This window comes from Dama dama, chromosome 12 (genome assembly GCF_033118175.1).
Source record: "Dama dama isolate Ldn47 chromosome 12, ASM3311817v1, whole genome shotgun sequence".
NCBI classification, from domain to species: Eukaryota; Metazoa; Chordata; class Mammalia; order Artiodactyla; family Cervidae; genus Dama; species Dama dama.
Window position 1 is genome coordinate 73,804,013 of NC_083692.1, and position 72,089 is coordinate 73,876,101.

Here is a 72,089-nt window from a genome sequence, read left to right on the forward strand (position 1 = left end):
ATGGGTGATCTGAGTAAGAATATTACAGAAATCACCATCTCTGCCTTCTTTCAAGTCTGTGATGGTGTCATCTCAAAATTTGCTCTAGGAATTTGGTAATGTTTCTGCTTTAATCTTTTGGTATGTAGAGATAGTTCTAGTGGCTTATATTAGGTCACTGATACTATAATAGCTCATATCCCATGTAGTGGAGAACCAACATAAAGATTCTTCAATTTGTTGAGTATGTTCTTTCAATGATGAACTCTTGAGCTCTTGAAATAACCACAGAATGAGGTGGGAACCACTGAGTCAATTCTGAGACAGATCTGAGTAAACTTTTGTTCACCATTTGATCTCTATCAGGCCCTTCTCTGACTGGTGTACCATAGTAGTAGTCTTCAAGAATTAGTGTAAATCCAAAGCCAGTGTCCAGTAATTCTCTAAAAGTCTGGTTATTTTTCCTTCCTCGGTGTACAATCATCTTGGTAAATGACTGTAACTTCAAAGAAAGCTATGAGAAATATTTATAGTATACTCCCCCCCTCACCCCCAGTACTAAGCTTCTTCTTTAAGGAGACCCAGTCTGCTCTTTATTCAGTGGGCTTTGTCTTTGTAACTGGCTTGTCTGAAAACTTGTTGAAATGCTGTGAATCTCTGTCTCTATTGTTCTTGTTTGAGTCAAATTTATGTTCATCTGACTTACAGATTTTCTGCTCATACAAGTCAAGTAAGACTTTAATAGGCTACTTACCTATTTAAGCTCTAGAGACACCATGGTTAATTATCCAATGCCAAAGGTTTTGTCAGGTCATACTATTTTAATTTCTGCTTTTATTCTGTTGCCTATTTCAGTCCTTATACACACTTTATGTCTGGCATTTATGGCCACTGTCCCCATAGTACCTCATCATCCACATTGAATTCAGGGACTGACGTTCAAAGGCAGCATTATCCTTCCTAGCCTACAGCAAATAGCAGTCATAGAGCTTTTCCAAAATGCTCGGACTCCTTTCACAAATTTATTTCTTAACAGCCTTGATAAAGGGCGTTTCATCTGGGTTCTTATGGGGAACATGGTTGGAGATGAGTGAGCAGCACTGTAATCTCTGTCAGACTCTGAATACCTTCTTTTAGAGTAAACGAAAAAGTTTCTGCTGATCAACCCTATTCTATATATGGTAGCTTTGGGTAAACTAAATAAAGAAAACCATTTAAAGTCTCTTTAACAAACGATACTGGAAAAACTGGAGAACCATTCAAAAATATGCAGAAATATGATATTGGACCCCTGTCTTATACCACTTACTGAAATTAGCTCAAAATTAAAGACTTAACCTATAAAATTATCAGAAGAGAACAAAGAGTAGAAGATTCTTGACATTGGTCTTGGCAGCAGATTTCTGGATATGACACAAACAATATAAGCAACAAAAGCAAAATTAAATGGAACTACATCAAACTAAAAATCTTCTTTACAGGAAGAGAAAAGCATTGAAACAATAAACTCTGGAATGGGAGAAAATGTTTGTAATTTATGTAACTGATAAGATGTTAATGTCTTAAATATGTAAAGAACTCACAAAATTCAGTAGCAAAACCCAAACAATCTAATTAAAACTGAGCAGAGGATCTGAACAGACATTTTTCCAAAGGAGACACCCAGATGGCTAATAAATACTTGAAAACGTGCTCAGCATCAGTATCAAGGAAAAGCAAATCAACCCATAATGAGATTACCTTACATCTGTTAGAATAGCTATCATCAAAAAGTCAAGAGATGGTGGAAATGTGGATAAATGGGAATGTTTGTGTATTTTTGGTGGGAAAGTAAATTGGTTCATCCACTGTAGAAAGCAGTGTAGAGGTTCCTTAGAAGCTTTAAAATAGAACTATCATGTAATCCAGCAGTTCTACTTCTGGGTATTTATCCAAAGGAAATAAAAACTTTAAAATAATTTAAAAAGATATTTGCACAATTTACAGTAGCTAAGATATTAAAGCAACCTAAGTATCCACTGGTAAATGTCTGGATAAAGAAAATATGGCATACACACACACAATGGAAAGTTATTCAGCCATAAAAAGGAAATCTTGCCATTTGTGATAACTTGGATGGACCTTGAGGACATTATGCTAGGTGAACTAAGACAATGAAAGAGAATGAAAGAACTAAGACAGTGAAACACAATATAATCTCACTTATATGTGGGATCTAAAAACAACATCCCCAAACAACAGCAAGAACAAAATCTAAACCCAGAACGAACTCATAGATACAGAAAACAAATTGCTGATTCCCAGAGGCAGAGAGTAGGCAAAATGGGTGACAGTCATCAAAAATATGAACTTTCTAATTTTCAAAATTTTTACAAAGTCTTTCACAGAAATGCATTAACTGATACACTAACAAGTGTTAAAGTAGTTCCTGTCTTTCCCAAAAGGACTATAAAAACTGCAAGGTTTTTAGGATTTAAGGCATGGATAGAAATACTCAACCCAAGTGTTTCTAAGTCACCTTCCACCATCTCAAATGATGCTGTACTTGAACAGGTCTGGCAAAAGGTCTTAGAATGTCATCTGTGTTTGTATCAAGTTATGTTACATCCAGAGTAAATGCATAAAATAAAAAAATATGAAGAATAGCATGGTGACTATAGTTAATAATGTTGTATAATTGTAAGTTGCTAAGAGAGTAGACCTCAAAAGTTCTCCTCAGAAGAAAAAAAATTGTGGACTTCCCTGGTGGTCCGGTGGTTAAGTATTCTCCTGCCCATGGGGACATGGGTTCAATCCCTGGTCTGGGAGAATTTCATACACTGCAGAGCAACTAAGCCCGTGCTACTGAGCCGCAGCTGCTGAAACCTACTCACTCTAGAGCCCAAGCAAAGCAACCACTGAGCCTGGGTGCCGTAGCTAGAGAAGCCCACGCACCCTGGAGTCCATGTTCTGCCACTGCAGAGCAGTGAAGAAAACCCACTGCAGTGAGAAGCCCACACACCACTCGCTAGAGAAAGCCTTTGTGTGGCAATGAAAGCCCAGTGCAGCTGTAAATAAATAAATAAAAATTTTAAACAAAGAAGAAAAGTACATAGTGGTGGATGTTAAAATGTATTGTGGTGATCATTTTGCAGTATATGCAAATATGGAATCATCATGTTCTGTACCTGAGACTAATAGAATGTTATATGTCTGTTATATCTTAAAGAAGAATGTATTATCTATATTGGTTTTGTGTCATCTGAAATTAGTTTTCTGATTAGATTAGATTTAAAAGTATTACTGAACCTGTTGTCAGCAGTTAAAGGGGATACTGATAGTCCTTAGCATACAGTGGCAAAAGAGTTACATCAGTTTTCACATGTAGTCACTTGCAGTCAGGTGTGCATTGAGAACAAGGCTTTGGATGATCAACTAATTGCTGTTGCAGAATAGTTTAGTAAAAATAAGGAGCATAATGAATTTTTAAGTGTACTGGATATCTTGGGGAAAGAAAATAATGAGTTTAAGGCTTTAAATTCCCATCTCAAGACCAAGTAAAGAACCAGAAAGCCTCTGCTCAGTCACTTCAGTCATGTCTGACTTTTTGCAACCCCATGGATTGTAGCTCACCAGGCTCTTCTGTCCTTGGGATTATCCTGGCAACAGTATGGGGTGGGTTGCCATTTCTTCCTTCAGAGGATCTTTCTGACCCAGGGATCAAAGCTGGCATCTCCTGCATTAGCAGCAGATTCTTTACCCCTGAGCCACCTGGGAAGTCCCAGAAAGTCTCTATGACTGATCTAAAATAAACTTATCTTTTGTAGCTGCATTTTCATGTCATCTAAGGGAAAAATTTGACTTAAAAGCAAATGAATTCACAACCTCATACTGTCTCTTATTAAGGTTATGGAGTCAACCGGGAAGAGGTAAAGTCTTGAAAATCAAGATGGGAGATATTGGTAAATCCCAATAAAATAAATAAATAAATTTCCCAATAATAGGAAAACTGAATTCTTAAGTTCTCGCAGTCTTTACCATATGTATATCAATAGAAACTGGATCATATGTATGAGAATGGGTCCTAAGGGTGTTGGAACAGGATGAAAGTAATATAATTTTGAATCAGGTTACATTTAGTGACATTACTGCACTATGTGATGATTCTGTATTCAAAGAGTTAGTTCAGATGGCTGAAGATCACTGTAATAGTTTACTTTATTTGATTGACCACAAACTTAGACTCAACTCTAGCAAAATGAGGTTGACCTGCCAAAACCTCCTTCAGTTCAGTTCAGTTCAGTCGCTCAGTCGTGTCCGACTCTTTGCGGCCCCATGAAACCTCCTTAGCTTACTGTAAACAAAGGCATCCAAAGGTTTAGGATTAGTGATGTAATTGTTGATGCAATTTTCCTTCCCTATTGTTTTTATTCAATTACTGTTCAAGGGCTGTCTTTGGCTCCATGACCAGAAGAAAAAAAAATCCTAGTAAGGGAAGGGAATAGTAATTTACAGAAAGAGATGTCAATCCCAAGTGACCCATTAACCACTTTTTTCCTTGATTACCCTGGGAAAACCAAAATGATTCTGGGAGACAGTTCTCATAATAGACTGATTTCTGGATGGCAATACCAAATCTCTGAAGTTCTACTTGGTCACTTCCCAAGCACAATTAGTGCTTTAATTAACTGCCTTTACCTTGGTAGCATTTTATGTCACTCTTTGCACAGGGGAGAATTATGCAACAGCTTTCTGAGTAGTTCTGACTCCCTGAAAATAAAGTTGCCTTATGAACTGCAACAGCGGAAAAAAATTTCCCGTGCTTATTGTGTTTCAGTATTAAAAATATACATAAACTCACTAGAGTCAATGGTAGTTGAAGATAGGTCTCCAGACAAAGTTGGTTAGGTTTTGTGCTGTCACTCATTCACCTTGCTTCAATTTTTGATTTTATTTACTATGAGTTTCAAAATAAAGCAATGCAGAGAATGGCACAAAACAAGTTTATTGCTTAATCAATTTTTATAAAGTAATCATCACTCAAGTCAGAATATAGAACTCTTAGCTACCCCATCTCAGAAATCTTCTCTATGACTCATAAAAATTACAACCATCTTTCCCCTCAAAAGGAACCATGGTAATGTTAGGCTCCCATACATTTTTTATAGCTTGATCTTTGAAATGTGCTCACGTTCTATTTGTGTTGCCTAGGTTTTTTCACTTGACATGTCACTTGACATGTCTTTCTAATATCTTCTAATAGATTTCCCACCAATCTTTTCCTCTTCCTTATGCTTTATTTGATGAAATACTTGACCTTTCTGACACATAATATACTGCATTCTGTGCCTTATTTGTTATCAGTTAATTGATCATAGGCACATAGGTTTATTTCTGAGCCCTCTATGCTATTTCATTGATCTGTGTGTCTGTACTGATAACCATGTTGTTTTGATTACTGTAAATTTGTAGTATAGCTTGAAGTCAAGAGTGTGATACCTCCAGTTTTTTTCCCCCAAGATTGCTTTGACAATTGGGGTATTTTGTGATTCCATGTAAATTTAAGAATTATTTATTCTAATTCAGTGAAAAATGTCTTGGGTATTTTGATAGGGATTGCATTAAATCTGTAGATTTCTTTTCATAGTATGGACTTTCAACAATCTTATTCTTTCAGTCCAAGAGCATGGGGTATTTTTCCATTTTTTGGTATAATTTTCAATATCCTTCACTAGTGTTTTATAGTTTTCAGAGTATAGATCTTTCATTGCCTTGGTTAAGTTTATTCCAAGGTATGTTATTCTTTTTGATGCAATATAGAATGGGATTATTTTTGTTTTCTCTTTCTGATAGTTCATTATTAGTGTATAGGAAAGCAACAGATTTCTGTATATTAATCTTGTATCCTGAAAACTTTCTGAATTTATTTATTAGGTCTAATAGGTTTTTGGTGGAGACTTTGTGTTTTATATATATAGTATTATATCTGCAAAGTTTAACTTTTCCTCTCCAATTTGGATACCTCTTATTTGTTTTCTAATTGCCGTGGCTAGGACTTCCAATATTATATTGACTAAAAGTGGTGAGAATTGGTATTCTTGCCTAGATCCTGATCTTAGAGGAAATACTTTCAGTTTTTTATCATTGAGTATGATGTTGGCTGTAGGTTTGTCATGTTCTGTACTGTGCATAGTCGCTTAGTTGTGTCCAACTCTTTGTGATCCCATGGACTATAGCCTGCCAGGCTTCTCTGTCCGTGGGGATTCTCCAGGCAAGAATACTGGAGTGGGTGGCCATGCCCTCCTCCAGGGGATCTTTCCAACTCAGGGATAGAACCCAGGTCTCCCACAGTGCAGGCAGATTCTTTACCATCTGAGCCACCAGGGAAGCCCAAGAATACTGAAGTGGGTAGCTTGTACCTTCTCCAGGGTATATTCCTGACCCAGGAATTGAACCAGTGTCTCCTGCATTGCAGGCAGATTCTTTACCAGCTGAGCTACCAGGGAAGCCCAAGGTTTGTCATATATGGCCTTTATTATGTTGAAATGTGTTACCTCATTACATACTTCATTGAGAGATTTTTATTATACTAGATGTTGAATTTTGTCAAAACTTTTGTCTGTCTCTATCAGGATATTCATGATTTTTATCCTTCAGCTTCTTAATGTGGCGTGTCATACTAATTTGTAAGTAATGATTCATTCTTGCATCTGTGGAGTAAGCCCACATGGCTATGGCATATGATCCTTTTAATTTTTGTAGAATTCAGTTTGCTAATATTCTCAGTTTGCTGAGGAGTTTTACGTCTATTTTCATGAGAGATATTGGCTTGCATTTTCTTTTTTTATATTATCTTTGTTTGGTTTTGGTATCAGGGTGATGCTGACCCCTTAGAATGAGTCCCAAAGCCTTCTTTCATATTCAATTTTTTGGAATGGCGAAAGAAGGATAGGCATTATTTCTTCTTTAAATGTCAGGTAGAATTACCTGTGAAGATCTGATCCTGGACTTTTGAGTTTTTTTCTTTAACTGAACCAATTTCATTACTGGCAACTGAAACATTCATATTTTGTATTTCCTCCTGAATTCAGTACTGGGAAATTGTACATTTCTAGTAATTTATCAGGTTATTCTAAGTTGTCTATTTTATTGGCATATAGTTGTTCACAGTACTTCATATGAAACTTTGTATTTTGTGGTGTCAGTTGTAATTTCTCTTTTATTTCTCTCTTTTGTTTCTTGATTGGTCTAGCTAAAGGGTTATCAATTTTATTATCTTAAAAAAAACCCTGCCTTTAAATTCACTGATTTTTTTTTAAAGTCTCTATTTATTTCCACTCTGATCTTTATTTTCTTTCTCCTGCTAACTTTGTGCTTTGTTTTCTTTTTTTAGGCCCTTTAGGTTTAAGGTTGGGCTGATTATTTTTTTCTTGTCTCCTGAAGTAGATTTGTGTTAATATAAACTTCCTTCTTTGAACTGATTTTGCTGTGTCCCATAGATTTTGCATCATTGTTTTAACCATTTTTAATTTTCTCAAAGTATTTTCTTATTTCCTCTCTGATATCTTTGGTGACCTATTGGTTGTTTAGTAGCATATTGTTTAGCCTCCATGTGTTTGTATTTTTTTCTTGTTGAAGTTTTTCTCTTGTTGATTTCTATTCTTGTGGCATTGTGATGAGAAAGATGCTTGCTATGCTTTTAATCTTCTTAAATTTACTGAAACTTGTTTTGTGGCCTAGCATGTGTTCTGTCATGAAGAATGTTCCCTACACCCTTGAAAATAATATACATTCAGCTGATATGTAAGAATGCTTGCTATATATCTGTTAAGTTCAACTGAGCAAACTTGTCTTTAAGGATTAGTGTTTCCTTATTGATTTTCTGTCTGGATGATCTGTTCAATGATGTAAATGGGACACTGAAGTCTCTTACAATTATTTTGTTACTATCAGTTTCTACCTTCATGTTCTCTAATGTTTGCTTATGCAGTTAGGTGCTCCTATGTTGGGTGCATATATATTTATGATTATTATTGTTATTATTAAACTTAAAATATTTTCTTTTAAATTTAAGTTTTTTTGATGTGGACTATTTTAAAAGTCTTTTTGAATTTGTTACAATGTTGCTTCTGTTTTATGTTTTGGATTTTGGCTGAGAGGCATGAGGGATCTTAGCTCCTCAACCCGGAGACTGAACAGGCACCCCCTGCATTGTGAGGCAAAGTCTTAACCACTGGATTGTCAAGGAAGTCCCTTTGTTTTTTAACTAGTTAGATTGACCCCCATCATTATGTAATGTCTTTTTTTGTTTCCTGTTTTAAAGTGTATTTTGTCTGATAAGGGTTGCTATCCCAGGTTTCTTTTCATTTCCATTTGCATGGAATCCCTTATCCATCACCTCACTTTCAGTTTGTATGTGTCTTGAGATTTGAAGTGAACGCCTTGTGAGCATTATGTATGTGTCTTGATTTTTTTTTATCCATTCAGCCATTATCTTTTGATTAGAGTGTCTAGTCTGTATACATTTATGGAATTATGGATAGGTGTGTATTTATTGCCATTAAAAAAATTCTTTTGGGGTTGCTTTTCACTTCTTTTATGTTCTCTTCTTCTTTTGCTTTTTCCCCTTGTGCTTTGATAACTACCTTTAATATATTTGGATTCCCTTCTGCTTTTTTATGTGTTTATCTGTTACAGATCTTTGGCTAATTGTTACCAGAAAGTTTTGTATAACTTTAAGTAGTTATATGTTTTAATATATATAAATATGAATATTTATATATAAGACTTTATATAGTAAAGTTCCTGACCACTGAAGTTCAAAAGCACTCTAACTCCTTCTCTGACATTAATGTTTTTGATACTGTATTTTATATCTCTTTGTTTGGTGCATTCTTTAACTTCTTATTGTGGATGAAAGTGCTTTCTCTACTATTTTTTACCTTTCATACTACCTTTATAAGTGTTTGATCTACCACTTTTTCTGTATGTTTGCTTTTACCAATGAGCTTTTTCCTTTGTAAAATTTCATATTTCTAATTGTGCTATCTTCCACTTAAAGAAGTCCCTTTAACCTTGTGAAGTTGGTTTAGTGATGGTTACCTCTTTTGGCTTTTGTTTGTCTGTAAAACTATCCTTCAAATCCAAATGATAGTCTTTCTGTGTAGACTATAGATTGCACATTTTTTCCTTTCATCACTTTAAATATATTCTGCATTTCCTCCTGAACTGCAAAGTTTCTGCTGAAAAGTAGGCTGACAGTCTTAAGAGAGTTCTGTTATATTGAATACATAAAGAGTTGCATTTTCCTTACTGTTTTTACTATTCTTCCTTCAACTTTTATTTTACCATTTAAATTGCAATGTGTATTGATTTGGTTCTTTTTGGGTTGTACTTGCTTGGGACTCTCTGAATTTGGATGACTGCTTCCTTTCTCATGTTAGGGAAGCTTTCAGGTATTATCAAGTAAGTTCCCTGCCCCTTTCTTTCTCTCTCTCTTCTCCTTCTAGGACCTCTTTAGTGCAAATGTTAGTATGCCTGGTGTTGTCCCGGAAGTATCTTAAACTGTCTCCAGTTTTAAAAAGCTTTTTTCCCTGTTTAGATTGAGTTTTTTTTTTTTTTTTTCTTTTTCCCCCTCACTATTCTGTCTTCCAGTTCTGTTCCTCTGTATTATCTATAATCTACAGTTTATTCCTTCTTGTGTATTTTTTTTACTTGGATTATTCTATTTAGCTCATTTGGATTCTTTATATATTCTAATTCTTTGTTAACCTTTTCCCTGTGTTTATCCCTTCTTCAACCATTTTTGTTGAGTATCTTGTGGTCTTTACCATGTAATCTTTATTGAGAGATTGCTTATCTCTACTTCAATTAGTTTTCCTCTGTAGTTTTATGTTGTTCCTTCATTTGGGACATATTTTTTGTCACCTCATTTTACCTAATTCTCTGTGCTTATTTGTATATATTAGGTAGCATCTTGGAGAAGTGGCCTTGTGTAGGAGATATCCTGTGGTGCTCATAGCATCCCTCTGGTCACCAGAGTCATATAATCTCAACTATGTGTGCTGAGTAAGCAGGCCTTACTGTTGTGGTGGGGCTAATACTGTGCGTGCACTGGTGGGTAGGACTGGTCCCTGGGATGGTTACTCAATTCTGCCTTGTGCAGGGACTTGGGGGAAAAGGTGGTTTCCTGGCATAATTTACTATCTGGAGTGTCCCGGGGCTAGTGCTAGTGTGCTGATGTGTTGGTGGGAGGTAGTCTAGATGGAGGGCTCCAAAATAGTGCTTCCCAGCACCAGTGTCCTTATGATAAAATAAGCTCCCAGAAATGGCTGTCACCAGCATCTGTGCATCTAGGGGGAGTCCCATCAGTTTTCTGTCTCTCTGGGAGACTTCTACGAGATCAGGCAGTGGAATCTGACTCAGGCTGCTTTTCAATCGTTGCTTCTACTCAGAGCATATGATAATTTTGCATGTGCCCTTTAAGAACTGAACCTCAGTTTCCCACAGCCCTTTGGCTTTCCCATGTTTATACCCTACCCACCTTCAAAGTCTGATGATCTGGGAGCTCATCTTTGTGGTGTAGTACCCCCTGAATGGGCAGTTTGATATGAGGCTCAGATGTCTCATTATTTGGGAGAACCTCTGCAGTTATGGTTACCCTTTCATTTGTGGGCTGCCTACCTGGATGTGTGGGTCTTCATTCTACTGTATCTCTGCCCCGACTGTCTCATTGTGGTTTAATCTTTATTTAGATGTGGAAAAAATCTTTTCTGCTAGTCTTCAGATCATTCTCATCCATAGCAATTCTATAAATAGTTGTACTTTTGCTGTGCTCCTAGGAAGAGGTAAGCTCAGGGTCTTCCTATTCTGCCATCTTGTCCATCTTCCTTCAGTATGTAATCTTTCATATACGGCTTCTTTCATTCTCCATATTATTTGAGGTTCATTCACATGTAGCACTTATCACTACCTTATTCCTTTTTATGGTTGCTGCTGCTGCTGCTAAGTCACTTCAGTTGTGTCCTACTCTGTGTGACCCCATAGACAGCAGCCCACCAGGCTCCCCCATCCCTGGGATTCTCCAGGCAAGAACACTGGAGTGGGTTGCCATTTCCTTCTCCAAGGCATGAAAGTGAAAAGTGAAAGTGAAGCCACTCAGTCGAGACCGACTGTTAGCGACCACATGGACTGCAGCCTACCAGGCTTCTCTGTCCATGGGATTTTCCAGGCAAGAGTACTGGAGTGGGTTGCCATTGCCTTCTCCTTTTATGGTTGAGTAATATTCTATTGTATGGGTATATCACAATTTATTTATCTATTCATCTGCTAATGGATATTTGGATAATTTCTATCTTTTGGCTATTGATGATAGTGCTGCTATGAGTGTGTGTGTATTTGTGTGTGAATTTTTGTCTGAGTATATGTTTTCACTTCTTATGGGTATACATCTTTGAGTGGAATTACTGGGTCATATGCTAACTCTATTTTTAATGTTTGAGAAACTGCAAAATACTTTTCAAAGTAGCTTCACCACTTTACATCTTCATGAGTAGTGTATGAAGGTTCCAGTTACTTCACATCCTTCATATTTTCTGGCTTTTTTACCTCTCTTTTTTATTTGATTATGGACTCATTGTGGGTGTAAAGTGGCATCTGTGGTTTTAATGTGAATTTTCCTGATAACTATTGATGTTGAGCATCTTTTCATGTGTTTCCTGGCCATTGTTTATCTCCTCTGGAGAAATGCCTATTCAAGTTCTTTGTTGATTTTCTAATTTTTATTTATCTTTCTGTTGCTGCATTGTAAATTCTTTTATATATTTTGGATACCAGAGCTTTATCAGAGATAAGTACTTTCCCTCTGTCCTAAGCTGTCAATTTAATTGATGATGTTCTTATAAAAAGTTTATAATTTTGAAGTCAAATCTCTTTTTTCTTTTCTTTGCTTTCTTTTTTTTCTTTTGCTTTCCCTTTCATATCTAGGAAGTCATTGCCTGTACACGGCCATGATTTATTCCTATATTCTCTTCTAGGAGTTGTATGGTTTTAGTCTTATATTTAAGCCATTGATACAATTTGAATTAAATTTTGCATATGGTGTGAGGTAGGCATTCAACTTCATTTTTCTTGGCAATTGAACATCCAGTTGTCCCAGCACCTTTTGTTTCAGTTATTGTACTTTTTGTGTATGTGCTCAGTCATGTCCAACTCTGTTACCCCATGGACTGTAGCCCGCCAGGCTCCTCTGTCCATGAAATTCTCCAGGCAAGGATACTGGAGTGGGTAGCTATTCCCTACTCTAGGGAATCTTCCCAACCCAGGGGCCAAACTTGTGTCTCTTGCATCTCCTGCATTGGCAGGCAGATTCTTTACCACTAGTGCCACCTGGGAAGCTCCATTATACTTTTTGGCTCCTTTTTTATAATTTCTATATCTTTACTGATAATCTTGATGTGACCTATTATTCTCTTAGTTTTCGTTTAAAACCATTTGTTTAAAGTCTTAATCTAGTAAGTCAAATGTTTTGTTTTCTCAGAGATAGTGTCTATTTATTTCATCATACATGGAACATACTTTTTTATTTGTAGGCTTCTTATTTTTTAAATTAGAGCTTCTGGATATTATAATTCAGTAACTTGGAAATCAGATTCTTTCCCCTCTTCAAGGTTTATTTTTGTCAATTTCTGTAGGATTCATCTGAGATTGTTTGTTTGTTGTTCAGTGACTTCTAGACTATTTTGTACCTTCTGTATTTGTTACGTTTGTTCTCTGAAGTGTCTATATCTCTAGCTTGTTTTCAGCTAGTGATATTTTGAACACCAAGAGCCAAGAAAAAAATTAAGAAAAAACAACAGAAAATAAGAAAAGTAAGAAACATGAAAACACTTCCAGTCTTTCCTGGTTGATTGTTTGCTGAGGCATTCCTTCAATATTTGGGCTATATAAAACTCTGCCTTACCCTTCATTTCTGTTTGCATGAGAAAGTAGCCAGAGCTAAAATCTAAGAATCTTCCAGGTATTTTCTGAATATGTATTTTGCTCTGACATGTATAAAGTGTTAGTCATTCAGTCATGTCTGACTCTTTGTGACTCCATGGGTTGTATCCTGCCAGGCTCCTATATCCATGGAATTCTCCAGGCAAAAATACTTGAGTGGGTATACTTCCCTTCTCCAGGGGATCTGCCCAACCCAGGATCAAACCCAGGTCTCCTGCATTGCAGGTGGATTCTTTACCATCTGAGCCATCAAGGCTTTCTGAATTCCCCAATATAAAGGTGTTGTTTTGACTACCTTCATTTCCAAAAAACCCAGCTCCTACTTTTTCCTTCCAGGCTTTTAGGGGTGGGCTCAATTGTCCCAGATGGCTGTGGGTTTTTCGTTTGCCTTACAATGTTTTTGAAGAATCCCTGCCCCTCTTTCACCTTGAGTGACTTCTGAATCAGGTGAAACAAATTTAAAAGGTTTACATAATTTTTTTAGGTGGCTTTCAGACAGGTTAGAAAAAGAAGACACAGTTCTTTGAAATTAAGGTCTATTCTGCTCCCTCTGGAGTCAGAGACTGTAGTCTTATTCAGCTATGGGCCATCATGTTCACAAAAAATGCTAAGCTAGGAAAGAGTATGCTGCTGCTGCTGCTGCATTACGTCAGTCGTGTCTGACTCTGTGCGACCCCACAGACGGCAGCCCACCAGGCTCCCCTGTCCCTGGGATTCTCCAGGCAAGAACACTGGAGTGGGTTGCCATTTCCTTCTTCAATGCATGAAAGTGAAAAGTGAAAGTGAAGTCACTCAGTTCTGTCACACTCGTAGCAACCCCCATGGACTGCAGCCCACCAGGCTCCTCCATCCATGGGATTTTCCAGGCAAGAGTACTGGAGTGGGGTGCCATTGCCTTCTCCGGGAAAGGGTATGATGAAAGGGCAAATAAAAATGCCACAAATATATTCTGTCATTTTTAAGTTGCTTTTTTCTTTATTCAGTGTTTACTTATTGGCTATGAGCTTCTGACTCCTTTCCAGAATTCTGAAAATGTTGATTCTAATAATTTTTTGCTTAAAATGTCAATGTTGCTATAGAGTAATATGTCTCTGGAGTTGTCTCTTCTGCCATTTACTCTGAAGTCACTCCCCTCTCCCCTTCTTCTTAATCTATCAGATGTCTGGTCTTCCTCTTTCAATTTTAAGAGTTATTTCTGCATTTGGTAATATTGGTTCATTATCTGTGATATATGTTGTAATGTTTACTCCCAGTTTGTCTTCTGTATTCTGAATTTACATTTGTTTTTAAAAAAATATTTCGAATTGCAGACTTTGTTATTGTAATCTATCATTAAAAATCACATCTGTATTTTGTGTCATAGAAAGATTTCCATTATATTTAGGACTTTTAGGAATTTACTCATATTTTGTACTTCATGTTTTGCATTTGTATTTCAGATCTATTAGCAGTTAATTCTTGTGTATGGTTTGAGAAAGGAAGCCTACCATACTAATTCTATATACAGAATTTTGACTGTGATATTCATGAGTAAACTGGTTGATAATGTTTGCTCTTGTACTATTTTTATTTAATTTGGGTACAACTTTTGCTGTTTCATGAAAAATATTGGAAGCAATTTTCATTTTTCTGTTCTTTGGAACAATTTGTTTTCAGTGAGACTATCTGAATCTGCTTGCAATCCAGGAGACCCTGGTTTGATTCCTGGATTGGGAACATCACCTGGAGAAGGGATAGGCTACCTGTTCTGGGATTCATGGCCTTCTCTGGTGGCTCAGATGCTAAAGAATCTGTCTGCAATGTGGGAGACCTGGGTTTGATCCCTGGGTTGGGAAGATCCCCTCGAGGAGGGCATGGCAACCCACTCCAGTATTCTTGCCTGGAGAGTCCCATGGACAGAAAAGCCTGGCGGTCTTACGGTCCTGGGTTCACAAAGAGTTGGATTCGACTGAGTGACTAAGCACAAGGCACAGCACCTCTGATTTCTAAATGTTTTGTAGAATTCTCGGTGGAACCATCTAAACCTGATGTGTGTGTGTACGCGCGTGTGTGTGTGTGATATTTGTGTGTTATAATTCCCTGATAAATTTCTGTGTTATTTCTATGGAAATTAGCACTTTTAAGTATTATATTTATACTGCAGTTGGTAGTAAAGTATTATCCTGAAATATTTACCCATTTCATAAAGCTTTCAAATTTATTTATATAGATGTGTACAGCATTGTTTTTAGTGACCTTTATTTGCTGATTTTTGATCATTATTTTCTCTTACTGTTTATTAACTACTTTTGTGCTTTATTCTTATCTTTTATGAAACTATCTAATGGATTGTCTAATTTGTATATTTGTTTAAAACAAGATTTTTGATTTACAAATTTGATACATTTTTGGTTCTTTATTTTGATTTTTACTTTGTTTTCTTTCTTGTGTTTTCCTTTTGTTTCTCCTTTGATTTTAATTTGAGGTGGCAATTTAACTCATTTATTTAATTCTTTCATTTTTCATCAATGTGTGTGTATATGACTCTTATCATATACATGATGCATGTATATGAATTTTTCTCATATACATGAGTTTTCTCATATATATGTGAGTTTTCTCTTATCACTGCTTTAACTATATCTCATTTATCCTTGTATGTACTGCTTTATTATCACTATTTAGAAAATTTGCTTTTTTATCTGTATTTACACTTTCATCCTAGTATTTTTTAAGTGCAAGTTTCTAAATTTCAAGATTTTTCTTCATTTCTCAACTTTATTTCCAGCTTCTAGTTTTACTGCATTTTAATAAAAACTCCAGGGTTAGATTGTTTTCATTGGTAAATTCTACCCAAATTTAAAGAATTAATGCCAATCTTCTTAAACTTTTTCAAAAAAATTAAGAGGGAGTGAATGCTCCTAAACTTATAGATCGAAATTACCCTGATACTAAAGGTGGATAAGGACACTGCAAGAAACAAAAGCCACAGAACAATATTACTGAAGACATATAAATGCAAAAATTCTCAACAAAAATTAGCTAACTGAAATCAACAGCACATAAAACTAAAAAGCTTATGCATAATAAGGAAAATAGGCAAAGAGTGAAAGGATGGGAGAAAATATTTTTATAGCATATTTCTGATAAGGAGTTAAAATCATTCAACTCAATAGCTAAAAACAAAACAAAACAGAAAAAAAAAAAAACCTGATTAAAATTGGGCGAAGACCTGAATAGATATTTCTCCAAAGCAGATCTACAAATAGCCAGCAGGTGTATGATTAGTGAAGAAAGTGTAAAGGATGTGAAGAAAAGGAAATCCTGTTACACTGTTGATGGGTATGTGAGTTGGTATAGACATTATAGAAAATAGCATGGAAGTTTTTCCAAGATTAAACATTTATCTACCATGTGACCCAGCAATTCTTCTGGATATTAATCCATGGGAAATAAACTTGAAAGTGAAAGTCACTCAGTTGTGTCCAACTCTTTTGTGACCCTATGGGTATGTATAGTAAGTGGAATTCTCTAAGCCAGAATACTGGAATGGGTAGCCATCCCCTTCTCCAGGAGATCTTCCCAACCCATGGATTGAACCCAGGTCTCCTTCATTGCAGGTGGATTGTTTACCAGCTGAGTCACAAGGGAAGCCCAAGAATACTGGAGTGTAGCCTATTCTTTCTCCAGCAGATCTTCCTGACCAAGGAATTGAACCAGGGTCTCCTGCATTGCGGGTGAATTCTTTACCAACTGGGCTAATGCTTAAAGTCATGATTAGCATGGGATAGGTAGAGTGGAATCCATCTCTTTTTGACTTCAAAGTCTGTGCTTGTGAAAGCTAACCATGAAAAGTGACAAGGATGAATCCAAATGATACACAGTATGCCAACATGTTGAGAGACTTGAATCTCTCTAAATGCTTTTATTGCTATGGGCTGTTGTATACCACAGGATGTCATGTGCCTACAAGACAAATTTTATATTTGCAGACTCGCTTTTGCTATTATTCTTTTTTTTAAAAATAAGATTTATTTATTTATTTATGACTGTGCTGGATTTTTGTTGCTGCATCTGGGTATTCTCTAGTTGTGGTGAGCAGGGGCTACTCTCTAGCCCCTGCTGTGAGCAGGCTTCTCATTGGAGTGGTTTCTCTGGCAATGGATCATGGGCTTTAGTCATGGGCTTCAGTACTTGTAGCCCGTGGGCTCAGCAGTTGCAGATCATGGGCTCTAGAGCACAGGCTCAGTAGCTGTGGAACTTGGGCTTAGCTGTCCCATGGCATATGGGATCCTCCCGGACCAAGAATAGAAACTATGTCCACTGCATTGACAGACGGACTCCTCACCATTGACAGGAAGCCCCTCTTCATGTCTTTCTTAATAATACGTTCATGGATTATGTGTTGTTACAATGATAGTAGTTAAACTGTTATAATGGGAGGAGTTTCACTAAGCATATTATTTTTTTGAATTAGGTGTATAGCAGTTGCCTCTTGATGTTTTTAGAGAAAATGAGCCAAATAGAAATTAAAAAAAAATCCTAAGTCAACCTAGTTTCTATCTTTCTCCCCTTTACCCTCAAGACCATCCAAGAAGGCACAGGAGTGTACAAATGCTAACATTTTTATGCCTTTAATTGTTAGGAGAATTAGTGAAGTCATATTTTCAAAGTAAAATGTTAAGTTTGCCTCTGTATTCAAAAACATAACAAGATTGTCAAAGAATAAAATGAGGCTTTTTATGTAAATATTCTTTGACAGTTGATAAGGAATGAAATGGAAGATATCATTTTCATTAGATTTTCTAAATAACTTACTGATGCTATATAATATGTCATTATTACAGATTAATCTTACAGATTAATTTTATAAGAGATTTAAGACTTTATCCTAGAATTGATACTCCATTTTCTCAGCCATCTCATTGCAATCTTCATGTCTTTGTTCCTCAGTGTGTATATAATTGGGTTCAAGAAAGGAGTGACCACAGAATAAAAGACAGCAAGGAATTTGTCTAGTGACTTGATGGGGAATGGCCAGGCATAAGTGAAGATACATGGTCCGAAGAACAAAAGAACTACTGTGATATGGGCAGTTAAAGTAGACAGAGCCTTGGATGACCTCTCTGAAGGGAGATGCTGGATGGTCACTAAGATGACAGTGTATGAGATGATTAGGAGAAAAAAAGAACACACGGTGAGCACACCACTGTTAGCAATGACCATGATATCCAACCTATAGCTATCTGTGCAGGCAAGTTTGATGACCCTAGGAAGGTCGCAATAAAAGCTGTCTACCTCATTGGGACCACAGAAAGGTAAGTTCACTGCAAAGGCCAACTGGCTCACTGAGTGGAGAAAGCCAGTTCCCCACGCAGCAGCCACAAAGCCAACACATACATTGCCACGCATAATTGTAGTGTAGCGAAGAGGTTTACAGATTGCTACATATCTGTCAAAGGCCATGGCTATAAGGATCACCAGCTCACTCCCACCAAAGAAATGAAGCAGAAATATCTGAGCAAGGCAGCCCTTGAATGAGATGACCTTACATTTACTGAAAAAATCAGCAATCATCTTGGGGGCTGTGACTGAAGACAGACACAGATCAATGAGTGAGAGGTTGGCGAGCAGGAAGTACATGGGGGAATGAAGGTGGGAATCAGAAGTCACAGTTATGACAATAAGAAGGTTTCCAAACACAATTCCTACATAGAATACAAAAAAGAACACAAGTAGGAAAATCTGGAGTTCCTGAGAATTGGAGAGTCCCAGAAAAATGAACTCAGTCACCGTGGAGTGATTTGTTTCACTTATTGATTCATTCCAGGAAATATCCTCTGTAGTTACCTTGAATGGAGTGAGAAGAAAGTCAGAAATATTATATTCAAATTCAGAGCCCCAATTTGTGTCATTATGTTCACACTCATGATGACATTCTGTGCTTTGTTACATAAAGGAATTTAAAATGCCTACAATCTAAACTCAATTTTATCACACACTCTTTGCCTGAATACGCTTTATAGTCCAGTTGACGAAGCTTTAGTGTTTTCACTTATGTTAGGCTTATTCCTAATAAAATGCTTTTTTCATGTTACCCTCTCTGCCAGATTAAATTTATACCCTGACCATGCATTTATGTCCTCTTTCACTGAACTCCAAAACAGTTCATATTCTCTGGACCATATCATAGCTCTTAAAAACATACAAAACTCTATGATTGTCATCTACATCTACATCTAGATGACATCTACATGTCATGAAAAGCCATCTACAAAGGCTTTTCATGACATGCATTTTTGAGAAGGTATTTTTAGTAGCCCAATAGTTCATCACAATAATCTTGTATACAGTTATTGGAAACTTCTCTAGTAAACTAAAACAAATCCTCATTCACAATTTAATTGTGAGGCAATCATAGTGTATGGGTTTTGTGTGCATCTGTGGATCTTGAATTCATCCTCTTTAAGACTTCTTTTGTCATTTTGTAAATGCAAATACTAAGTATATTCTTTTTTATGGTTATTATGAATTTCAACTGAAATACTAAATATAAAATATTTTGCAGTTTTTGTATTTGGTAATTACACAATAGATTTAGATGATTATTAGTAGTGAGAGTTATAACCTCTGATTCATAGAAAAACCCTGGCTCCTCAATAATCATTTAAAAGTATATTTGTATTCTAAAAATAATTATCATAGCAAGATTTAGTTTCCCTATCTTTTAAATGAGTGCATTGGATCAATATTTTTCTAAATCCCCACTAATCCAATACTCTATCAGGATTGAGGGAGGGACATAATTTAAAAATAATTGTCATAATCTCTCAGGAACTTGGATAGCAATATGAAAACTAAGACAGATGTAGAGATTCAGTCTTATGGAAACTTTACATTTATGAGAATTCTGAAAGAGAAACTAGGAATTATAAGAATTTATAGAAGATAGAATTGATATTTAACATTTGGTAATATGAAAATGCTTAGAAGAAAGAGTTATGCCAAAATAAAATTAAAGATGGAAAATAGAAGAAAAGAATAACAACATAAAAATAAGGTTTAAAAATGAGAGAAAGAAGTAAAAAGTAAGAAAATGTCAGTGCAGAGGATGCGAGTTTGATTCCTGATGGCGGAACTTAAGATTTCACATGCTGTGTGGGGTGGCCAAAAAAGTTTAAAAAACAAAACAAAATTTAAAAAAATAAAAATTTGAAAGTGAGGAAAATATTTGTTGAGATAAAATGTGAAGAAATTTTAATAGGAAATGAAATTGGAAAAGGATTCTAGAATGCTTACTATGGGATTCTTGTTTAATTATGTTGACATGAAAAACTGTTGCAGAATTATGAGCAATTGTTTAATCCATTTCTAACAAATGGTAAGCAGTTAATAATAGCCATTATAAAAAGTAGTAATAACAGGACTTGTGTCAACACATGTATAAGATAAAAAAATGATGCTAATTTTTTTATTCTGAGTAATTGTGAACACTGTCACAGCTTTAACTCTGATAATAGCTATAATAAGATCTAGCATAGCAATGTATAACATATAGGTCATTTTTAGAGGAAGTAATACATTTGGAAGGAAGTAAAGGATGATGATAATAAAATGTAGAGGTATTGTTGGAATATCTTTGTAAGTTGCTACCTGAAAGTTAAGAGCCTGAAGAGTGGTCTTTGGATGTAAGTTGCGAAAGTCATTTCATATATATATTGGGGAGTCCAGAAGTTTTTGCAGTAAGTGAAGTAGAAAATGGAATTGTAGCTTGAAGGGGAAGCTATAAAAGAGAGGAGAGGAAATTGGCGGGTCTCAAGGAGTCATGAAAGGATAGGGTATGGCTCATCAAGTTTTTGGGGGGAGTAATATTATGTTTTCTCTCCTTAATCAGTTATTCCACAGTCCTTGGAAATTGCATTTTTTTTTCTTCATTATCCATTCCATAGCCCTATTCTCAAGCTCCATATTACTGTTTTTAAAATCCTATAAATATTTAGCAATTATAATTTACTTCCAAATATAAAGAGATGCCTAGTAGTAAAACAAGTCATTGTCATTTTAGTCCCCTTCTGCTTAGCACAAATATAATCATACTTGTCATTGACAATAAAGAGGATGAGATTCCTATTGTGAGATCATTTCTGACATGACTGGTTGATTTGGATGTTTCTTTAAAGTCAAGGAATGTGATTTAGTATTTTCTTTGGATATTTACTGATGTGGAATCATTTCACTGAGAAAAGAGGACAAACTGGATAGTTATGTCAGTATAGGTTTACCAAAGTGTTATTTGCAGTGAAAAGATTTTCTGCCATGGTAACAAGTAAGAATTCAAATATACTGTTCTTCAGCAAAATGAATTTTTATTTTCACCAACCTCAGGATTCATCCATTTTTCCTGAAAAATGCACATAAAACTGAATTCTGTAGAATGGGTTATTACTAATAGAAGCATTTTATTGTCAATACAAATGCTACAGTTTGGTTAATTCTGCTAATATATTTCACTTGCACATTCTACCTACCTCCTTCATAACTGGAAGACACTACAGCAATTTTCAGAGCAAGGTGTGTAGACTTTTCTTTTATTTGCACTTTCTCATGAAGTATACAATTTCCAAGAGAAGAAAATTGATATAAACTATCCTCCTTAGCAAATGACTTCATTAATTAAGAACCATTTATGGAAGTGACCAGAGGCAGATGAAGAGATCTGAAAGTAGTCATCCTGAACTTTGGGTAGTGAGACTAACTCTTATAGTTTCAGAAGCTTTCCCCTGAGGAAATACACAAAATCTTCTTGATTTAAGGGTTAATGTCACAGTTTCTTGGCTAACTCAGGTACTTCTATGACTCTCACTGAATTTAAAGGTAAATTTTTAAAGAAGCGTAGTAAAACAAATTGATAAAATTGTGCAGTTAAAATTCAGACATGTTAAGAAGGAAGCAAATAATAATGTTTTAGATTTTATAGAAAGCAGATAGCTTAAAATTTGTGGATAAAATATAGGAAAAATACCTTGACAAATAATAAGTCTAAGTTCTTATTATTTATCATTTTTATTGAGTAGCTTTAATTACCATACAGTGGTTAAAACTGAACTGACTTATTACAGTTAATGTTCCTTAAATTAGTCATAGAAAGAATCCAAATGCTCTCTCAGCTGTGCTCCATGACCATCAGACTTTCCAGATTTTACCTGAATGTTGCCAATCATCTTTGTCCTAAGAGCCCTTACTTAAAAATGAACACATTAAAGAAGCTGAGATCTGAATGGAGTATCCTCCTCTAGTAAATAAGTCCCTTCAAATACTTACAGAAGTGTAGATACTTTTAAAGAATGAATCAAGATATGCTTTGAAAACAAATATTGAAAAAAAACTGGAAAATAGGCAAAATTTTGCATAATATAAAATACTAGAGTCTATTTCTAAAACAATATTGTATGAAATACATTATCAAAGTCTAAAAGCAATTTTAAGTCTTAATGTAGTGTCATAGTGTTGACCTTCCTATTTATCTAATTAAAATACAATTATGATGAGAATTGCTTCTTCCTCAATTTTAATGTCTACTGGTTTACATAAACCTATATTTTATCTTTGGATCTACATAATTTCCATAAGAAATATTAATTGATTTCCAACGATGCTTGTTATCAAATAGAAGATACTGATGAAGTTAAATTGCATGTATAGGTGTATATATATATATACACATATGTATATATGTATGTGTAATACACACACACATATACACACACACATGTATATATATGTACATATGTGTATATGTATATCCATATGTACATATATACATATGTATATATGTATGTATTAGTTAGTTAAGTCGCTCAGTCATGTCCAACTCTTTGTGACCCCTTGGACTGTAGCCCACCAGGCTCCTCTGTCCATGGGATTCTCCAGGCAAGAGTACTGGAGTGGGTTGCCATTTCCTTCTCCAGGGGATCTTCTTGACTCAGGGATTGAACCCAGGTCTCCTGCATTGCAGGCAGATGCTTTAACCTCTGAGCCACCAGGGAAGCCCTATATGTATGTATATATATATATGTATATATGTATGTGTGTATATATATGTATGTATATGTATGTATGTATATATGTATATACATATAGACACATGTGTATATATACATGTACATATACACATGTACATATCTATATGTAGATGTAAAATATCCACATGAATATTGAATGCAGTCATTAGTGGTAACTACAGTTCAGGTTTGGCGTTTAGATAGAAATATAAGCTACAACTCTATGTAAATGAAATTCCTTGATTCAATACCTTCTTTTTTGTTTTTTTATGTATTTTATCTATTTTATGTATTTTTTGTATTTTCAGTTTTTTTTGTTTGTTTTATAATTTGATTTGTTTATTTTTGGTTGTGCTTGGTCTTTGTTGCTGTGTGGACTTTTCTCTAGTTGAGGCAATCCGGGGCTACTCTCTAGTTGTGGTTCATGGGCTTCTCATTGCTGTGGCTTCTCTTCTTGCAGAGCACAGGCTCTAGGGCATGCAGGCTTCAGTAGTTGCAGCATGTGGGCTCTAGAGCACAGCCTCAGCAGTTGTGGTCAATGAGCTTAGTTGCTCTGCAGCATGTGGGATCCTCCTGGATCAGGGATCAAACCCATGTCCCCTGCATTGGCAGGTGGACTCTTTACCACTGAACCACCAGTGAAGCACCAACTTCTCAGTTTTTAAAAGCAATAATGAAAATGAGCACATTCTATAGTGTTCATGGTGACCACGAGGGTCTTGATGATCCATGACATTCATCTTGTGCTCTCATCAATGAAATCTCTCATGTCACTTCCCTAAAATTTGCAAGCTGTTGACTTAGCCTTGTCATTACCACCTTCATATCTCTGTTCCTTAAAGTATATATGGCAGGATTTAAGACGGGGGTGATAACAAAGTCCACAATGGCAAAAAATGTATCCAGTGACTTTGTAGGAAAAGGCCATACATAGAGAAACATGCATGGAAGGAAAAACAAAAACACTACAGTGATGTGAGCTGACAGAGTGAAGAACGCTTTGGATAAATGCTTTGGAGAATGTTGTCGGACAGTGATCAGAATAAAGATGTATGATATAATTAATAGAAAGAAGGTGCCCATAGATATGAAGCCACTGTTGGCAGTGACTACAAATTCTAGTTCGTAAGTATCTATGCATGCAAGCTTAATAACCCGAGGAAAATCACAATAAAAGCTCCCCACATTATTAGGTCCACAGAAGGGTAAATTTATGACAAAGACAAACTGAGACACAGCATGAGTCACTCCCGTTATCCAAGCAGCAACTACTAAAAACATGCACATTTTGGGATTCATAATAGTTAGATAATGGAGAGGCTTGCAGATTGCTATGTACCTGTCATATGCCATGGCTATGAGCAGCATCATCTCCACTCCTCCTGTGACATGGATAAAGAACATTTGTAGCATGCAGTTGTGGAAGGAAATGATTTGACAGTCACTGAAAAGATCAGAGATCATCCTAGGAACTGTGGTGGATGAAAGGGCTAGGTCAATGAGTGATAGGTTGGCCAACAGAACATACATGGGTGTATGTAAGTGGGAATCAAAAATCACCGTGAACACAATGAAGAGGTTTCCCAGGATAATCCCCAAATACAATACAGAGAAGAAGAGAAAAAGTAAAAACTGCATCCTTAAGGATTGTGTAAGTCCCAGTAACACAAATTCAGTTACCACAGAGCCATTTACTTGGTCCATTGAATCATAAAGAAGAGAGGACTGTCAAGTGACCTGCAACAAAAGAAAGGCAGGATCAACTTAATACAACTTAAATGTTGTGTTAAATGTTGATAATTTAAAATTGGTCCTTTAACTTAATTGATAATAGACTACTTACAAAATAATGGGAACCAGGGCATAAAATATTGAGTACAACAAAGCTGCACTCAGAGACAATCTTTCATTTTAAATGATCATATTTATTTAAATATGTGAGCAGTCAGACAATTTATGGTGTTAGAAAAGAATGTATAGCATAAACTCAAGGAATACAGATGAAGTAAAATAATAAAAGTTAAAAACAAAAATACTGAGTCCCAGAAAATTGGAAGAGTGTATAAGAGCATATAAAATGATTTAAAAAAATAGATAACCTTTTAATCAGTATAATCATGAAAAATAAAGTTAAATTGAACTTAGAAATGAATATGAAAAGTGTTAGTCACTCAGTTATGTTCAACTCTTGGTGACCTCTGCAGCCCACCAGGCTCCTCTGTGCATGAAATCCCCCAGGCAAGAATACTGGAGTGGGTTGACATTTTCTTCTCCAGAGGATCTCCCTGATCTAGGGATTGAACCTGGATCTCCTGTATTGCAGGCAGATTCTTTACCATCTGAGCCACCACACAGAAATGAGTATAGACATGCATAATAACTGTTAAGATACCTCTGAAGGTTATTTCCAACATGTACTTAAAAACAATCTACTTTAAAAATCTTACGTGAATTTGAAGTACCATAGACAGATAAAAGATTGATATCGTCATAATATTTATAAAAAGTTCAAATTGTTTAATAAAACCTCTGAGGCCTAATAGATAAATGGGCAAAGGATATGAAGAGAGAATTCAGAAAAGTAAGCTATTTATGTATTTTTGCATATATATATATATATATAGATATCTTTCTCAGGAATCAACTAAAATAAAATATAAAGCTATTATTTTTCTATTAAGTTAAAAACTTTTTATAGTTATTGTTGTCAAAACCAACACTCATTGAAATAGGCACATTCATACACCACTGATAGAAATATAGACTAATCTAAAATTAAGAAAATATTTTGAAATTGTATTGATGAACATAGAAGAGAAGGGACTTGACACACAGAGGGAAGGTGAGGGTAGGACGAGTTGAGAAAGTAGCATGGACATATATACACTGTCACGTGTAAATTAGATAGTGGGATGTTGCTATATAACACAGGGACCCCAGCCTGGTGCTCCTTGATGACCTAGAGGTGAGGGTTCGGGGGAGTGGAGGGAGGTCAAGAGTGTGCATGAGTATGGCAGAAACCAACACAACAGGATAAAGCAATTTTCCACCGATTAAAAAAGAGACTAAAGGTTATTAAAGAAAATACTTTGAAATCATGTGTCAAGAAGCTTGAATCTGTACCACCTGGTGCAGTGGTACTCCTTGTGGAATTCTATTTGTATTGAAAAAGATTTTTGCACAAATATGTTTGTCATACTTTACAGTTGAAAAAACTTTGAACAATTTATATGTCAAACATTAGGTTGAATTCTGTTATGAAGGGAAATATTATAGTTATCAAAATAAGCATTAATAGAAATTTATAATAGCATTAGTAAGAATTTTATTTATAATATTAAGTGCAAGAAAAGTAAACAGATTGCATAGTACAGTAGTTGACTTTTATTTTTTAAAACTTGAAAAATCCTTTAGATTTTAAATATCTTTCAGTATAGCTATCATATTTATATTAGATTTTTTGATAAAAACATCCAAGAGCATAGAGAGCTAAAGGATGATTTATTAAGAAGGTTTAAAAGCAAAGCTTAACTTGTAATTAATAGAAGACTAGCTGGGGAAGTAAAGGACTTTAATACTTCTCTCATCCAATTAGACATTTTCATAAACTTCAGAACTGATTATTAGGTGATAGTATTAGGGCAGAACATAGCTAAGTAAGTATAGTGTCCTGATGGATCTGGATTTTGATGGTGGAAATAGGGAAGTTTTGATTAACTTCCTATTTCAGCAATATACTATTCTTTCTGTTGCCTCTTGATTAATTTTTCTGTTGACTTCTACCTTCTCTCACCTAGATGTTCTAAACACCCTTCCTAGCGTTTTCTCTGAAAACTATGTTTAACCATTTTAAATTTATTCATTCAATTATCAATGGACTTCATATCCATATTTAAATCACCCAGGTCACAGGGGTGTAAGGACAAAGAATTTGGGGAGTGGAATTGAATCTGGGAAGCATTATAGAGTTCAGAAAGTCATCCCTAGAAGATTTCATGGCAATACCCTCTATTCTGCTGAGCAGAAGGTGTTTGTTGACTTCCTGATCTCACCATTCAATTCACTGTTTTGGAGTAATAAAGCTGAAGCTTAAGAATCATGTTGACTGCTTATGATCAAAGATTTTTATCCTATAAAACTAACATAAAACATATAAACTCAATTCTTTGTCTCCGTCATTGTTAAAGTGGGTGCTTCATCTTATAAAAACAATTGAAGTTTTCTCTAAATTGATTTTTCATTTGAAAATTTCCACCTATATTAGCTTAGTACTGCTGAAATGGTGCTTGTCTTGGAGTGTGAGTGATAATTAAGTTTTTTAAAGAGGAAAATACAATACTCTTTGCGTCTATTAGCCTAAAGACTACAAGATTCCATTTAAAAGTGTAATTAAATTTATTGACAATCTTTAATTATGCTAAAATGGTATAATTACAATATAAAACATGGAGCTATAAGCATAGTAGTGTGGTGAAGTCAGTCAGTAACATGTCTAAGGAATAGGCAGGAAAGAAGATCTAAAGAGGAAGAATGAAAATAGATTAGAAAGGGACTGAAGGAAGGCAGGAGAGGGAATAATAAGAATAATAAGAATTCTAAAGGACAAATAAAGAGGATAAAATGATAATTAAAAGAGACATTGGTGCAATGTTGCACATCTTTGCTTAAATTGCCTGTCATTGTTTACATTAACACACATCAATACATTATGAACACCTAAGAGTGTGAGCTTCATTTGCATTTCCATTCACTATTTTAGTACTTTTTCCCTGAAAGGATGGAAAGTAATAATAAAATTTTAGGGAAAATAGTCACTGATATGAAGAAAAGTTAAGACTTTAGGCAAATAAATAATGGATGTGGCAGAGGGGTTTAACAGTATGGAGTGGGTATAGTTTTGGCATGGTGGTTCAGCTGACAGGTCCACCTCTAAAAAATTAGGAAGTAACTGATTAAAAACACCCCTTTAACCTCCAGTCAGTATTTTGCTTTTCTTATTTATAATAATTATAGCTTTTTGTAAAATGTAAAAATTAAAGTTCATTACGTAGGTACACTTTCTGCTTTGTCCAACACTGTGTCACTTGACTAAAACAGGCTGGCACATATAAAAATCTCAAATAATATTTGAAGAGTAAATTGTCCAGAAATAATCACTGAATTGCTCATGTAAGCAGAGAAGGCAGTGGCACCCTACTCCAGTACTCCCGCCTGGAAAATCCCATGGATGGAGGAGCCTGGCGGGCTGCAGTCCATGGAGTCGCTTGGAGTTGGACATGACTGAGCGACTTCACTTTCACTTTCCACTTTCCTGCATTGGAGAAGGAAATGGCAACCCACTCCAGTGTTCTTGCCTGGAGAATCCCAGGGACGGGGGAGCCTGGTGGGCTGCCGTCTATGGGGTCACACAGGGTCGGACACGACTGAAGTGACTTAGCAGCAGCAGCAGCAGCAGCAGCAGCAGCAGATCATGTTAGAAACAAAATAGAAGTCCTCACAAATATATAGAGAAACTGAACTTAACAATACCTTCTCCACAAGTTTGTGCTTCCTAATGATAACCTAACTTTATATATATATATATATATATAAAGTTAGGTTATCATTAGGTTATCATATATATATATATATAAAATCAGGAGTATTTAAGATAAGTGAAGAAGGGCCCACCCATTCTGTTATAAGCATCTAGAATTAACATGTATCATTATTCAAGAAGTCCTGATGACCTGAGAGTGCTTGTTTGGAGAAAAAGACCACATACTTGGTTTCTCTGCCTTCTTAGGAAACACTGGTGACTGTGTGAAGTTCCCAGGAGTTCTTCAGAAGCCAAGTCCCCTTAGAACTTGCTACCTCTCCTATTGGAGATTTAAAATTTATCAGTTATCCAATGCCTGGAGGGACAAATCTTTAAACAAAAAAAGATTATTAGAATGATACATCTTTATAAAAGTGGGAAAGAACTCTGAGATTATCTTGCCCAGTTATTTCATTCTACAGATGGAAAACAACCCAGTGAGGTTAAATGCCCAGTGTAACATGCAGCAATACATTCAGAGCCAGCACTAGAAGTCAGCCTAACTCAGTCCAATGACCTTCCTCAGTTACGATCTACACCTGCTTGTAGAAAAAGTCATTGAAAAGCTAGACTGTTTATATTTGATAGTATCACACCAAATTGGAAGAGTCCTATTCATCCCTGAGTTTTCTTTCCTTTTAAAATAAATTGAGCCGTCCCTTTCTGAAAGACTATTTTTTTTACCCTGTTGGGTATTGCTCTTCCTTATCCCCTCTCCTATTTCTTCAAACAACGTGGCCAGTCCTTGAACAGTTCTCTTTCAGAATTTGCAGCCAGCATCTCCTCTGGCTGCAACACCAGAATCTTCTTTGAATCTGAGCATATGCTCTCAGCCTAGGCATTGTCTGGAACCTTCAAATTCAGAGGAAAGTAATAGTGAAGGAGAGGGAATCACAGTAGAATCCTGGAGGCTGAGGACTGGGATTTCCTTTTGTTTAAAAACAGAATTTGGTCCTTAAATAGGCTAGGAATACGTGAGTCCAGAAGTCTGTTTTGCACAATGGAAAATGAAGTTTAAAATGAATTGGAAAGCACAAAAGCCAGAAACGTGAATCTTGAAAAATTTTCACATTCAGAAGAGGAGTTAAAAATATCAAAAGGTATATGTATGTGTGTAATTAATTTTACAAGACAATGCAATTCAATGATTGAATTTGATCATAGAAAAGAGAAGGTATAGGATGAAAGGACTAACACATTTCAAAGGAGAAAATGACACAATATTTTACAGGGGAGCAGAAATGGAAGGAATGTTGATGGTTATGGGGAGAGGGAAGCAACCATGAGAGAGGCAGTTTTGTAATCTAAAAGTGTCTTTCTTACTTGCCTGTTCAGTCACAGGGTGTATATTTTTAGGAGAAGAGAAAGTCAGAGAGTGTACTCTTTATCTGTAAATAAGCACTCCCACCCCACTCAAAGACAAAGCTATATATAAGATTCTCCATAATGAGAAATAACCTAGTTAGCTGCATAAGAGAGTGACCCGCTGCTGCTGCAAAGATGGTCAATACTCAGCCCATTATTAGATTCTCTTGGGGACTAAATCTTTGAGTCACATTGGTTTCCCCAAGAGAGAAATGTTGAAAAAGTTTTCTGGTGATGAAACAGAGGGAAAGAAGAAAGATTTTTTTTAAAAAAAATATTATTGGGATATAGTTGAGTTACAGTGTTATATTAGTTTCAGTTGTACAGCAAAGTGAACCTGTTTTACAGGAAGGTTTTGATATAACATATTGGATTGTGTAAAAAAATTCCTCTTTATGGTGGATGATCTTGCTTTGAGTGACTGAGATGAAGGTGTGAAAATATATCCTGAGAAACAAGATATTCATAGTACCAGACTTGAAGAAATAAATCTAAACCCTTGATAGGTAAAGATAATTCTCATAATTCATAATAGAATAATTTTCCTGTTTTTAATTATGGCGGATGTTTACCTGTGACTCTACTTGTGCTCATGAACCACGGACTACTGGGGATGAAGGTCTTAAATGGTTTTAAACTTTATTTTTCCTGACTTGACTGGATACAAGTAAATTTTGGGTTTGTTGGATCAATGTCTGAAGAGAAAAAAATGTAGGGAGTTATTCTGAGTTGTCTGTAAGAGGAGCATGTTTACCTGAGAAGGAGATAATTATTCAGATGACTTGTAACAATCATCAAGATTAGCCTAGCAGATTTCCCTGAAAAAGACTGACTTTATCTTTGATATGTACATAAAAAAATTTGATCTCCAGGTTACCATGGTGGCCTCAAGGTTTCAAAGCTCTATTTTTGTTTTGAGTTGTATATCATTTTCTCCTGCTCAGAAACTGTATACTCTAGAAGAGCAACAGAGTTATGGCTTGTCTAAATTAATTTCTGTAAAATAGTGACATTTCAAATTAGTGGAAAATTTCTCCTGATCCCCCCCCACACCCAGGGCTTGTCTGTAACACTGTGAGCAGTATGTGTGTGTGCTGTGCCTACTTGCTCAGTCGTGTCTGACTCTGCGACCCCATGGACTGTATGTAGCCCGCCAGGCTCCTCTGTCCATGGGGATTCTCCAGGCAAGAATACTGGAGGGGGTTACCATGCCCTCCTTCAGGCGATCTTCCCAACCCAGGGATCAAACCCGGGTCTCTCACACTGCAGGCGGATTCTTTACCATCTGAACCTCCAGAGAAGTGCTGTGAGCATTGTAGAACTCCATAAATTAAATCTTTCTACCATGCCCATAGAACGACTGTGCTTTTGTTCTAAGGGAGGAGATTGGGGTGCCAGGGAAAACAGCATATTAAGATGAATGAGGGAGAATATAGGCAGAAACAGAGTCCTAGGGAGCTGGCAGCTAGGCACAGAGCGTCTCCTGGGGCTATGTGAGGTTCTCTCCTGGGGCATGCATCACAGGTTAGTTGGCAGTGGAGAAACCTCAGTCCCAGTAGAAGATTGGAAATTGTTAATGTAGAGTTCTTGAGACCTGGGAGTATCAGAGAGGCCAGAGACCAGTGATTCACAGGCTGAGATTGGCTCAAGATTTGACTTGACCAAGCCTGTAAAAAGAACTCACTGGTATATTTCACAATAGATTTCAGTTCTACTTGAGGAGATAGAGGCAGAAAAAAGTTAATTAAGGAGAGAAGAGTGAAAAAAAAAAAGGGGGAGGATTTCTTTAAATCTGTGATCTTTGACCAAAAGTAAAAAGAAATCCCAATTGCTATGCAACAAATTATTCACGTTGTTAATTTTTATTCTTTGTTGGGGTTTATAAATTAACTAATTTTTATTTTTTAAATAAATTTTTTTTGGAGTATAGTTGCTGTATAATCTTGTGTTAGTTTCTACTGTACAGTGAAGTGAATCAGCTATCCATATGCATATATCCCCTCTTTTTTGGATTCCCTTCTCATTTGTATCAACACAGAGCACTGAGTTGAGTTCCTTGTGCTATATAGTAGGCTCTCATTAGTTATGTATGTTATACATAGTAATGTATATATGTCATTCCCAATCTCCCAATTCATCCCACCCTCCTTGCCCCCTTCGTGTCCATACATTTGTTTTATATGTCTGCGTCTCTGTTTCTGCTTTGCTAATAGGTTCACCTGTACCATTTTGTCTAGATTCCATAGTTCAGGTCAGTCACACAGTTGTGTCCGACTCTTTGTGACCCCATGGACAGCAGCACGCCAGACTTTCCCTGTCCATCACCAACTCCCAAAGCTTGCTAAAACTCACGTCCACAGAGTCAGTGATGCTATCTAACCATCTCATCCTCTGTCATCACCTTTTCCTCCTGCCTTAAATCTTTCCCAGCATCAGAGCCTTTTCTTTTTTTTTTTTCTTTATTTATTTATTTTCATTTATTTTTATTAGTTGGAGGCTAATTACTCTACAATATTGTAGTGGTTTTTGCCATACATTGACATGAATCAGCCATGGATTTACATGTGTTCCCCATCCCAGTTCCTGCTCCCACCTCCCTCTCCATCCCATCCCTCTGGGTCTTCCCGGTGCGCCAGCCTGAGAACTTGTCTCATGCATCCAACCTGGGCTGGTGATCTGTTTCACCCTTGATAGTATACTTACTTCAGTGCTGTTCTCTCAGAACATCCCACCCTCACCTTCTCCCACAGAGTCCAAAAGTCTGTTCTGTACATCTGTGTCTCTTTTTCTGTTTTGCATATAGGGTTATTGTTACCATCTTTTTAAATTCCATATATATGCATTAGTATACTGTATTGGTCTTTATCTTTCTGGCTTACTTCACTCTGTATAATGGGCTCCAATTTCATCCATCTCATTACAACTGATTCAAATGAATTCTTTTGAATGGCTCAGTAATATTCCATGGTGTCTATGTACTACAGCTTCCTTATCCATTCGTCTGCTGATGGGCATCTAGGTTGCTTCCATGTCCTGGCTATTATAAACAGTGCTGCAATGAACATTGGGGTACACATGTCTCTTTCAGTTCTGGTTTCCTCGGTGTGTATGCCCAAGAGTGGGATTGCTGGGTCATATGGCAGTTCTATTTCCAGTTTTTTAAGGAATCTCCACACTGTTCTCCATAGTGGCTCTACTAGTTTGCATTCCCACCAACAGTGTAAGAGGGTTCCCTTTTCTCCACACCCCCTCCAGCATTTATTGCTTATTAGACTTTTGGATAGCAGCCATCCTGACTGGCATGTAATGGTACCTCGTTGTGGTTTGGATTTGCATTTCTCTGATAATGAGTGATGTTGAGCATCTTGTCATATGTTTGTTAGCCATCTGTATGTCTTCTTTGGAGAAATGTCTGTTTAGTTCTTTGGCCGATTTTTTGATTGGGTCATTTATTTTTCTGGAATTGAGCTTCAGGAGTTGCTTGTATATTTTTGAGATTAATCCTTTGTCTGTTGCTTCATTTTCTATTATTTTCTCCCATTCTGAAGGCTGTCTTTTCACCTTGCTTATAGTTTCCTTTGCTGTGCAAAAGCTTTTAAGTTTTATTAGGTCCCATTTGTTTATTTTTGCTTTTATTTCCAATATTCTGGGAGGTGGGTCATAGAGGATCCTGCTGTGATTTATGTCGGAGAGTGTTTTGCCTATGTTCTCCTCTAGGAGTTTTATAGTTTCTGGTCTTACATTTAGATCTTTAATCCATTTTGAGTTTATTTTTGTGTGTGGTGTTAGAAAGTGTTCTAGTTTCATTCTTTTGCAAGTGGTGGACCAGTTTTCCCAGCACCACTTTTTAAAGAGGTTGTCTTTTTTCCATTGTATATCCTTGCCTCCTTTGTCGAAGATAAGGTGTCCATAGGGACGTGGATTTATCTCTGGGCTTTCTATTTTGTTCCATTGATCTATATTTCTGTCTTTGTGCCAGTACCATACTGTCTTGATGACTGTGGTTTTGTTGTAGAGCCTGAAGTCAGATTTTTCTTTTTTTTTTCCAATTTTTTTTTATTAGTTGGAGGCTAATTACTTTACAATATTAAACCACTACAATATTGTAAAGTAATTCGCCTCTGGATGCATGAGACAAGTCAGACTTTTCAAATGAGCTAATACTTCTCATCAGGTGGCCAAAGTATTGGAGCTTCAGCTTCAGCATCAGTCCTTCGAATGAATATTCAGGACTGATTTCCTTTAGGATTTGATCTCCTTGCAGTCTAAGGGACTCTCAACAGTCTTCTCCAACACCACAGTTCAAAAGCATCAATTCCTCGGCACTCAGCTTGCTTTGTAGTCCAACTCTCACATCCATACATGAACTGGGAAAACCATGGCTTTGACTAGATGGGCCTTTTTTGGCAAAGTAATGTCTCTGCTTTTTAATATGCTGTCTAGGTTGGTCATAGCTTTTCTTCCAAGGAGCAAGCATCTTTTAATTTCATGGCTGCAGTCACCATTTGCAGTGATTTAGGAGCCCAAGAAAATAAAGTCTCTTATTGTTTCCATTGTTTCTCCATCTATTTGCCATGGAGTGATGGAACCAGATGCCATGATCTTTGTTTTTTGAATGTTGAGTTTTAAGCCAGCTTTTTCACTCTCCTCTTTCACTTTCCTCAAGAGGCTATTAAGTCCTTCTTCACTTTCTGCTATATGGTGGTGTCATCTGAATATCTGAGGTTATTGATATATTTCCTGGAAATCTTGATTCCAGTTTATGCTTCATCCAGGCTGGCATTTTGCATGATGTACTCTGCATAAAAATTAAATAATATGTGCAGGGTGACAGTATATAGCCTTGACATACTCCTTTCCAATTTGGGACAAGTCTGTTGTTCCATGTCTGGTTCTAACTGTTGCTTCTTGACCTATATACAGATTTCTCAGGAGGTAGGTAAGGTGGGTGGTATGGTATTCCCATCTGTTTAAGAATTTTCCACATTTGTTGTGATCCACACAGTCAAAGGCTTTGGTATAATCAATAAAGCCGAAGTAGATGTTTTCTTGGAACTCTCTTGCTTTTTTGATGATCCAAAAGATGTTGGCAATTTGATCTCTGGTTCCTCTGCCTTTTCTAAATCCAACTTCAACATCTGGAAGTTCTCAGATCACATACTGTTGAAGCCTAGCTTGGAGAATCTTGAGCATTACTTTGCTAGTGTGTGAGATATGTGCAATTGTATGGTAGTTTGAACATTCTTTGGCATTGCCCTTCTTTGGGATTGGAATGAAAACTCACCTTTTCCAGTCCTGTGGCCACTGCTGAGTTTTCCAAATTTGCTGCCTTTTGAGTGCAGCACGTTCACAGCATCATCTTGTAGGATCTGAAATAGCTCAACTGGAATTCTATCACCTCCACTAGCTTTGTTCATGGTGATGCTTCCTAAAGCCCACTTGACTTTGCATTCCAAGGTGTCTGATTCTAGGTGACTGATCATAGCATTGTGATTATCAGGGTCATTAAGATTTTTTTGGTATAGTTCTTCTGTGTATTCTTGCCATCTCTTCTTAATATCTTCTGCTTCTGTTAGGTCCATACCATTTCTGTCCTTTATTGAGCCCATCTTTGCTTGAAATTTTCCCTTGATATCTCTGATTTCCTTGAAGAGATCTCTAGTCTTTCCCATTCTATTATTTTCTTTATTTCTTTGCATTGATCACTGAAGAAGGTTTTCTTATTTCTCTTTGCTATCCTTTGGAACTCTGCATTCAAATGGGTATATCTTTCCTTTTCTCCTTTGCCTTTAGCTTCTCTTCTTTTCTCAGCTATCTGTAAGGCCTTCTCAGAAAACCATTTTGCCTTTTTGCATTTCTTTTTCTTGGGGATGATTTTGATTCTTGTCTCCTGTACAATGTCACGAACCTCTGTCCATAGTTCTTCAGGCACTCTGTATATCAGATCTAGTCTCTTGAATCTATTTGTCACTTCCACTGTATAATCGAAAGGGATTTGATTTAGGTCATACCTGAATAGTCTAGTGGTTTCCCCTACTTTCTTCAGTTTAAGTCTGAATTTGGCAACAAGGAGTTCATGATCTGAGCCATAGTCAGCTCCCGGTCTTGTTTTGGCTGGCTGTGTACAGAGCTTCTCCATCTTTGGCTGCAAAGAATATAATCAATCTGATTTCAGTGTTGGCCAGCTGGTGATGTCCATATGTAGAGTCTTCTTTTGTGTTGTTGGAAGAGGGTGTTTGCTGTGACCAGTGCGTTCTCTTGGCAAAACTTTGTTAGGCTTTGTCCTTCTTCATTTTGTACTCCAAGGTCAAATTTACCTGTTACTTCAGGTATCTCTTGACTTCCTACTTTTGCATTCCAGTCCCCTATAATGAAAAGGATATCTTTTTTTGGGTGTTAGTTCTAGAAGGTCTTGTAGGTCTTCATAGAACCATTCAACTCCAGCTTCGTTAGCATTACTGGTCGGGGCATAGACTTGGATTATTGTGATATTGAATGGTTTGCCTTGGAAACGAACAGAGATCATTCTGTTGTTTTTAAAATTGCACCCAAGTACTGCATTTTGGACTCTTCTGTTGACTATGGATGGTTACTCCTTTTCTTGTAAGGGATTCTTACCTACAGTAGTAGATACAATGGTCATCTGAATTAAATTCGCTCATTCCAGTCCATTTTATTTCACTGATTCCTAAAATGTCAATGTTCACTCTTGCCATCTCTTGTTTGACCACTTCTAATTTACCTTGATTCATAGACCTAACCCAGGTTCCCATGCAATATTGCTCTTTACCGCATCAGACTTTACTTCCATTACCAGTCACATCCACAACTGCGTGTTGTGTTTGCTTTGGCTCCGTCTCTTCATTCTTTCTGTAGTTATTTCTCCACTCTTCTCCAGTAGCATATTGGGAACCTACCGACCTGGGAGTTCATCTTTCAGTGTCCTATCTTTTTGCCTTTTCATACTGTTTATGGGGTTCTCAAGGCAAGAAAACTGAAGTGGCTTGCCATTCCCTTCTTCAGTGGACCATGTTTTGTCAAAACTCTCCACCATGACCCGTCTGTCTTGGGTGGTCCTACATGGCATGGCTCATAGTTTCATTGAGTCAGGCAAGGCTGTGGTCCATGTGATCAGTTTGATTAGTTTTCTGTGACTATCGTTTTCATTCTGTCTCCCCTCTGAGGGATAAGGATAAGAGGTTTATGGAATCTTTCTGATGGGAGAGACTTCTGATGGGTGAGGCCATGCTCAGTAAATTCCACATATATGCGTTAATATAGGATTTTTGTTTTTCTCGTTCTGACCTCACTCTGTATTTAATGACAAGTGTTTATTGATTGTTTTCTATACTGTTGCTACTGATACTGATGTTTGGCAGTGAATATGATGGCAGCATTAAATAGCTCCTCCTCTCATGAAACTTAAGTGTAATGAGGAAGACTTACATTGAATAAGAAATCATGAGTGTCACTAATGTTACAAAAGTGGTAATAGGGAGCGCTATAATAATACATAATGAGAAGAGAGTTCTTGGACCCAGGTCCTGGGAATTATTCCCTGGTAAAATGTTGCTGAAACTGAGATTTGAAGAATAAGTAGATGTTACTAGGTGAAGCATGAAAGACAAGTGTTTCAGATAGTATGATTCATCAGTGCAAAGCCTCAGAGATGAGAGAGTTTGACATTTCCAGGCAAGTTAAAAAAACCACCAAATTAGCTCTGAAATTAAAGGGAAAGAGCATGTTGTTCTCAGAGGCAGGAGACATGGTGGGAACCAGGTCTCTGGTGGCCTGATAAACTTTGAAAGAGAGGTGATGTTTTAATTTAAGGTCTATGACAGTTATGTTAAAGTCATTGAGCAAAACAACTACATGCTTAGATTTATATTTTTTAAAATCTCTCTACTGAAATGAAGATAATGGGATAGATTTGAAGCATGAAGACCACATAGTTGACTTAAAATTCTATTCTAAAAAATAATATGTGATGGTTTCAACAAGAATGGTGACATTGTAGAAGAAAATAAGGGGAGGTATATAAAAATGTTTATAAGGTGGAATTTATAGACTTGTTGATTTATTGAATATTGAGGATCAGAGTGAGGGAGGAGTTCATTATTGCTACTGGGCAAGTGTTTGAGCCATTTATTGTGACTTTGGAAGAACAGGAGATTTGAGGTGGAGCCATGGGAATGGATGCAACCTAGGGACAGAATATAAAGTGAGAACAGGTTAAAGATGCAATTCTGAGGAATCTAAAGTTTGTCAGTTGAACAAATGAGGGAAATTCAGCACACAGATGCTGGGAAGAAATTACCCAAGAGGTAGTGGGAAAACCAGGAGATGATAGTGATTTAGAGGCCCAGTAGGATATTTGAAGGAAGGAGTTATCAGTAATAATTAAGTTAAAAATAAATTCCTGTCCAGATGAATAAGAAAAGATTTAAAAGAAGTATTATTGTCTTATTTATACAGAGGAGACAGAGATGTTACTGTCCATTCCTGTAACTTTAACAAAGTCTTTATTCTGGATGTAGAAATCCTCAATTAAATTGATTATGCCTCAACCTTTTTGGCTTTCTATTATTTCAAGGCTATCAAACACAGATACATAAACTCTTGCATGGGGCCGTGGGGTGGAGGGGGGGACGGCGCTTGTGGTGGTGGTGGGGTGGTGGTTTGACAGATCAGGAAACCATATTCAAGGACCTCTAAATACACATTCTTGGGTGATTGTTATCCTGTGAAGCAACTATTAATTATATGTCTTTTTGAAAGAATAAACTGAACTGGTTGAATATTAGAACATCTTCATATTCAGAATAACAGAGAAGCAGAAAAAAAGTGTAAAAATATTTGGTCTGAATTCATCTAAAATATTGATAGTGTTAAGGAAATTCTGTGTACATGCAATCACTGAAATCTAAACAGAAAATTGAAATGGCATCCTAAACTGAAAAAACTCAGGGTATAGTCAAGTCTTGAATTCAGGGCTAAACATAAATAATAACAGTTGATTTTATTCTTACTGTAAATTAAGATAAAATTAAAATAGAAAATTAAAAGTATATTCTTCATAATTTACCCAAACCTACATTTTAGATACTTAATCTATTAGCTTACCATGAGATGTATTTGTCAATTTTTGAGGTATTTATTTATAATTGAGAGTAATTACACCCAGCAAGTCCTAGGAAATGCACCAGAAAATGGTATTTGAAAGTTAAGTTTAAACCTGAAGGTCAGCTTAGTTTTCTCTTCTCATCTCTCTTCTCCATGAAAGTAGATGAAGTCAACTTATTCCCTGTGATTGGCAAAATAAAGTCAACTCTAACTTGACAATCAATTTCTACAGGTGCATCTTTGTTGAACTATCATTCAAAATAATAATTCTTAACCATAGTAATGATGATAATCACATGATTCTGTTTTTGGTGAGCTTGAAGCATCTTGTGCTCTAGATCTGCTCCATTCATTATGAGATCCTACTGGAACCTACAATCCTTTTGCCCAGTCTCCTCATGGCAATTCTCATGTCTTTGTTTCTCAATGTATAAATGGCAGGATTCAAGACAGGGGTGATGGCAAAGTCAACAATGAACAAATACTTATCCAGTGATGTTGTAGGGAAAGGCCACACATAGAGAAACATACATGGCATAAAAAACAAAATTACTACAGTGATGTGAGCTGACAGTGTGACAAATGCTTTGGATAAGTCTCCTGAAGAACGTTTCCAGACAGTGACCAAAATGAAAATGTAGGATATAATTAAAGAGAAGAAGGTAGCCATGGAAATAAACCCACTGTTAGCAATGATTACAAACTCTAGCTTGTAAGTGTCTACACAAGCAAGTTTCATGACCCGAGGAAAGTCACAGTAAAAGCTGTCTACTTTATTGGGGCCACAAAAGGGCAAGTTTATGACAAAAACAAACTGAGATACAGCATGGATTATCCCCACTATCCAGGCAACCACCACAAAGGAAACACACATTTTGGAGCTCATAATTGTCAGGTAGTGGAGAGGCTTACAGATTGCAGTATACCTGTCAAATGCCATGGCTATGAGTAGTACTCAACTCCACCCATGACATGAATGAAAAATATCTGTGTCATACATCTTGGAAAAGAAATGATGTTACAGTTAGTGAAAAGATCAGAGATCATTTTCGGCACCGTGGTAGAGGAAAGACCTAGATCAAGTAGGGAGAGATTGGCCAACAGGAAGTACATGGGGGAGTGTAAATGAGAATCAATAATTACTGTGAACACAACAAAGAAGTTTCCCAGGATAATTCCCATGTAGAACACAAAGAAGAACCAAAAAAGAAAAAGATGCATTTTCCATGAATTTGAAAGTCCGATTAGTACAAATTCAGATACCACAGAGTCATTTACTCCATCCATTGACTCCATCAGGAGAGAAGCTGAAGTATTCTGAAGGTAGAAAATAAGAAAGAATTGAGAAACATGAGTACCAAAGATTAATACCTTATTTATCCATCAATGATTATGTGGAAAACATGTTGTAAATGCCAAAATATGAAGTGAGAAGAAATACAGAGAGGGGCCGGTTAAAGGAAGATAATTGAATAGGAGAAAAGAGATAACAAAAGTTAGACCATATAGGCAAGGAAAGAAATCATATGGGAATATGACAGGTAAAATGGAGGAATTAGGAATAAAGAGTAGTGTTTTCATAGGACAGAGCTTCTTTCCCAAGCTTGTGCTGTGCTTAGTTGCTCAGTCGTGTCCAACTCTTTGTGACCCCATGGACTGTAGCCCGCCAGCCTCCTCTGTCCATGGGGATTCTCCAGGCAAGAACACTGGAGTGAGTTGTCATGCCCTCCTCCAGAGAATCTTCCCAACCCATGCATTGAACCTAGGTCTCCTGCATTGCAGGCAGATTCTTTACCATCTAATCTACCAGGGAAACCCAGCTCTGGCTTCTTCAGTCTTGTTCATACATATTTAGCATAACATCTTCCATGTCATGAATAATCAGCATATCTGAAGTGTGCAAACTCTTAATCACGTTTGTCCACACAGGCATTAATCACACACAGAATAGTTACCAACCAACGAGGGCATCAATGTTGAACTTAAGATGGCAGCATAAAATGAAAAGGTTTACTTCCCTAATCATTTACAACACTTGGAGAATTAAGGTACAGTTTAAATAAAAGGAAACTCCAAAGAAGGAGTGTCTAAAAACCCCAAAAGAGGGCTTTTGAGTTCTTTGCTAAGCTTGAGAGAGATTTTGTGCTTTGAGAGTTGTGCTATAGGATTGGTTTTCCCTGGTGACTCAGACGGTAGTGATTGGCAATTCACATGTGAAACTGAGAAACAATGATGTCTTCACTGAAACAAAATATTTAGTCATGATACACTAAGAAAATGTAAAAACTGCAGACCATGAAGGTAACAATGGCTTGTCTTTCAAGTATTTGAAGCTTAGGTCTGCTAAAATGCTATCTGAAGGTGAATGAAACTGTTATCAACTTTTTAATAGAAAATATCTATTATCACTACAAATAAATGGAAACATTGATGACATCCATGTATAACACATATTTAAATCCATTCATTATCCAATCTAAAAAGACAAAATAGAAGTATATTAAAGGAGATAAGCTATGAAACAGGGGAAACAGATTAATTCTTTTTGGCTCCAAAATCACTGCAGATGGTGACTGCAGCCATGAAATTAAAAGACACTTGCTCCTTGGAAGAAATGTTATGACCAACCTAGACAGCATATTAAAAAGCAGAGACATTACTTTGCCAACAAAGGTCCGTCTAGTCAAAGCTATGGTTTTTCCAGTAGTTGTGTATGGATGTAAGAGTTGGACTATAAAGAAAACTGAGTGCCGAAGAATTGATGCTTTTGAACTGTGGTGTTGGAGAAGACTGTTGAGAGTCCCTTGGACTACAAGGAGATCCAACCAGTCCATTCTAAAGGAAATCAGTCCTGAATATTCAGTGGAAGGATGGATGTTGAAGCTGAAACTCCAATACTTTGACCACCTGATGCGAAAAACTGACTCATTTGAGAAGACCCTGATGCTGGTAAAGATTGAAAGCAGGAGGAGAAGGGGACGACAGAGGATGAGATGGTAGGATGGCATCACCGACTCAATGGACATGAGTATGAGTAAACGCCAGGAGTTGGTGATGGACAGGGAGGCCTGGAGAGCTACAGTCCATGGGGTCACAAAGAGTTGGACATGACTGAGCAACTAAACTGAACTGAAGCTATGAAAAGGCATACAGAAACAGGAAATTGATAAGATTGTTACCAAAATGAATGTGGCCATTATAAATGATGAAAAATTATTTTTTGTTATGTCCAATAAATTATTGACAAAAAATGGTTACAAATGAGTGTCTTATGTGATGTGCTATTAATATTATACATTACAAAGATATGTTCACATATACAATAATGTCTCAAGAAGATAACTTTGGATAATGACACTTCAGGTAATTTAAAAAATTTGAATATCTATATTTTATATTTTTCTAATTGTGGTAAAAAATGAAAAGAAAATGAAAGCAACAGGGGAGGAAGGGGGCAATAAAATGAAAAAGAAGAACACTGAGATTTATGGAGGTAGAGAAGTGTGCATATATGTGGTGGTTAGAGTATTATTATGATTTTTGACACTAGTTTTATAGTTTTATTAGCCTTGGTTAAACCACCATTTCTTGGTTGGTGAATGACAATTACTGGAAGTACATGAAGAAAACTCTGGATGTTCTGTGTCAAATTTGGACCAGATATGTACATGATTCCTTCTCTAGAGAAATGTTAATATATGTGACATTCTATAGAATCCTGGTTTGTTCGTTATTTGGAATAGATAAGTCATACACGGAAAACAGTGGGACAGCACTAATAACTCTCCCACTTTTGCTTGTCAATTAAAATTTATTCTTTCCAATAGTCCCTTATATTTTCCAGAGCAGATAAGATTGAGTGAAGAAATATGTCTAAAAAGAAAAGGTAAAAAGGCAAAGTGCATAGTGAAATCAAACTTTCTCATAAGTCTACATATACTATGCTGTATTGATTAATCTGTTTAAAACTTATCAGGAATTGGTTCTGACATTTAGGTATTTAATTCTGAAATACTGAGTTCTTGCTTATAGGGAAGAGTATATCCAAACAAGTTTAAAAATATTTATTTCTTTTGCTTTCTTAGAAAGCATTAAAGACTCAGAACTTCTCCAGAGGCAGCGTCTCATAAGAGTTGGTTGCAATCTCTGTTGGATATTTTGGCTTTAACATTTAGAACATGGAAACCTTTTCAAAATATTTTTTTCAAGCAAAAAGTCAGATAGAATGTAGGTATTCTGACTTTAGTAATTAAAAATTCCCTCTCCTCTAAGGAGCCAAGAGAAATTATAACCACCTTAAGACTGAGAAGATAAAGAAGGAAAGCTGTTCAGAACTCAGTTCTTCACTGATATACCATTATTTTTTCTTTTAATTTCTACCCTTAACCACCTTAGCTCACTGGTTATAGAATACTTAAAGAACTAATGGACACAAGTTCTATAAAGCCATGTTCATTCTTATCATTCTGTCTCTAATTCGTGATCCACTCATCACTAATATCATTGAGTGGTTTATCAAATATGCCAAATGGAGGGAACTCACTGAATCAACCATTTCATATGAGGGCAAATATTCACTTCAAATGGTGTAATCTGTTTGAAGCATGGACGGGAATGGAATGGGCAAGATATGGGCATTTTCAGTCTCCACAATGGGAAACGTGGGGACTTCATCATATAAGATGATGAAGAAGATCGTGAAAGATACAAGAACCTTGAGATACTAACTCACCAAAGACAGCCATCATAAATATTGGTCCCTTTTCAGGCATAATATAATCTAGTGAAGAATGGTGTCGAAAGGATTGGGAATAATTGGAACTGGAGAAAAGAAAGAAAATGCTAGAGAAATATGAGATTGCTGTGAAATGGTTCAGTATTAGGTAAATTTTTACGACCTACCTCTTCTTTTCTAGGATGTACAGATGCACTTGTTGAAACACAATAATTTTGATTTCTGCTTTGTAGTATAATCACCTCTAGGACAAAAATATATGTTTTTTGCCAGTGAGATTATAGTTAATTAGTAGCACTAGGTTTTGGGGACCCATTGACATTCTGAGATCCCTAGTAACCAGTGTTTTATTGATTTCTCCTGGGAACCAGGCCTGCAAGTGATGTTAATTTTCCCAAGAGAAAAAATATCAGAAGAGTTACTTGGTGATGAGAAGTAAGAAAAGAAAAAAGATATAAGAATATTTCCCTCATATTGAGAGATATAATATGCTGAATGGCTAAGAAATAAGTACCATTTAGAACAGAAAATGTGGAACCACAAACTCACTTACAGTTACTGAGATGGGGAAGGGTAAGAAGTTATTCACAATTCTTCCTGACACTCTTGTTCATTGACCAGGAGAGAATGAGGTTCATTTATCAATATTTTTTTCAAGAGACAAGCCTTAGGCTTTATGCATGGGGCATATTCTCATAACCATTCCTGATTTATTCCCATTCAGTGCTTTTTGTCTATTAACTGACATATCATTGTCCAACAGATACATGAAAAGATGTTAGCTATCACTAAGGAAATGTGAATCAAAACCACAATGGTATCACCTGACATCTGTCAGAATGACTATTATTATAAAGATATGAAATAAAAAAGTGATGACATGAATTTGAAGAAAAGGGAACCCATGTGTACTCTTTTGTGGGAATGTAAATTAGTGCAAACTCTATAGAGGTTCCTAAAAATTAAAACTATCATATAATCCATGTATAACTTCATATACAATGATAAATCAAAACCAGAAGAAACAAAAACACTAATGAAAACGATATCTGCACCTTCATGTGCATAGCAGAAGTTTTCACGATAGTCAAGATATGGAAACAACTTAAATGTCCACTGATGGATGGGTAGATAAACAAATTGTGGTCACACAGCTGGCCCTCCATATCTCCAGTTCCATATGTGAGGGTTCAACCAACTACAGATCAAAAATATTGAAAAAATTTCCAGAAAGTTCCATTAAGCAAAATTTTAATTTGCCAAATGCAGGCATATATTTACATAGCATTTATATTCTATTAGATATTATAAGTAGTCTAGAAGATTTCAAGTGTAAGGAAGAGTGTATGTAGTGTATTTGTTAGTCACTCAGTTGTGTCTGACTCCTGCGACACCATGGGCTGTAGCCCACCAGGCTCCTCTGTTCATGAAATTCTCCAGGCAAGAATACTGGAGTGAGTTGTCATTTCCTGCTCCAGAGGATCTTCCTGACCCAGGGACAGAACCCTGGTCTCCTGCATTGCAGGCAGATGCTTTACCATCTTAGCTGCTAGGAAGCAAAGGTAGCTTTCAGTAAATCTTTTCAGATGTACCCTCAACTGTTTAACTCTCCTGGCAATGGACAACAACGCACATATATATAAGATAAATAAAAGGAACAAGGTCCTCTGATCTCTGCAACAACACTTCTCTAACTGCAGATAAACTAAGGGATGACAAGTTGCCATAGGCTCATCATGGAAGTCTGAAAGCTCTTTGTATTTCTCTCTTTTCTCTTCCATGTCTCCCCCTCTTTTGTTTAAATATCCCTGAGATAATTTTGCAGTGTAAACTGAGGAGGAAGATGTGCCTGAAGTCTCTGCTAAATGCACAATAAAGATTGGACCAGTCTCCTGTGTGAGTTTTCAGATATAGAATAAGTTTCTGGGCTGAGTCCATTTCTAACATGACTCTAGATGAAAACTGATATCTTGCAATAGGTTTTTTCACAGGGAAGAAAAATGAGGGGATTTCTTTTGGGTATGAATGATCAGATTCTGAGTAAGCTGTTTCCTCAGCAGAAGATTTTCCTCAGGGGTTACATGCAGAAGTCTTTCCCCAGAAGGAGTTCTTAGAGGTTGAACTCTTAAGTGTGGAACTACGTAAGTGTTCAGCGTCATCCCACATCTGTCACATTGACAGGGTTTCTCCCATTATGAACCCTTTGATTCTCAGTAAGGGATGAGCTGTGACTGAAGGCCTTTCCACACTCATTACACTCATAGAGCTTCTCTCTGGTGTGGCAATGGAGTGTTGAATGTGGCTTGTGCTCCACTAGAAGACCTTCCCACACTCCACGCATTTGTAGGGCTTCTCTCCACTGTGAATCTGCTGGTGGCTGGTGAGGTATGACCTGCGGTTGAAGGCTTTCCCACAGTCTGTGCCCTTGTAGGGCTTCTCTTCACTGTGGATGGTGAAGCGCCAACTGAGTCCTGACTGATTGCTAAAGGCCTTCCCACATTCTTTGCATTCATAGGGTTTCTCTCCAGTGTGGGCCCTTTTATGTAAGAAAAAAGTGGAGCAGTAGATGAAGGCCTTTCCACACTCAGTGCATACACAGGGCTTCTCCCCTCTGTGGATCTGCTGGTGCTTATTGAAGTATGGCTTGTGGTAGAAGACCTTCCCACACTTGAGGCACTTGTAGGGCTTCTCCCTGGTATGGATGATGGAGTGTTGAATGAGTCTGGTGCTGTCACAGAAGCCCTTCCCACACTTGCCTCTCCCTGGTGTGGATCTGCTGGTGCATCGTGAGCTGTGACCTGTGGTGGAAGACCTTCCCATACTCCATGCACTCAAAGGGCTTCTCTCCTGTGTGGATGATGTGGTGTCACAGGAAACCTGTCTTGTGTTGGAAGGCCTTCCCATACTCACTGCCCTCATAGGGCTTCTTACCGGTATGTATCCGCTGGTGTGTCATGAGCTGTGACCTGTGGTGGAAGGCTTTCCCACATTCCATGCACTCTAAGGGCTTCTCTCCCATGTGGATGATGTGATGTCATAGGATACTATTCTTATCTCAGAAGGCTTTCCCACACTTGTGTAGGTTGTATGCAAATCCCTTAAACAACTATATGACTTTATTTAAGGAATTTGAGCATCTTCAGGTTTTTTTTTTTTATCTGTGGGGGAATCCTGGACACTGTGGATTACAAGGCTGTTGTTGTTGAGTCACTAAGTCATGTCTGACTGCATCCCCATGGCCTGTAGCACACCAGGCTCCTCTGCCCTCCACTATTGCCCAGTGTCTGCTCAAATTCATGTTCTTTGAGTTGGTGATGCTATCTAATCATCTCATCCTCTGTTGCCCCCTTCTTTTGTCTTCAGTCTTTCCTAGCATCATGGTCTTTTCCAGTGAATTAGATCTTCGTATCAGGTGGTCAAAGTACTGGAGCTTCAACTTCCGCTGAAGTTGTTTTAACGAATATTCAGTGTTGATTTTCTTTAGGATTGACTGGTTTGATCTCCTTGAAGTCCAAGGGACACTCAAGTGCCTTCTCTAGCACCACAGTTCAAAAACATCATTTCTTTGGTGTTCAACCTTCTTCATGATCCAACTCACACACTATGCATGACTACTGGAAAAGCCATAGTTTTGACTATATGGACCTTTGTTGGCAGTGATATCTCTACTTTTTAAAACACTGTCTATGTTTGTCATAGCCTTTCTTCTAAGAAGCAAGCATCTTTTAATTTCATGTCTGCAGTCTCTGTCCATAGTGATTTTTGAACCCAAGAAATAAAATCTGTTACTGCTTCTACTTTCCCCTCTTCTGTTTGCCATGAAGTGATGGGACTGGATGCCATGATCTTAGTCTTTTGAATGTTGAGTTTTAAGCCAACTTTTTCACTCTCCTCTTTCACCCTCATCAGGAGGGTCTTTGCTTCCTCTTCACTTTCTGTCATTACAGTGTATCATCTGTATATCTGATGTTGTTGATATTTCTCCTGGCAATCTTTATTCCAGCTTGTGATTCACCCAGCCTGGTATTTCACATGATTTATTCTGAATGTAAGTTAAATAAGTAGGATGACAATATACAGTCTTGTCCCAATTTGGGACCAAAAGGAGACTATATACTCCTATCCCAGTTTGGAACCTGTCCATTGTTCCTTGTCTGGTTCTAACACTTGTTTCTTGACCTTCATACAGGTTCCTCAGGAGACAGGTAAGGTGGTCTGGTACTTTATTTCTTTAAGCATTTTTCAGTTTGTTGTGATCCACAGGGTCAAAGGCTGTGGTCAATGAAGCAGAAGTAGATGCTTTTCTGGAACTCCCCTGATTTTGTCATGATCCAAGAAATATTGGCAATTTGATTTTTGATTCCTTTGTCTCTTCAAAACCCAGCTTGTGCACCTCAGTTCACATAATGCTGAAGTCTAGTTTGAAAGATTTTGAGCATTACTTTGCTAGCATGTGATATAAGTGCAATTGTATGGTAGTTTGGACATTCTTTGGCATTGCCCTTCTTTGAGATTGGATTGAAAACTGACCTTTTTCAGCCCTATGTCCACTACTGAGTTTTCCAAACTGGCTGGCATATTGAGTGCAGCACTTTAACATCATCATCTTTTAGGATTTGAAATAGCTCAGCTGGAATTCTGTCACCTCCACTAGCTTTGTTCATAGTGATGCTTCCTAAGGCCCACTTGACTTCATACTCTAGGATGTCTGGCTATAGGTGAGTGACCACATTTTCATACTTATCTGGGTCATTAAGATCTTTCTTATCTAGTTTTTCTGTGTATCCTTAGCACCTCTTCTTAATCTCTTCTGCTTCTGTTAAGTCCTTACTGTTTCTGTCCCATTTTATATACATACTTGCATGAAATGTTCCCTTTGATATTCTAGTTTTCTTACAGAGATCTCTACTCTTTCCTATTCTACAGTTTTCCTCTATTTCTTTGCAATCTTCACTTAAGAAGGCCTTCTTATCTCTCCTTGCCATTCTCTGTAAATCTGCATTCAGTTGGGTTTATCTTTGCCTTTCTGCCTTGCCTTTTGATTCTCTTCTTTCCTCAGCTATTTGTAAAGCCTCTTAAACCACTTTGCCTTCTTCTATAAGTGAGTCCACATGTCTCTTTTATAGACTGTCCATTATTACACCAAATTTTGAGTTGAGCAACTGGGTGTTTGACCCACTTACTGTGACTTTGAAAGAAGAAGGGGTATGAGAAAAAGGAGACAGTTTAGTTATAGACCTGCTGAGTGGGCATTGCCTGTGAAGCATCCAAGTAAGAAGGTAGATTTGTGTATTAGGAATTCAAGAACCAGTAACGTGACTTTGAGAGCCCTCAGCTAAAAGCTAGGTACGGTAATTAAAACTGTGGGAATGGATGTCATCTAGGGACAGAATACAAAGTGAGAATAGGCCAAAGATGCAATTCTGAGGAATCCGAAGTTTGTTGGTTGAGCAAGTGAGGTAAACACAACAGACAGATACTGGGAAGGAATTACCCAAGGTGTAGGAGGAAAACCAGGAGATTGTAGTGTTTCAGAGGCCCAGTAGAGTATTTAAAGGAAGGAGTTATCAGCAATAATTAAGTAAAAAAAAATTCCTGTCCAGATGAATAAGAAAAAATTAAAAAGAAATATTGTTGATTTATTTATACAGAGAAAGTCAGAGATGTAATTGTAGATTCCTGAAAAAACACAGGACAAAAGATAAGCTTTTGATTCTTTTAATTGAGCAGATTTTATTTCCAGAGCAATAGAAGCAAATGAAAAAAAAGTTATGTGTACCTTCAACAAAGCCTTTATAGTCCAGATGTAGAAATCCTCATTTAATTTGCTTATGCCTCAACATTTTTGGCTTTCCATTTATCCAAGGCTATCAAACTCAGATGCATAAACTCTTGTGGGAAGGGATAGTCTGATAGATAACAAAACATATTCAAGGAAACCAGGACCTCTAAATGCCATCTTTGGGTGATTATTATCTTGTCAAACAGCTATTATAGCTATGCTTTTTAAAAAGAATAAACTAAGCTGATTGAATATTAGAAGACAGTCATTTTCAGAATGGCAGAAAAGTAAGAGTCCAAAAATCTTTGGTCTGTATTTATCTGAAGTATTGATAGTTTTAAAACAATTTTCTACCTGCAGCCATTCAAATCTCAACTCAAAACTGAAATAACATCCTAAACTAAAAAAGCTCAAACTATAGTCAAGTGTTGAGTTCAAGGCTTAACATAGGAAATACGTAGCTGATTTTATTCTTATTTTAAATCAAACTAAAATTGAGATAGAAAATTTTAAAAATATACTTTATTTATAATTAAACTTCAGTTAAGTTCAGTCACTCAGTTGTGTCCAACTCTTTGTGACCCTGTGGACTGCAGCATGCCAGGCTTCCCTGTCAATCACAACTCCTGTCGCTGTTTCCATTGTTTCCCCATAATTAAACTTATCTTTTATCTATTAAATCCATTATATTGCTATGCGAAATTTCTAGCACTTTTTGAGATATTTATTTGTAATTGACACCTTCACACATAGTGAAGAAAGACCTAAGAAATGTCACACAGAAAGTGGTATTTAAATATTAAGTTTACACCTGGAAATCAGCTCAGTTTTCTCATCTCTCTTCTCCATGAAAGTAGATGCAGTCAATTTATTCCCTGTGATTGGCAAAATAAAGTCAACACTGACTTGACACATCAGTTTCTGCAGGTGTACCTTTGTTGAACTATCATTTCAAAGACTCGCAGTGTTTTTGGTGAGCCAGAAGCATCTTGTGCTCTAGATCTGCTCCATTCATTATGAGATCCCACTAGACCCTACAATCTGTTTGCCCAGTCTTCTCATGGCAATTCTCATGTCTTTGTTTCTCAATGTATAGATGGTAGGATTCAAGACAGGGGTGATGGCAAAGACAGCAATAAACAAATACTTATCCGGTGATGTTGTAGGGAAAGGCCACACATAGAGAAACATACATGGCATAAAAAACAAAATTACTACAGTGATGTGAGCTGACAGTGTGACAAATGCTTTGGATAAGTCTCCTGAAGAACGTTTCCAGACAGTGACCAAAATGAAAATGTAGGATATAATTAAAGAGAAGAAGGTAGCCATGGAAATAAACCCACTGTTAGCAATGATTACAAACTCTAGCTTGTAAGTGTCTACACAAGCAAGTTTTATGACCCGAGGCAAATCACAATAAAAACTGTCTATTTTATTGGGACCACAAAACGGCAAGTTTATGACAAAAACAAACTGAGATACAGCATGGATTATCCCCACTATCCAGGCAACCACTACAAAGGAAACACACATTTTGGAGCTCATAATTGTCAGGTAGTGGAGAGGCTTACAGATTGCAGTATACCTGTCAAATGCCATGGCTATGAGTAGTACCATCTCAACTCCACCCATGACATGAATGAAAAATATCTGTGTCATACATTTTGGAAAAGAAATGATGTTACAGTTAGTGAAAAGATCAGAGATCATTTTGGGTACCGTGGTAGAGGAAAGACCTAGATCAAGAATAGAGAGGTTGGCCAACAGGAAGTACATGGGGGAGTGTAAATGAGAGTCAATAATTACTGTGAACACAACAAAGAAGTTTCCCAGGATAATTCCCATGTAGAACACAAAGAAGAACCAAAAAAGAAAAAGATGCATTTTCCATGAATTTGAAAGTCCGATTAGTACAAATTCAGATACCACAGAGTCATTTACTCCATCCATTGACTCAATCAGTAGAGAAGAAGCTAAAATATTCTGAAGGCAGAAAATAAGAAATGAGAAATGTGAGTACCAAAATTAATACATTATTTGTTCATCAATGAATCTGTGGAAAACATATTGTAAATACCAAAATATGAAGTGAGAAGGCTTACAGATAGGGGAGATGAAAGAATGATGATAACTGAATAGGAGAAATGAGATAATCAAAAGTTAGGCCAGGGCAACAAAGAAGGAAATTATGTGGAAACATGGAAGGTAAGGTGGAGGAATTAGGAACAATGGGTAACATATTCCTAGCAGAGAGCTACTTTACCAATCTTATTGTGCAATAATTCTGACTTCTTCCATGTTATTCATGTTTATTTAACATAGCATCTTACATATTATGAATAATCAGGTATATTTGAAGTGTTCAAGTGAATCATATTTGTTCACACACACTCTAGGGGAATGTAATCTCCATTTTTCTTTTACTTCACACTTGAGAAATCTCAGGCTTTAATCATACATAGAATAGTTACCAACTAATGAGGGCATGAATGTTGCACATAGGATGGTAGCATGAAATTAAAAGGTTTACTTCTCAGATTGTTTCTGACACTTGGAGAATTACAACACCCTTTAAGTCAAGGGAAACTCCAAACTGCAAATAAGGATTTTCAAAAGACTCAAAAAGAGGATATTTCAGTACTTTATTAGGATTGAGAGAGATTTTGTGCTTTGAGCATTGTGTGATAGGACTAATGACTGGCAATTCAAATATGAAACTGAGAAATAATGATGTCTTCACTGAAACAAAATATTTAGTCATGATAAACTAAGAAAATGTAAAAACTACGACCATAAAGGTCATGACAGATTGTCTTCAAGTATTTGAAGGTTTGTTCTGCTAAAATGCTGTTTGAAGGTAAGTGAAATTGCTACCAACAACTTTTAAATAAAGGAAAGTATCTATCATCACTTCGTATAAACAGAATGATCAAAGATGTCAATCTATAAGACATATTTGAATCCATTCATTATCCAATCTATAGAGAAAAAATAGAAGTATATTAAAAAGAGATAAGTTACAAAAAGGTATACAGAAAGAGGAAGTTGATAAAATTGGTACCAAAATAAATATGGCCATTATCACAGATGCAAATATAGTTTTGTTGTCATGTCCACTAAATTATTGTGACAAAAATTGGTTACAAATGAGTGTTCTTTGTGATGTGCTCTTGATATGTTTACATTGCAAAAATATGTTCACATATACAATAAAGTCTCTTGATAACTTTGGATAATGAATGTAATTTTAATATTAAAATTTTGAAGATATTTTATATTTTTCTAAATTGGCCACATGTTTGCAATAAAAATGAAAAGAAAATGAAAGGAGAGCAACAGAGGAGAAAGAGGGCCAAGAAAATGAACAAGAACACTGAGATTTATGGAGGAATGAACTATACATATATGTGATATTAGAGATAGAGTGTTATGATTTTTGGCACTAGTTTACTAGTTTTATTAGTCTTGGTTAAACCACCATTTCTTGGTTGGTGATTGACAATTACTGAGTATACTATGATGAAAACCCTGGATGTTTTATGTCAAATTTGGCCCAGATATGTACATGCTTCCTTTTCTAGAGAAATGTTAATGTATATGACACCTTATAGAATCCTGGTATGTCCATTATTTGGAATAGATAAATCATACACTAAAAACAGAGGGAAAGCACTAATAACTCCTGTACTTAATCTTGTCAATTTATTTTATTCTTTCTAATAGACTCTTATTATTTTCTAAAACAGATAAGACTGACTGAAGAAATATATCTAAAAAGAAATGCTAAAAATATATAGTGAAATCAGACTTACTTATAACTGCATACACTATGTTGTACTGATTAATCTATTTAAAACTTTAAAACATCTTCTGTTCAGAAGTTATCAGCAATGCTAGTGTTTAGTTAGTTAATCTTGAAATACTGAATTCTTGCTTAGCACATGAGGAAAGACTGTATTCTAACCAGTCAAAAATATTTAGTTCTTTTGCTTTTTTATAAAACATTAAAGACTCAGAAATCTCCAGAGGAAGACTCTCATAAGAGTTGGTTGCTATCTCTGCTGGATATTTTGGCTTTAACATTCCGATCACAGGAACATTTTAAAGTAGATTTTTTCAAGCGAAAAATCAGAATGTTGGTATTCAGACTTTAGTGACTGAAAATTCCCTCTCCTGTAAGGAGCACGGAGAAGGAACTGGCAACCCACTTCAGTTTTCTTGCCTGGAGAATCCCATGGACAGAGGAGCCTGGTGGGCTGCAATCCCGGGGGTTGCGGAGAGTCAGACACGACTGAAGTGACTTAGCATAAGGAGCAAAGACAAATTATAACCCCAAATTATAACCTTAAATTATAGTATCTCATCACCAAAGAGAGGCATCAGAAATGTCAGTCCCTTCTTCAGGCATTGCATAATTTAGTGAAATAGTGTCCAAAGGATTGGAATAACTGGAGACAGGAGGAAATAAAGACAGAAAGGGGAAGAGAAATATGAGAGAGAGATTGCTGTGGTATTGCTCAATATTAGGAGCATTTTAATGACCTACCTCTTCTGTTCTAGGTTGCACAGCAGCATTTGTAGAAATTTAGTAATTTTGATTTCTGCTTTGTAGTGTAATCACCTCCAGGAAAAAAATATATATAATTTTTTCCCCAGTGGGAATACAGTTAATTAGTAACACTAGGTATTGGTGACCCAATGACACTTCTGAGATCCCTAACAACAAACATTTTATTGATTTCCCCTGGGAACCAGGTCTATAAGTCATGTTGATTTTCCCAAGAGAAAAAAATCAGAAGAGATACTTGGTGATGAGAAATGAGAAAAGAAAGAAAATGTAAGAATATCTTCAATATTGAGAAAGATAATGTACTGGGTAGGTGAAACTTAAGTACCATTTAAAACAAAAAATGTAGACTCATGAACTCACTTAGAGTTACTGAGGTGGGAAAGAGTGAGAAGTCATATACAGTTCTTGCTGGTGCTCTTATTCATGGAATGGGAGAGAATGAGCCCTATGTATCAATATTTTTTTCCAGAAACAAGCAAAAGGCTTTATGTAAGGGGAGTATCCCCATAACCATTCTTGATTTATTCCCATTTAGTACTTTTAATCTATTAACTGACATGTAGATGGCCAACAATAACCTGAAAAGATACTTACTATCACTAATCATCAGGGAATTGCAAATCAAAATCACAAAGACATCACCTTGCACCTGTCAGAATGGCTATCATTAAAAAGCATTCCGTAGCATGTTTTGAAATGAATGTGGAGGAAAGGAAAACCTTGGGAACTGTTTTGTAGAAATATAAATTGGTGGAACCCCTATGCAACATTATAGAGGTTCCTCAAAAAAATAACCAAGAACTATCATATAATCCATAAATTTAATTTTGGGGGATATAACAAAGTAAACAAAAATACTAATTCAAAAAAGATATATGCACCCTCAAGATCATGGCAGAATTTTTTAAGTAGTCAAGAGATGGACTAAGTTACTAAGTGTGCATTGATGGATGAATGGATATAGAAGTTGTCATACATACAGTTGGCCTTCCACATCTATGTTTCCTCATCTGAAGATTCAACAAACAATGGATCAAAAATATTGAAAAAAATTCCAGAAAGTTCCATAAAGCAAAACTTCCAATTTGCCACATGCTGTCCTCTATTTACATAGCATATATATTCTATTAGGTATGATAAAAAAATCTAGAAAATTTAAATCTAGAAGATTCAAAGTATGTGGAAGGATATGTGTAAGTTATATGCAAAATACACCATTTTGTATAAGGAATTTGAGCATTCTTGGATAGCCCACCTGGCTCTTCTGTCCATACAATTATCCCAGCAAGAATAGTCTAGCAGATTACCATTTCCTCCTCCAGACAGAGGATCTTCCTGATCCAAGGATCAAATTCAGATCTCCTGTGGGGCCTGCATTGGCTGGCAGATTTTTACCATTGAGCCACCAGGGAAGCCCATACTTATGGTTATCAGTGAAAAAAGTGGTGGGGAGGGATAAATTGGAAGTTTGTGATTGGCAGATACATACTACTGTATTTAAAATGAATAATCAACATGGAAACCAACAAAGATTTTCTGGTACTGCTGTGTAGGACATGGAAATTTACTCAATATTCCCAACCTACATGGGAAAAGACTTTAAAAAAGAATAGATAAATGTGCATTTGTGACTGAATCATTTTGTTGTACACCTGAGAGTAACACAGCATCATCAGTCAGCTGTACTCCAGTGTAATACACACGCAAACACATGTGGATGGGCTTTAAAGACATGATGCTGAGTGAAATAAGTCAGAGAAAAACACTGTGTGGTCTCACTTATATGTGGAATCTAACAAACACTGGATTAATAGTAAAAGATAATCATATTTGTAGTTACTAGGTGTTAGGGAGGTGGGGGAATTGGAGGAAGATGGTTAAAAGGTGCATAGAAAAGTCATTAAGAATAAATCCTGAGTTCAAGGAGAAATTACTTTTTTCTTTTTATTGTATCTATATGAAATGATAGAAACTAAACCTATTGTGGTAATCATTTCACAATATAAGTAAATCAAATCATCATGCTATGCTTAGTGATGCTTATTTCTCCATAAAACTGGAAGATCTATTGTATTTTTAATTTTAGTGATATGTATATTTTATTTTTTATTCAGTCAGCGTTGGTTTATAACATCATGTAAATTTCATGTGGATAAGTTGTGTTTCTACTTTTGTATACCCTGCAGCATGCTAACCACTAAAAATTTAGTTTTCATCCATTACCATAAAGTTGATCCTATTTACCCATTTTGCCCTCCCCACTGACCCTTCCTTTTTGGTAATCACTATTTTGTTCTCTGTATTTGGGTGTTTGTTTTTATTTAGTTTGCTTTGTTCATTTATTTATTTATTTATTTATTTTTGTCCATGGGATTTCCCAGGCAAGAATACTGGAGTGGGTTGCCATTTCCTTCTCCATATTTTTTATATATTCTACATATGAGTGAAATCATATGGTATTTGCCCTTCTCTGTTATTTCACTATTCCTCCTTGTAGTTCTATCAGTTTTTGCCTCATGTAGTTTAATGCTCTGTTTTTAGTTAAACATATTTTAAAAATTGCTGTGTAGTCTTTGAGAATGAACCTCTTTATCATTATGTAATATCCTTCTTTATCCCTGATAATTTTCCTTACTTTGAAGTTTGTTCTTTATGAAATTAATATAGCCATTCTGTTTTCTTTTGATGTATGTTTTCATAGTATGTTTTCCTCCATCCATTTACTTTTAAGTGGATGTTTTTATATTTAAAGTGGATTTCTTATAGACAACATGTAGTTGGATTGTGTTTTTTGATCCACTTTGATAATCTCTGTCTTTTAATTGGTACACTTAGACTACTGACATTCAAAGTGATTATTTAAAATTTGGATTAATATCTACCATATTTATTATAGTTTTCTATTTTTTGTCCTGATTCCTTGTTTTTACTTTTGTCTTCCACCCTTGTTTCTACCTTCTGTGGTTTTAATTGAGCATTTTACTTGATTCCATTTTCTCTTCTTTCTTCAACTCAGTTCAGTCGCTCAGTCCTGTCTGACTCTTTGTGACCCCATGAACCGCAGCATGCCAGGCCTCCTGTCCATCACCAACTGCTGGAGTCTACCCAAACCCATGTCCATTGAGTTGGTGATGTCATCCAACCATCTCATCCTCTGTCATCCCCTTCTCCTTCTTTCTTAGTATATCATTTATTCTTCTTTTCTCTTTTACTTTTTTTGATTGTTAAAGTTTGGAATATACATTTATAATTAATCTAAGTCCACTTTCAAATAACATTATATCACTTGTGGGTGGTGTGAATACCTTATAATATTAATAACAAATAATCCCAATTCCTTCCTCTCACTTCTTGTCTCATTGTTGTCAATCATTATTCTTATATGTAAGCATACATATAAGCATAAGATATAAACATAAGATATAAGCATATAAACATATATGTAATTGAATACATTGTTGCTATCATTTTAAGCTGTTATCTATTAGATTAATTAAGAATAAGGAAAATGCAAGATTTTATTTTACCTTTACCTCTTTCTTCTCTGCTCTTCATTTTGGTATGTAGATCTGAGTTTCTGACCTACATTATTTTCTTTTTCTTTGAAGAACGCCTTTTAACATTTTTCATGGCATATCTAATGCAACAAATTCCTTTACTTTTTTGTCTGAGAAAGTCTCTATTTTTCCTTCACTTTATTCATTGTGGAGTCCTGATAATTCTGATGTCCCTGCAGTGTCTAGTTCTAATGCTTTCTCTACCTCTTCAAATTATGTTTTTTACATTGGGTATGCCTTATAATTTTTCTCTGATGGCTAGACATGATGTACTGGGGAAAAGAAACTGCAGTAAATAAGGCATTGGTTAATTGGTGATGAGGTGTGGGCAAAGGGGAAGTGTTCAATAGTCCTATGATTAGGTCTTAGTCTTTTAGTGTCCCCATGCCTCTGGACTGTAAGCTTCACAAGTGTTTCTCAGTTTTGTTTCTCCTTCCTTTGATGAAACAAATTGGCTAGAATGGGCTGGAGCTGGGTATTTCCCTTTCCCAGATCAGTTAGGCTCAGATAATACTTCAATAGCTTAGGTTTTAGTTAACTGTTTTCTGTTGAGGGAAGGGCTTGTTAAACACACACACACACACACACACACACACACACACACACACAAAACAGAGTGTGCTGATATATTTCAAAATGGTTCCTATCCCCTCCCTCTGCTAGAAATCTGAGGGTATTTTTCTAAAATATTTTCTGTGGGAATATGTTCAAACTCCTCAAACTAAATATTGTTGGGATCTTGTATGGCTGGGTCTCCCAGACAATTTTTAACTCTCAAAGTTGTCCACACTGAGCCTCCAGCAATTCATCCATTATGGTTCAGGTTTTCCTACCGTGGCACTGATTTCTGCAGCAGTTTCTGTTTTTCTGTGCTCCAATAAACTGTGATAACTTATATTTTTCCTTATCTCTAATCTTAAGAGCAGCAATTTTCCCTTTGTCCTCCCCTCTCTTATGGATCCAAGAAAAACTATTTTGCAATCTATTCTATTTTTTACTTGTTGCTAAAATGAAGTAATTTCATATAAATGCTACAGTTATATGAATTTCACCTCCGTTTAAAAAGTTGATTTATAAGGTAATTTTAAAATATTTTGATACAAATTAGTTTGAAATACTGTATATGTATGTAATTTTGATTGTGAGGTGAAAAACCAAACTTTCTTGCTTGTTCAAATGTTTAACTATTTGTAATTATATGTATTTATCCATCTTTGTTTTGAGAATCCAGCTTTATTATGGGATAAAAGTTAGATCCCTTTGAGGCTTTAAAAAATATTATAATGACTGTATCTTTATTATCATGAATATATATTCAACAGCACAGATTTCCTACCTAGTGAAAGTGTTAGTGCTCAGTCATATTCGACTCTTGGCGACCACATTGACTCTAGCCCACCAGGCTCCTCTGTTCATGGAATTCTCCAGGCAAGAATACTGGAGTGGGTTGCCATTCCCTTCTCCAGGGGATCTTACTGACACAGGGATTGAACCCAGTTCTCCTGCATTGCAGGCAGATTCTTTACCTAGTCTGAGCCACTAGGAAATTTCCTAGTCTGAGCCACTAGGGAATTGCTAATTTGTTTGTTTCTGGAACTGATATTTCATTTATTTCCTCCATCTCATATCATATTGGTTAATCTTTCTGTTTTATGTGTTTAGGGAAAGCAAATATAGCAATCAATCTAGCACTTTGCTGGGAATTGTCAAATGACTCTTGTCAATAGTATTTGTCCTCAGAAGTGTGAGTCCGTTTTATCATTTCTGTATAACTGTCACTGGTGGTCTAGTGGTTAGGATTCGGTGTTCTCACTGCCATGGATGGGGTTCAATTCCTGGTCAGGGAAGACTTTCTTCTGGAGCTTCCCATGTAGCTCAGTTGGTAAAGCATTAGCTTGCAATGCGGGAGACCTGGATTCAATTCCTGGGTCAGGAAGATTCCCTGGAGAAGAAAATGGCAACCCACTCCAGTATTTGCCTGGAGAATCACATGGACAGAGGAGCCTGGCAGGTTACAGTTCATGGGATCAAAAGAGTTGGACATGACTTAGCGCTTTCTTTCTTTCTTTCTTGTTTCTGGAACTGATATTCCATTTATTTCCTCCATCTCATTATTTTCCTCCTTATTGCCAAATTCAGACTTAAATTGAACTGTTGGTCCTTTAATGGACCGGAACCTGGTGGTCTGGAGTCGACGATAAGAAAGTAAGAGAGAGAAAGAGGCTGATAGCGCTTGTTGGTCCTTTAATGGACCGGAACCTGGCGGTCCGGAGAGTAAGAGAGAGAAAGAGGCTGATGTCCCGTGGTTTACGTGGAAAGCCAATAGAGCCCTGTTCTTAGGGCTCGCGCTGCTGCACGTAGGCACTGGGCGCCCTCTCGAGTGGGTGAAGGCACAGTGCGCCTTCCCCAGAGGGTCTTAGAAGCCCGGGCAAGAAAGTGAGCTCAGCGGGCCTCCGCGCTCCAAGGAATTAGCTAGAAATAGAGAGAGAGAGACAAAGAGAGAAGCAATAGAAAGAAAGAGAGAAAGAAAGAAAGAAAGACAGGCAGACAGACAAGGGGACCAAAGCTCTGATGGAGCAAAGGTGTTTTAATCAACATGGCGTGGGCATATATACTGTAGTTATTCTCAGCAAAGATAAAGATTAAAATTCCAGACTTACAAAACATAAGGTGATCCCTATCAAAGAGAGAGCTGCAAACAATCAACTTTTACCGTATGGCTCATAAAAAGGAAGAGGGTACTTATCACTGTAATGAGAAATGCCTGGATTCCTCAGCCCTGGGAAAGGCGTGCCTCTCCTCTTAATTCCTGAATATTCAGGAATCAATAAGGGCCAGAGGGTTCCTGACAGATCCAAAACAGCAGACAGGAAGCCTTTTGTTAAATGCTTTCTGACATTGAACAAAGTAGGGAGAACCACTAGATCATTCAGGTATGACCTAAATCAAATCCCTTTTGATTATACAGTGGAAGTGAGAAATAGATTTAAGGGACTAGATCTGATAAACAGAGTGCCTGATGAACTATGGACCGAAGTTCATGACATTGTACAGGAGACAGGGATCAAGATCATCCCCGAGGAAAAGAAATGCAAAAAAGCAAAATGGCTGTCTTAGGAGGCCTTACAAATAGCTGTGAAAAGAAGAGAAGCTAAAGGCAAAGGAGAAAAGGAGAGATATACCCATTTGAATGCAGAGTTCCAAAGACTAGCAAGGAGAGATAAGAAAGCCTTGCTCAGTGATCAGTGCAAAGAAATAGAAGAAAACAATAGAAGGGAAAGACTAGAGATCGTTTCAAGAAAATTAGATACTAAGGGAACATTTCATGCAAAGATGGGCTCAATAAAGGACAGAAATGGTATGGACCTAACAGAAGCAGAAGATATTAAGAAGAGGTGGCAAGAATACACAGAAGAACTGTACAAAAAAAGATCTTCATGACCCAGATAATCACGATGGTGTGATAATTCACCTAGAGCCAGACATCCTGGAATGTGAAGTCAAGTGGGCCTTAGGAAGCATCCCACGAATAAAGTTAGTGAAGGTGATGGGATTCTTGTTGAGCTATTTCAAATCCTAAAAGATGATGCTGTGAAAATGGTGCACTCAATATGCCAGCAAATTTGGAAAACTCAGCAGTGGCCACAGGACTGGAAAAGGTCAGTTTGCATTCCAATCCCAAAGAAAGGCAATGCCAAATAATGCTCAAACTACCACACAATTGAGTCATCTCACACACTAGTAAGGTAATGCTCAAAATTCTCCATGCCAGGCTTCAGCAATACGTGAACCATGAACTTCCAGATGTTCAAACTGGTTTTAGAAAAGACAGAGGAACCAGAGATCAAATTGCCAACATTCTCTGGATCATCGAAAAAGCAAGAGAGTTTCAGAAAAACATCTATTTCTGCTTTATTGACTATGCCAAAGCCTTTGACTGTGTGGATCACAATAAACTGTGGAAAATTCTGAAAGAGATGGGAATACCAGACTACCTGACCTGCCTCTTGAGAAACCTGTATGCAGGTCAGGAAGCAACAGTTAGAACTGGACATGGAACAACACACTGGTTCCAAATAGGAAAAGGAGTACGTCAAGGCTGTATATTGTCACCCTGCTTATTTAACTTATAAGCAGAGTACATCATGAGAAATGCTGGGCTGGAAGAAGCACAAGCTGGAATCAAGATTGCTGGGACAAATATCAATAACCTCAGATATGCAGATAACACCACCCTTATGGCAGAAAGTGAAGAAGAACTAAAGAGCCTCTTGATGAAAGTGAGAGGAGAGTGAAAAAGTTGGCTTAAAGCTCAACATTCAGAAAACTGAGATCATGGCATCTGGTCCCATCACTTCATGGGAAATAGGTGGGGAAACAGTGGTAGCAATAGCAGACTTTATTTTTTGGGCTCCAGAGTCACTGCAGATGGTGACTGCAGCCTTGAATTAAAAGATGCTTACTCCTTGGAAGGAAAGTTATGACCAACCTAGACAGCACATTAAAAAGCAGAGAAATTACTTTGCCAACAAAGGTCTGTCTAGTCAAGGCTATGGTTTTTCCAGTAGTCGTGTATGGATGTGAAAGTTGGACTTAAAGAAAGCTGAGAACCGAATAATTGATGCTTTTGAACTGTGGTGTTGGAGAAGACTCTTGAGAGTCCCTTGGACTGCAAGGAGATCCAACCAGTCCATCCTAAAGGAACTCAGTCCTGAATATTCATTGGAAAGACTGATGCTGAAGCTGAAACTTCAATACCTTGGCCACCTCATGCAAAGACCTGACTCATTGGAAAAGACCCTGATGCTGGGAAAGGTTAAAGGCCAGAGGATAAGGGGATAACAGGGGATGAGATGGTTGGATGTCATCATCGACTCAATGGACATGAGTTTGGGTAAACACCAGGAGTTGGTGGACAGGGAGGCCTGGTGTGCTGCAGTCCCTGGGATTGCAAAGAGTCGGACACGACTGAGTGACTGAACTGAACTGAATCTTTCTATTTTGTGTGTTTAGGGAAAGCAAAAATAGGAGTCAACATAGCACTTTGCTAGAAATTGTCAAGTGATTCTTGTCTATAATATTTATCCTCAGAAGTGTGAGTCAATTTTATCATTTCTGTATAACTGTGACATTGTCACTTAAAATGGATAGTGATAGTTATACTTGGGCCATATTGAGATGTGATATAATTTCTCCTTTAGCCGGAAGACAGGAAGAAAGACTTGTATACATCTTATTTTATGTTCCTTATCTTATTGTAGCCCAAGAATAGTGTTAAATAGCAGAGTTGACAACCTGGATTAGGCACTCCTGTGCTTACATAATGGCCCACGAATGAAGAAGGTTTAAAAGGCAAGGATGACTCTTTCTGTGGTTTTTTTATTATACAATGGGCCCATGAATGAAATAGTTATAAATGGTGAGAATGAAGTCTTTCTGAGTTCTTTCAGCATGGTTGCTTCTCAGAAAGCTAGTTCTAGCTATAGCCACCTTTAAATGTTTGACCTTTCAGAAGCACATGGATGAATGCTCAATGCTTGATGTAGTTCCATCTATTTAGTCATTTTATCAGCAACTTAATGGCAAGTTATTTACATTGAATCCCTTCCATGTTGGAAGAACAACAGATTGTTTTTCTGGGATGCATTTATTTTCCAGGTATGGCTTTGAATACTCTTACAGCAGTACCTTGGCCATTAGGTGATCCGAACACACATAGAATGCTTAATGTCCTTCATGACATTGCTTAGGACAAAGGAATACGTTGACAAGAAAGAAAGTAGAGATGAGCACACAATCAAGTGATCCACTGGTGCTTCAGTGAACAGGAGTTGTCAGCTCATAGAATGTGGGAATAGCTTTTTAAAGGTATAGATTAAGATGCAAGTTAGTCCCAGTTTGGAAATGGCACTCTGTGTTTTAACTTTCAACCATTAGATATTATAAAGTATTGTGCCCCAGAATGCATAGGTTTGGGAGCCAAGGGTAGATGGTGAGTGGCTTCATTCACCATCACTTCATTGGAGCACTTGAGCTCTCTGGACCTACAACTTTGACCTCTATGGGGTTGGGAAAATGCTCCTTCTGAGGATAGAGTAAGCATTCCAATAAACCTAAAATTTTGGTAGTTCTCTGGTCATTTTGATTTTCTTGTGTTAGTAGGTCATCAGACAAAGAAACAAGTTTCTATCACACTAGGGATAATTAATCTTCATTATCATGAATAAATATAGTTGCTACTACACTTGCATCAACAGTAATGGATGATAACTTTAAATGAGCAGCTGTAGAAATTACAGCCTGACTTTTGAATAGCAGCCATCCTGACTGGCGTGTAATGGTACCTCATTGTGGTTTTGATTTGCATTTCTCTGATAATGAGTGATGTTGAGAGTCTTTTCATGTGTTTTTTAGCCATCTGTATGTCTTGTTTGGAGAAATGTCTGTTTAGCTCTTTGGCCCATTTTTTGATTGGGTTGTTTATTTTTCTGGAATTGAGCTGCAGGAGTTGCTTGTATATTTTTGAGATTAATCCTTTGTCTGTTGCTTTGTTTGCTATTATTTTCTCCCATTCTGAGGGTGGTCTTTTCACCTTTCTTACAGTTTCCTTTGTTGTGCAAAAGCTTTTAAGTGTCATTAGGTCCCATTTGTTTATTTTTGCTTTTATTTCCAATATTCTGGGAGGTGGGTCATAGAGGATCTTGCTGTGATTTATGTCGGAGAGTGTTTTGCCTATGTTCTCCTCTAGGAGTTTTATAGTAATGCTGGAGTGGGTGTGGAGAAAAGGGAACCCTCTTACACTGTTGGTGGGAATGCAGACTAGTACAGCCACTATGGAGAACAGTATGGAGATTCCTTAAAAAACTGGAAATAGAATTGCCCTATGACCCAGCAATCCCACTCCTGGGCATACACACCAAGGAAACCAGATCTGAAAGAGACACGTGCACCCCAGTGTTCATCGAGCACTGTTTATAATTGCCAGGACATGGAAGCAACCTAGATGCCCATCTGCAGACGAATGGATAAAAAAGTTGTGGTACATATACACTATGGAATATTACTCAGCCATTCAAAAGAATTCATTTGAATCAGTTCTAATGAGATGGATGAAACTGGAGCCCATTATATAGAGTGAAGTAAGTCAGAAAGATAAAGACCAATACAGTATACTAATGCATATATATGGAATTTAAAAAGATGGTAACCATAACCCTATATGCAAAACAGAAAAAGAGACACAGAAGTACAGAACAGACTTTTGGACTCTGTGGGAGAAGGCGAGGGTGGGATGTTCTGAGAGAATAGCATTGAAACAAGTATACTATCAAGGGTGAAACAGATCACCAGCCCAGGTTGGATACATGAGACAAGTGCTCAGGGCTGGTGCACTGGGAAGACCCAGAAGGATCAGATGGGGAGAGAGATGGGAGGGGGGTTCAGGATGGGGAACACATGTAAATCCATGGCTGATTCATGTCAATGTATGGCAAAAACCACTACAGTATGGTAAAGTAATTAGCCCCCAACTAATAAAAATAAATGAAAAAAAAAAAAAAAGAAATTACAGTCTGAGAAGATTATGGACTTGGACTCAGACTGCTCAAGTAGGAAGATATGAATCTGGGCAAGTAATCTTGATCAGCAAAAGTGATGGATAAAGGTAAGGATGATCAAGAAAGGGTTGTGGAGGAAGAAGTTGATGGATATCAGATACAAACTACTTTGTATAAAATAGATAAACAATAGAATAAACTGTACAGCACAAGGAATTATAGCCATTTTATCTTGTAATAGCCTATAATGGAGTATAACCTGCATAAATACTGAAGCACTATGTTGTACACTGAAAGTAATATATAATATGTAAATCAACTATGCTTCAGTAAAAAAAAATAAAAACATTAAAAAAAGATGATGAATATCATCCTAGATGCATGTGCAATGACAGACTAATTAACACTTGTTCCATTTACACTCTTGTGCTTGAAAAATTAATGATGGGGTGAGCTTACATGGGATATGAATGCCTCTAAGCACCTCATGCATGTCCCTCTGCACTTAATATTTCCAAGAATGTACATTGTTTTCTATTATTGAAGAGGAAAAGTTAAAATTTTACATAGCATCCTGCTCATTCTGCCTCTGTAACTCAGCTTGCTCCTTGCAAAGTCTGGATTATGTAGACACATAGTCTCAGAAAGTGGGGACTTAACAATACTAGGACCTGGAGCTTATCTCACTCACCCTTGTCCTGCTCTTTGCTATTGCCCAGCCCCTGCAAATCTGCTTAATCATGCCTGTCCATGTAAAGGTCAGGCATCCCCCTCCCCATCTTGACTGCGTGAAGCCCCTTAATTTAAACCAGCCTATTAACATCTAGTGTTGCCCACTATAGTCTGTCTATAAAAATTCTGTAACCCCTTTGTTTGGGGCTCAGAGCTTGGAGTGTTATCTCCCCTGGGCCCACCGGCATAATAAACCTGAGTTCTCCAACTCTCTGAGTGTGGTGCCTGGTTTCTCGATTACTGTTTCTGCAACGCTATAAGTTCCAGAAACTTTCTACCTGAAGACATTTTCCTGGCTATCAAATTGTTCAAACCACTGTGTAGAGAAGCCTAGAACTGCCATGCAGTTAATGCCTCAGAGCTATGTGTGTGTTAGTTGCTCAGTCATGTCTGACTCTTTGTAACTCCAAGGACTGTAGTCTGCTAGGCTTCTATGTCCATGGGATTCTCCAGACAAGAATACTGAAGTGGATTGCCGTTCCCTTCTCCAGAGGATCTTCCTGACCCAGGGATCGAACCCTGGTCTCCTGCATTGCATGCAGATTCTTTACCATTGGATCTACAGGGAAGTCCCTGTGAGAGCTATACTAGTACAGAAATAAACAGCTTCCTTGCATCTCAGATGGGACAACTGTACGTCATAGACTCTATACAGTTTTTTAGAGGATCACAGCAGGATTTCCCCCCATTTGTGTATAGTAGTAGGATACCAATTAATATACCCTTTATTGGCATCTTCTCTTTGTTGTTTCATGTTCCCACTTCTGAACAATTGTGTTCTAGGAAACCTTTCCAAATAAACTACTTGCAGTCAGATTTTGTCTCTTTTAGATAATAAGTAAAATCATTGCAACTACAAATATAGCAATTCAATGTGGTGATTCTTAACATTAATCACAACACATTTACAGGTTATTTTTACACCTCATGAATAACAGAAGCAATATTATTATATCTTTTTATTTGAAAAATAACCCAAAATTCAAAATTTTCTTGCTACAGAGATCATGCTGTTCTCTGTAAGGATGTCAATTCTTAGTATAATATATTTACATTTCCCATGATGGTAATGGTCTTATACTCCACAGGTAAAGTAGTAGCAGATATAGGATGGCAGATGATGATTTTATTCTGGGTATGATAAATCCGAGGTGCCTAAGTGGAGATGGGTAGTTGGATATACAGTTTTCAAGCTTCAAAAAAATGTTGTGGTCAACAAAATCTGGAATAGAATATCTTTTTGAGCAATCTTTTTATTGCTACCTTTATGTCTTTGTTCCTCAGTGTATAGATGGCAGGATTCAACACAGGAGTAATAGCAAAGTCAACAATGAACAGATTTTTATCAAGTGATGGTGGAGGAGAAGGCCAGACATAGAGAAACATGCATGGAGTGAAAAACAAAAAAACCACAGTGATGTGAGATGACAAAGTGACAAATGCCTTGGACAAGTCTCCTGAAGAACGTTTCCAGACAGTGACCAAAATGAAGGAATAGGAAAGGATTAGCAGGAAGAAGGTGCCCATGCTCATGAAGCCACTGTTGGCAGTAACAATAAATTCAAGCTTGGCTCCATCTGTGCATGCAAGTTTTATAATCTTAGGAAAGTCACAGTAAAAGCTGTCTACTTCATTAGGCCCACAGAATGGCAATTTTATAACAAATAAAAATTGAGACATAGCATGGATCACCCCAATTACCCAGCCAGTGATTACAAATGAGACACATATTTTAGGGTTCATGATTTTCAAGTAGTGAAGAGGCTTACATATTGCTGTGCACCTATCAAATGCCATGGCTATGAGTAACACCATCTCCACTCCTCCTATGGTGTGGATGAAGCATATCTGTGTCATACAACTTTGGAAAGGTATTATTTTGTCATCATTTAAGAGGTCTGTGATTATCTTGGGGACTGTGGTAGAGGAAAGGCCCACATCAATGAGGGACAGGTTGGCAAGTAGGAAGTACATAGGAGAATGTAAGTGAGAATCAAAAATTACTAAAAACAAAATAAAAAGGTTTCCCAAGATGACCCCTAAGTAGAGCAAAGAACATATCAAAATAAGAAAAAGCCTTTTCTCCCAAGAGCAAGAAAGGGCCAATAACACAAACTCATTAACCATAGAGTCATTTAGTCCACCCATTGACAGGGGCAGAAGAGCTGATTTTCAAGTGACCTGATAAAAATTAAAAAGAGTAGGTATCACTGGTTCAGACATAGATTATCTATTTTATTGGTAATTAAATTAGACATAATTGATTGAGAGGACAAGCTTAAGAATTTAGAAGAAATAAGGTTAGCAACAAATTCATTGTGATATAGATGATATCTGAAGGTAAAATTGTGACTGTAATTTTTGCAGATAGAACCAAAATGAGTTAACATCCCATAGTTAAGTCTCTTTTTAATTTATTTTTTCTCAAAAAATTTTAGATCGTTTTTCTGACCATTGCCTAAGTGTTCTCACACCAAATAACCATCTCCTCTTCTGTTATACAACTATTGATAGTTGTATTAATAGTTTAATACAACTTTCACACTAATTCTGTATGCTCTAATCTAAACATTTTTTAGTCCATTAATATTCTCAAGCTTCTTTGAGCTTATTGAGATCACCAGGACAAAAACACTGGAACATATTTAATCAGTCCTTATCATCGGCTTTTAAAATTTAAATGGAACTCAGGTGCACAGGACTTAATAATTATAATACTTGATTTATGGTATGATATCTTCTTTGTCCACAACCACTTTTAATAAATATGTTAATTAATGAGAAACTAAAAATAAAATATTGGCTGAGTGTAAATAATGGTAAATGATGATAATTAAGAATCAGCCATGATCACAGCTAACATTTGAATGTCTTCCACACTCAGGTAATTGTAAGTACATTATTAAAGTATGTTAGGAGTACAAACCTCCTAATGTCTCCTTAAGATATGTTCAGTTTTATTACCCTCATTTCTCCAGTGAAGAAACTGAGCCCCAGGAAGATAAGTAGCAAAGCCAGAACTTGAATCGAGAGCCGTAGAACTTTCAGAGTACATGCTCCAAGAGCTGCTCTATGCTTTTCAACGCCAGCACCTCCAAGTATACTAGATTTCCCTATGGATCTAGAAGCATCAGTCAACCCATTTCCTTCATCCCCAATTGATTACTATATATGTTGCCCATCCCAAAGCCTTTTCCCTCCCCATTTCTGGATAATGGAACACCTACCTATTTAGGTATTTGGTAGAGATTTCTCAGTTTTGAAAGAGGGTAAATCCTTATCCTCATCCCCAGATGAAGCATGATAATCCAGTGTCACTTGGCCATGAACTGGTTTATGAGGAGCATGTAACCTAGATTTGTACAATGACATATAGAATAATGTCTTCTGGGGAAAGTTTTCTTTCCCAGATTAAAATACAAAGCTTCATATGTAGAAGGCTCTTTTCCTGGCCCCTTTGTTCTTGCATTCAATGTTAATGTGATGCCTAAAGGGAAAAGGGAAGCAATATTTGTGCTAGATAGTTTTACCCATATCCTCTCAAATCCTTATAACATCAGAAGAAATAAGTTATACCTCTCCCACTTTATAGGCAAATACATTTCATCACCATTATTTGATAGCCTGCTCTGGTTTATATAGCTCCTAACTGGCAGTTAGAATGTCAACCAAAGTCTCAAAAGCCTTAATGGTTCTGTTTTGTGATGACCAGGAATAACCCAAATAAAAACATATGCAAAGACAGAGAAATGTGAAAAAATACAGTGACATATGGAATTTATTTGTCCCTTTTCCCTTTATTCTTTAAGACATGCATTAAATGTCACCTACTCTGGAAAATTTATTGAAGACTGTAACCAGAGTAAATAGCTTCTCTCTATAAACTATTGTTAGTTATATCTTATGTATTCTTTATAATAAAATATATTAGAGTTTTTTTTTTTTGTATATTAGTTCTCTATTTTCAGTTAAGATTTTCAAGGAAAGGAGCTGTTAGTTGATTTTGTATGCCCCGATACATAGCACTATTTCTGGCATAATGTAGGAACTACTAAAGGATAATCTTCACTAACATCCTTATGGTAGTGATTAACAAGCAAAATCAGGGGCCTTGAAGCCCCTGTGATGAATTTGGAGCAACTCTCCACCAAATGACTTTAGGAATTGAATTCACTGATACTTGTATACTGATGGGACAATCTGAAAACCAGCCACTTTCCTGTCATGTGCCTCGGAGTGATCTCAACACCCTACATTTGCAATTAGATTCTAAACCTAATACAATAAAACTAGAAAGATACCTTTCTCTTTTGTCTCAAACAAAATGTTTATAGGCACTACAGAGTATCTGACAATTTCCCTCCAGTTACAGTGGAGTATTAACATAAAACATAGTATAGAAATATTGCTGAGCAGAAAAACATTATTAGATATTTGATCAGCAATTCAAAAGAACAGTATAGTTTTGATAAGCAAGGTTCCTGTAAAAAGCAATTTGCTACATAAATAAGGAAGAAAAGTTTTAAATACTTTTGGATTTATTATCATAACATTTTTGATGCACATATAATAAATTAGAAGTTCAGATAAACTAACCCAAATACATAATTTGTCATTAAGTTAAAAGAGATTATAGAGTACAAAACACTGCATATAAAGTAAATGTGTATGGAAATATTTAGACTATATACTTCAAGATCTTTAGTTTGTAGGGTTTCAGATAATTTTATATTTTTTCCTAAATATTACCTCTTGTTTCTATATTTTACAAGAAATGTTTATGGATTTTCTAATTTCTAAGAAAAATTTGAAATTAGTGAAAGCAGTAGGAAAAATAATATAAGAACAATTTCATAAATAGTATAATGTCATAACTAAGAGTGTGGATTCTGGGACCAGACTACCTGGGTTCAAATCTCCATCTCCTTGATTTATTAGTTACGTTGTCCTTGGGTGAGTTATTTCATTTCTCTTTTCCTCAGTTTCCTCATCTGTAAAATAAGGATGATAATAGTACTTACCTTATAGTGTTGTTGTGAGGATTAAGTGAAGTAATAAATGGAAAACATCAGAGCATACTCTGGTACATAATGAGTACTCAATAAACTTTTATTTTTTTAGTAATTTTAATGATTTTTAAGACTTGATATTCAATTCTTTCCAAAAATAAACATAGCTTGCTCTGCCATATTGTGGTCTGTTGGAATGAAATAGCTAAGACATAAATTTTTATTTCCATGAATCTAATTTCGGAGAGAAAAAGAATGGAAAATTAAAGCCCCTTCACAGATCAATTTAATAAAGATAAGTGCTCTTTGATAAATTTACCTCACAATACAATTGAAATAATGAAAATGAGACCAGGAGGATATAAAAAAATGTTAGTGAAAATCATTCAAAACAAAACCGGAGATAGAGGAAGGAAGATTTGGAAGTAAACTGGAACCAGTTGCTAGGCTTTGGAGAACAGGTTTTCTAGGTACCTGCTCAGTTGCACACTTCACTCAGCAGCAGCTGCAAGAGACTGAAACACACAGAAAGTTAATAGTCTTTTTGAATTGCCACCATTTCTTCATTTCTTAATACAGAGAGTTAAAAATAGTTCATACCATTAGAAAGGAAGTCAATTAGCAGGACTGGATATTGTCCATAATTTCTTCTAGTGGAAACCAGATCTTCTGTGCACATTGGTTTTCCCAAGGGTAAATTATTACAATTTGCAGAAGAGTTACTGAGAAATCGAAAAATTCAATATGATATTGAGCAGTAACTTTTTACTCTGAAAATATATTCTTTTTTCTCAAAGATTAGAGAATTTTAGGTTTGCTTAGGATGTTAGGACCTAACATCCTGCTTAGGTTAGGATGTTCATTGAGTTATTGCATGTTATATAAATAACTTTTTGGCACCAATATAAGTTTGAGAACCATCATCTTTGCCACTTGTCACACTTGAAATTTTGAGAAATAGTGAACTGATATTTGAGCAAATTAGGGGAGTTTCAAAATAGTGCCAAATTAGACTGGAAAATCTCAATCGGTATTTTTTAAGTGAATAAACTTTAGTTTTTAGCACAGTTTTAGATTTACAA

The 72,089-nt window shown here is 36.6% G+C and overlaps 4 protein-coding genes and 1 pseudogene across 4 annotated transcripts; all 5 read right to left on the reverse strand.

The window, feature by feature from the left end:
- Nucleotides 1–17,814: 17,814 nt before the first annotated feature.
- LOC133066860 (olfactory receptor 4F4) lies at nt 17,815–22,157 on the reverse strand. Its single transcript, XM_061158257.1, has 2 exons — nt 22,140–22,157; nt 17,815–18,786 (listed from the first exon to the last, which is right to left on the reverse strand). Exons 1-2 carry the CDS (start codon nt 22,155–22,157, stop codon nt 17,815–17,817), a joined length of 990 nt encoding a protein of 329 aa, XP_061014240.1.
- A 1,605-nt stretch (nt 22,158–23,762) lies between these two features.
- LOC133067277 (olfactory receptor 4F6-like) lies at nt 23,763–24,701 on the reverse strand. Its single transcript, XM_061158428.1, has one exon. The coding sequence runs from the start codon at nt 24,699–24,701 to the stop codon at nt 23,763–23,765; it is 939 nt and encodes a 312-aa protein (XP_061014411.1).
- A 14,714-nt stretch (nt 24,702–39,415) lies between these two features.
- Nucleotides 39,416–40,350, reverse strand: LOC133067278 (olfactory receptor 4F15-like; annotated as a pseudogene).
- A 10,244-nt stretch (nt 40,351–50,594) lies between these two features.
- LOC133067279 (olfactory receptor 4F6-like) lies at nt 50,595–51,533 on the reverse strand. Its single transcript, XM_061158430.1, has one exon. The coding sequence runs from the start codon at nt 51,531–51,533 to the stop codon at nt 50,595–50,597; it is 939 nt and encodes a 312-aa protein (XP_061014413.1).
- Nucleotides 51,534–67,210: 15,677 nt separating this feature from the next.
- LOC133066861 (olfactory receptor 4F15-like) lies at nt 67,211–68,146 on the reverse strand. The gene has a single exon (XM_061158258.1). The coding sequence runs from the start codon at nt 68,144–68,146 to the stop codon at nt 67,211–67,213; it is 936 nt and encodes a 311-aa protein (XP_061014241.1).
- Between the last annotated feature and the right edge of the window lie 3,943 nt (nt 68,147–72,089).

What these genes read in the sequence shown, in the direction of transcription:
- LOC133067279 (XM_061158430.1), bottom strand. Translation starts at nt 51,533, where the DNA reads ATGGATGGAGTAAATGACTCTGTGGTATCTGAATTTGTACTAATCGGA.
- LOC133066861 (XM_061158258.1), bottom strand. Translation starts at nt 68,146, where the DNA reads ATGGGTGGACTAAATGACTCTATGGTTAATGAGTTTGTGTTATTGGCC.
- LOC133067277 (XM_061158428.1), bottom strand. Translation starts at nt 24,701, where the DNA reads ATGGACCAAGTAAATGGCTCTGTGGTAACTGAATTTGTGTTACTGGGA.